This window comes from Chroicocephalus ridibundus, chromosome 22, assembly GCF_963924245.1.
Source record: "Chroicocephalus ridibundus chromosome 22, bChrRid1.1, whole genome shotgun sequence".
Lineage (NCBI taxonomy): Eukaryota > Metazoa > Chordata > Aves > Charadriiformes > Laridae > Chroicocephalus > Chroicocephalus ridibundus.
Genome location: NC_086305.1, coordinates 7,642,939 through 7,711,323, shown reverse-complemented (window position 1 = coordinate 7,711,323; position 68,385 = coordinate 7,642,939). Strand labels below are relative to the sequence as shown.

At 56.6% G+C, this 68,385-nt stretch overlaps 2 protein-coding genes across 10 annotated transcripts; both read left to right on the top strand.

Annotated features, from left to right (window-relative positions):
- The first annotated feature begins 26,912 nt into the window (after nt 1–26,912).
- Nucleotides 26,913–42,851, top strand: MOB3A (MOB kinase activator 3A). Of its 2 annotated transcripts, none has more exons than XM_063358293.1 (4): nt 26,913–27,060; nt 37,686–38,241; nt 40,090–40,292; nt 41,460–42,851. In XM_063358293.1, the coding sequence occupies exons 2-4, from the start codon at nt 37,824–37,826 to the stop codon at nt 41,487–41,489; spliced, it is 651 nt and encodes a 216-aa protein (XP_063214363.1). In that variant the 5' UTR covers nt 26,913–27,060; nt 37,686–37,823; the 3' UTR covers nt 41,490–42,851. The 2 variants fall into 2 exon arrangements, with proteins under 2 accessions (XP_063214363.1, XP_063214364.1); XM_063358294.1 differs by lacking the exon at nt 26,913–27,060 and adding an exon at nt 33,987–34,067.
- An 8,493-nt stretch (nt 42,852–51,344) lies between these two features.
- Nucleotides 51,345–63,961, top strand: MKNK2 (MAPK interacting serine/threonine kinase 2). 8 transcript variants are annotated; one of them, XR_010073903.1, is made up of 15 exons: nt 51,355–51,858; nt 53,986–54,067; nt 54,226–54,327; nt 54,481–54,578; nt 55,533–55,612; nt 56,107–56,180; nt 56,263–56,367; nt 56,691–56,746; nt 57,026–57,121; nt 59,161–59,355; nt 59,470–59,634; nt 59,736–59,779; nt 60,065–60,795; nt 61,112–61,171; nt 63,642–63,961. XR_010073903.1 is itself a non-coding variant. In XM_063357729.1 (14 exons), exons 2-14 carry the CDS (start codon nt 51,811–51,813, stop codon nt 60,330–60,332), a joined length of 1,413 nt encoding a protein of 470 aa, XP_063213799.1. In that variant the 5' UTR covers nt 51,355–51,530; nt 51,623–51,810; the 3' UTR covers nt 60,333–63,961. The 8 variants fall into 8 exon arrangements, 3 of the variants coding, with proteins under 3 accessions (XP_063213800.1, XP_063213799.1, XP_063213798.1); XR_010073902.1 differs by having other exon boundaries at nt 61,075–61,171; XR_010073901.1 differs by having other exon boundaries at nt 61,112–63,961.
- The last annotated feature ends 4,424 nt before the right edge of the window (nt 63,962–68,385 follow it).

Genomic DNA, 68,385 nt, shown 5'->3' with positions numbered 1-68,385 from the left:
GGGAAGAAAGGGGAAATGTAGGACGACACAGGGAGAAGGAAGGAAGGCGTGAAGGAGGGAGCAAGGGAAGGAGGGATGTGGTGGAAGAATGCAGAAAGGAAAGAAAAAAGAGGCAAGAGGTGGAAACAAAGGGGAAAGGAGGAAGAGGGGACGGGGTGGGAAGAAAGGGGAAATGTGGGATGGCAGGGGGAGACTAGGGAAAAAAGGCAAGAAGGAAGAGGGGAAGGGGAGGAAGGGTAAAGAGGAAAAGAAGGAAGAGGAGAGGAGAAGGAAGAAAGGAGATGGGAGAAGAAAGGGGTAAGAAGGAAAAGAGGAAGAGGAGAAAGAGAAGAAGAATGGAGAAAGAAGGAAGAGGCACCAGGCAGCAAGAAGAGGTCCTGCAGCCTGCGCATCCTCCACCCCGCAATGCTACCGCCTGGCAGCCAGGGAGCAGCAGTTGTCCCGGTGCCGAGTGGCCGGGCCAGTGCAGGGGCCCTTCGGTGCCTCGGGAAAGGGTACTGCGCCTGGGCACCCCTAGGCCCCGGGCTTCAGTGTGCCTGGCCTCAGGCATGCAGTGCCTGGCCTCAGGCATGCAGTGCCATTGCCTGGCCGCCAGGGGGCAGCAGTGGGCCCGTTGCCATGTGGCAGGGCTGCACAGGGGCGCCCCCAGAGGCCTAAGGGGGTTATTGCACCTGGGTGCCCCCCTGTCGGTGCCCTAGGCCTGCCACGCACACGTGCCGTCCCCCCCGTCCCGCAGGACCGCCGTCGGGCCGACAGGGGGCAGCAGTGAGCCCGGGGCCTGGCTGCGGTACTGCGCACAGGCGCCCCCTTCTGCTGTACGGTGGAGCTGTGCACACGCGAACCCCCCCCGCCCCTGCCCCCCACCTCGGTGCCCTTCGGCTCTACTGCGCATGTGTAGCGTTCTGCCTGCAGTACCACGTTCTGGACGCTAGGGGGCAGCAGTGAGCACTGTGCCGCATCGCCGTACTGCGCACGGGCGCCTCCTTGTGCCGTGGGGCAGTACTACGCGTGCGCGCCCCCCACCTGCCTGTGACCTGCGGCCCTATTGTGCGTGCGCGGTGTCCTGCCTGCAGTACCGCGTTCTGGCCACTAGGGGCACAGCAGTGAGCGCTGTGCCACTTGAAAACATCATTTCCGATGGCAGCCCCACCGCTGCGGGCAGCAGATCAGCGGTTACCATGCCACCACCGCCACGCAATCAGCACTGGCCCCGCCGCCGTGATGTCACAATGGCTGCCCGACACACCCGCACAGGGGTAAAAATCCTACCACAACAATTCAACCCAAAAAATATCCAATCCTAAAAACCCAACCACAAAAAACCTCAAAATCCAACCCAAAAAAATCCAACGCCAAAATTCCAACCCAAAATCACACCCAAAGGACTGAAAAATCAAACCCAAAACATCCAACACGAAAATCCAACTCAAAACCCCAAAACACAACCCCAAAAATACAACCCCAAAAAATCCACCCCAAAATTCACATCCAAAAAATCTAACTCAATAAATTGAAAAATCCAACTTGAAAAATCAACCCAAAAAACCCAAAATCCAACCCAAAATCCAAATCAAAAAAACCAAAATCCACCCCAAAATCAAACCCAACCCACCCAAAATCCCAGGATTCAAGGCCAACTTGGACAGGGTTGGAGGAACCTGACCTGCTTGAAGATGTCCTTTCTGACAGCAGCCCCACCACTGCAGGCAGCAGATCAGCAGTTGCCGTGCCACCACTGCCACACAATCAGCGCTGGCTCTGCTGCTGTGATGTCACAATGGCTGCCTGACACGTCCATGCAGGGGTAAAAATCCAACCACAAAAATACAACCTCAAGAATCCAACCCCAAAAAAATTCCAATCCAAAAAACCCAACCCCAAAAAGACCATCAAACACAGTGATGAGCGCCCACGTGATGATGGCCACCAAGAAGCCACCCATCAGGGTACGCAGGACCAAGATGGACTTCTGAGACGGGACGGGTCACACCTTCAGGATGCCCAACATCACCCCTGAAGGTAGAGACATCCCCAGCCAACCTGGTGGTGGCCAACAGGCAAGAGCAGTCTCGGGGGTGTCCCCCTTTGGGGACACTTGCCACCGTTCCACCGCTCAGGGGATGGTGGAGGTGGAGCGTCAACTGTTTTTTTTCTCCTTAGCTTTACAGAGCAAACGGCCAGCTGGGACGCGGTGGCCAACCACATTCAAGAAATCTGCTGCTGCACAAGGTGACACCTGCGTCCCCCTTGTCCTACCACAGGGATGGGAGGGGCCCCATGGCATGGCCTGCCCTTATTCCCCTACCCAAAAAGCAGGAAACTCATCCCAAAATTCCTCCCAGGATAGACAAATGGAGCTTATCCAGTGTTGGGGTCACCTCTGGTAGGGCTGGTGCTGGTGGCTGGTTCTTGCTGGTTCTTCTTGCCCTGGTTCTGCCTGGGCTTCAGCACCGTTTTTTTCCAAGGAGGAGGGGGAAAGGCCTCAACTTCTCCCCCCACAAACTTCTCCCCACCACCCGGCTCATGCCTCCCGATGGTGGGAGAGGGCAGGATCCAATCTGAAGCACCATCCCTGGATGGGGCCACCTCCAGATCTTCCCTCTGGCCGGTCCTCACCCTCCAGCTCTTCTCTTCCACTTACAGGGGGTCTGAATTCCCTCCCTCAGCTCCTTCAACACTGTCCCTGAATGTGTCGCGGTTGGAGATGAAGTTGTGACAATCCAGAAGCCGTTTTTTCGCCTGGCCAGGAACGTTGTAGTCATCCACAACCTGACGGACAGCAAAGCCTTCCTGCCCGGTAAGATGGTTGGCTGCATGGGCATCCCTTCAATGGGGCTGAGATGCAGAACAGGTCCAAAAAAGAGGGGTTTTGGGGGCGATGCGATGATTGTGACATGCAGTGCTTGGGTCGTGGGCCATTCGGTGAGCATCTCCATCCTTCTCCTGTGGTTTTTCCAGGCAACAAGGAGCTGGAACCGCTCAGGTACTCCAAGGTGGCTGCCACCACCTCTGTGCCCCAGCAGAAAGTGGATGATTGTATCCAAGGCACCATGTCCCTCCTCTCCCACTGCCTGGGGAAAGGGAGAATGTGGCCCTCATGCTGAAGCATGTGGGGTTGCTCTTCATCAAAGGCACCACAGTACAAATGAATTTCTATCATGACTTCCTGGAGAGGTTATCTGGCAAGGAGAACTTGGAAAAGATTCTTTTTAAGATGAGCGATCCCGTTTCTCCATGGCACAGAGCAGTCCCATGGCAGTGTCCCAGCACTGCTGGTGTGGGGTCCATCAGGATGTGGCCAGCTACTCGGTTGTTATGATCCTACCAACTCTTGCTGCCTCAAGCTCCTCCGATCTTGAGTCCCTCAGCCATGCGGAGGAGGTTCTACCTTCTTTGGGCTCCTCCAACCTTGAGTGTTTCAACCACGTTGAGGACATCCTGCCATTTTTGGGCTCCTCCAACACTGAGTCCCTCAGCCATGCTGAGGATGTCCTGCCATCCTTGGGGTCCTCTGATATTGAGTGCCTCAACGACATTGAGGATGTCCTGCCGTCTTTGGGCTCCTCCACTGCAGGTCACCAAACTGCTGGACGTGAAGGTGTCCCTGGCGGTACCCCTGGCGTCACTGGCTTTCTCTGGCCACGTCATCCTCTTTCCCGAGTAAGTACGTTGGCGTCTGTAGCTGCTGTTTGATGCCAATTCCCATGGCGACATCTGCTCCTTATGCCACCACCAGTGTCCTCCCATGTCCCCAGATGTCCCCACCAGATGTCCCCAAGCCCTAGGGGCTCCCATAAGGCGGGTCTGATGGGAAAGGTGGAGGAATTTAGGCAACATTTCTTCCCATGGTGGCCTGGACTTCTTTGCCAGGTGACTCCCTTTCCCAGGACTGTCCTTGGGGATGGGCCAGGGTGGACTTGGGACAACGGCCTTTATGGCAATGCCAAACTCTACCTGATGGCAGCGAACGGTGGTGGTGGTGGTGCCATGGGACTTATCGGTGTCTTCTCCTTGTTTCCAGGTTCGTAATGGAGTGTGTGCCCAAACCACTCTCCAGGATTCTTCCCAAGACCCCCAAACAAGAGGAGGACCAGCAGATGACCAAAGAGAGTTTGCCACCTCTCGGGCAAGATGGTAAAGCAGCTCCTGGCTACTTTCCGTGGGACGGGTGACCAACTTCTGTCATCTGCCATCAATACCTGCTATCAAACGCGCCACAAAATGAAGCCGCAGGGAAGAAGAAGAGGGAAAGGTCTGGGTCAAGGTGAGGCTGGAGGCTCTGTGCTGGTGTCCCCATGGGGTCATTTTGCCCAGAGAGGTGGGAGATGCCCCATCCCTGGAGACATTCAAGGCCAGGCTGGACGGGGCTGTGAGCAATGTGATCTGGTTGAAGATCTCCCTCCTCATTGAAGGGTGAGGGTTGGACTAGATGGACTAGACCTTTAGAGGTCCCTTCCCACCCAACCCATTCCATGAGTCTGCTTGGAAGAGTTCAAGGCCAGGTTGGATGGGGTTGGGACCACCATCTACTGGAACGTCTCCCGGCCAATGGTGGGGGTTTGGACTAGATGGACCTTCAAAGGTCACTTCCAACCTCAAATCATTCCATGGGTCTATGATGGGAAGGGTTCAAGGTCAGGTTGGATGGGGCTTGGAGAATCCTGGTCTCATTGAAGATCTCCCTGTTCATTGAAGGGGGAAGAGGGGGTTGGACTTGATGGGTCATTAAAGGTCTTTTCCATCCCAAACTATTCTGTGATTCTATGATTTTCCAACCCAGCAAGAGCCCGTTCCCCAGCCCTGAACGCTCATCATTCATCACCACCCAACAGTGGTGAGGACAGCGCCCAGAGGGGTGGGATGGGGGCTGCTGGGACCCCCAATTTCACTGGGATGGATCTTCTCCAGACCTTCAGAAGAACCCCAGCGTGGCCTGGGCACATGGGGGCAGCCGTGTGTCAGCCAAGGGTCCCGGCTCAGAGGGTTTCCTCACCTGAGCTGCCGGTGGCTGCGCCAAGAGACACGTCGCTCATGGGGGGGAAGCAGGATGTGACCCCAAACCTATCGTGTCCTCAGGTAGACCTCTCTCCTTATGTCCTTCCAGGCAGCAGTTGGCAACGACAGGGGACAGCCCCCAAAGAGCGGGCTGTGACCAGACAACAAAAGGGAAAACGCATGTCCAAAGGCTGAGCGGCAAAGAAGAACCCAAAGCAGGTAGCGAAAACCCTGAGCTCTGGAGGAGAAGGAGGAGAAGGAGGAGGACAAGGAGGAAAAGGAGGAGAAGGAGAAGGAGGGGAAGGAGAAGGAGGAGAAACAGTGGAGAAAATCCTCACGGAACACGCAGCGATGAAGAAGGTGAAGATCAAGCCACGAAGAGAAGCCCTGACCTTCGTAACACCCGTGTCAGCGAGCTCTGAGGCCAGCCTGGGTGAGGAACCCACCGAGGGGCTTGGACAGCCACCACCAAGACCAAAAAAGAAAAAAAAAAGCGAGGTGGAGTCCTGAGGAATCCTGGCCAGTGCTGGAATACCCTAAAAACCACTGAGTTTGGCCCAACCAATGGCCGAGGGGACCAGCTCAACACCACCCCAGTGCTGAACCAGTGCTCCCTGGGCCGGGGAGACCCTGTTTGGAATCACTGGGGAAAAGCTGAATAAAAATATAGGGGAGACGTTGCAGAAGAGCACTGAGTTTTTTAATTCTTCACAACTGGAACAGGGAAGAAGTGTTTTACAGTTGTCCATGGCTCTGAGATCAGCCCAGCCTGCTCCTGGAAGCCAGGGGGCACCTGAGGGACCTTTTCCATGGCCGCTATGGAAAGGAACCTGATTTGGGGGGCAAGAGCGAACAACCGGGCACTTGGAGTGATGTGGTGAAGATCTGGGTGTCCCTGGAGGGAGAGTTCTCAGACAGCAAGGGCTTCTCTTTGGCGGTCTCATGGCTTGAAGGTCTACAAACCTTGCCCCACAACCCTCGGGGCTCTGGGCTTTCCTGGCGCCTTCAGCCTCAAAACTGCCCTTTCTCACTTGCCCCAGGGCTGGCCTCAAAAATCGCAAATGTCCAGGGATTGTTCTTTTCCAGAAAACCACTGCTGCAACACATTCTCTGGATGAGACCAGCTCCAGTGCAGGGAAGTCTGCACTGGGGAAGGGAATCGTGGCAAAAAAAGGCCTGGCTAGGGGCTCGTTTTTGAGGCTTTTAGAAGCCAGGAAAAGCGGCCAGCCCGGGCCAGTACCCCGCACTTTCGGGGGGCGGAGGCAGCTGAGGAGCCGAGGGTGAAGCCAGCACCCCCAGCAGCAGGTCTGCATGAGGTAGGGTGGGACCACTCCCCCCCTCATAAAAGAAGCCCTTCGGGAGTGCAGCAACTGAGCAAACAAGCAGCGAGTGGGCATTGCCTGGGCATCACCCAGGGAATCACCCAGGAGCACCACACCAAGAGTGTAATTCCTGGGCTGGCGAAGAGGGTGACAAAACCGGGCGTGACACAACAGTCTGGTCACAGCGGTTTGCACGGCAGTTCGTGCAGGAGAGGGCTGGGAGACTGACAACCTGGGCAGGTAGCGATGGTATCTACTCGCAAGAAGACCATGGCATCCATGAGCTCCAGAGCCACCAGCTCTGATGCAGCCTCTCAGATGGAGCTGCTGTGGGGACATGCTGCCACACAGACATCAGGCTGCAGAGTGTGCCCTGTCGTTTCAGTCGGGACGGACAAACAACAAGACTCTCCTTGAAGAGTTAAGTTAAGCTCTCTCTTTATTACAAACTTGGCTTTCTTATATATCTAATCTTTTGTTCACGCTCCGTTCACGCGTTCTTTCTACGCATTCAATTGGTTCGGTTACACAGCACACGCGCTCGTAGCTACAATACGATTGGTTATTGAAATCCTGTTCACATTGCTCAAAATCTGGCTTTCTCACAGCCTGACTCTCCTTGTTCTCTCAAGCAATCTTCTTCTTTCTCCTTCTTGTTACATTGTCCTTACATGACGCAACTCGCGGCCTTCTTATGGGTACACCGCAATCTCTGTCTCTTCTGTCAAGGGGTCTACGGACCCACCGTATCCCCCAACAAATTTGGGGCAAAAATAAAGGAAAAAAGGCAACAGTGCCAAAAAAAAGCACCAAATTTGTTAAATGGTCATGCTGTGGAGCAATGAAAAAAAGGCATAAAAGCATAATTTAACGTGCATATGTGTATGTATTTATGTAGATATTTACTCATATGGTCTTTTTTTCCACTCTAAGGCAGATTTTGAGGCCGAAAGCAGGAAAATCCTGTCGGGTTTGGGGGCATTTGCGCCAATTTGGTGAGGAAACGCCATTCGTTGGGCCTGAATTAAAGTCAACGGGTCCTCGGAGTAACTTATTACATTTATAATAAATAAAACACCCCGGGGGGGTATAAAACCCCTGTTAATTGTGATTGTAGAAGTGAAAGAAAGCCAAAATCGCTCAGTTTTGAGGCAAAATTCCACGTATCTTTATCAGGGCCCCCACCCCGCCCTCCTCCCACCTCAATTTTTAAAATACCTAAATTCAGTGTTGCAAATTTCCACCCAAAAGGGGAAGAACCGAGGCAAACACTGACCCAAACCTGCCACAATTTAATTCTTTATTTTCTCTCTTTTAACTGTTTCTTTTGCTTCCATTCCCTTTATCTCGCCTCTATTAAGTAGTTATTTCAATTGTTATTACCGATTATCGCTATCAAAACCCTATTCTGAGCTTAATTATGAATATTTAGGTGCGGGATTTATTCCTAATAGAACGGATAAATGGTTAATTTGGGGGGCGGCGGCGCCCGTTTTGGGGACAGAAATGCCCGTTTTGGGACAGATCCTCGAGTGCCGCTGCGCCTTTAAGGCCAACTGCGCGTGACCGGAAGTGGGCCCTTACGGGCGCCGCCATGTTGCCGTACAGTGCCAAGCGCGGCGCTACTTCCGGTTAAGGCGGGATGTGCCCACCACGCGCTCGTTCACCTGGGGGGGGCGGGGGAGGGGAATGTTTGTGGGACTCCCGAAACGGCCCTTGGACCCCCCAACCCCCCCCAAACCCCTGCCCCCCCAACACCTCCACCCCCCCGAATTTACCCCTTTCCCCCCAAAACAGCCCCCCCCACTCCCCAAAACTACCCCACGTCCCCCCCCAAAAGAGCCCCCAACCCCCCAAATCTACCCCTTCCCCCAAAAAAACAGCCCTCCCAGCCCCAAACTTACCCCCGTCCCCCCAAAACAGCCCACCCACCCACGCACTGACCCACCCAAACGATCCCCCCTCCCCAAACTCTTCACCCCCAAATCAGCCCCGTGTCCCCCCCAAAAACTGCCCCAGGCCCCCCCACATTTCCCCCAATCACCCCCCTCCTGTGCCCCCCAAAATCATCTCCCCCCCCCCAATTTCCCATCCCCCTCTAAACCATCTTAATGCCCCCCAAACCTCCCCCCCTAAAAAAAATTTCCCCCTTCCCAAATCAACCCCAAGGCCCCCCCCAAACACCCCCTGAAAACCTGACGCCCCCCAAAAAAACTTGTGTCCCCCCCAAACCTGCCCCACAACCCACCCCCCCGCTCCCCAAAACCTGTGTCACCCCCCAACCTCTGTGTGTGCTCCCCCACCTTGCTGGCAAAGCGCAGGGAGTTGAGGGACTCGGAGAAGTTTTCCTCCGGGGGGGCAGATGTTCACAAACATCAACTTGGGGGGAGGACAAAGGGGTGTCGGGGGGGGGTCCCCCAGTTCCACCCTCCCTAGCCCACACACACACACCCCCCAAATCCCCCCACCCCTCCCCGTCTTGGCGGTGCCCCCCAGGGAGTTCTGCAGTAGGTAGGTCAGCTTGCTGTTGCGACAGGGGACAGGAGGGGGTCGGGGGGGGGGCCCTGAGGGACCCCCCCAAAACTCCAGGGCCGCCCCCCTGACTCCCAGGGCCCCCCCGTACCTTGCTGGAGAGGGCCATGAGGACGTGCACCAGGGCACAGAAGGCTGGCGTTGATGGGGGTCCTGAGACACCCCCCCAAATCCCAGAGCCCCCTCTGACCCCCAGGGCCCCCCCCGACCCCAGGGGCCTCCCCAAACCCCAGGGTTCCCCCCAGATCACAGGGGCCCCCGCACACCCCATGGCCCCCCCATACCTTATTGGAGAGGGCCACGTGGATGTGCTCCAGGGCACAGAGGCTGGCGTTGATGGGGGTCCTGAGAACCCCCCCAAATCCCAGCCCCCCCCCAAAACGGTCTCCCACAGCTGCTCCCCCCCGTGCCAGGGACTTCTCCAGCCACTCGCTGCCCACCAGGTCCACCAGGCTCAGCACTGCTGGGGGGGCACTCCAGAAACGGGGGGGGGGAAAAGGGGTCACCCCAAAGCCGGGGGGAACCCCAAAGCCGGGGCCACAAAGGGAGCGACCCCAAAAAGGCTCAGCCTAAAGTGGGGGCTCCAGAGCAGTTACCCCAAAAGGGGGACTCCGAAAGGGATCACCCCAAACCTGGGGTCACAAAAGGGGGACCCCAAACGCGGGACCCTAAAAGGGGGACCCCAAAACTGGGGCCACAGAAGGGGTCACCCCAAAACCGGGACCCCAAAAGCCGGGGACCCAAAAAGAGCAACCCCAAAAGGGGGCCCCAAAAGGGCTCAGCCTAAAGTGGGGGCTCCAAACCAGCTACCCCAAAAGGGGGACCCTGAAAGGGCTCACCCCAAACCCAGGACCCCAAAACGGGGGACCCCAAAAGGGCTCAGCCTAAAGTGGGGGTTCCAAACCAGTTACCCCAAAGGGGGTCCCTGACAGGGATCACCCCAAAACTGGGGTCACAAAAGGAGGACCCCAAACCCGGGACCCCAAAAGAGGGACCCCAAAACTGGGGCCACAGAAGGGGGACCCCAAAAGGGGTCACTCCAAACCCGGGGCCCCAAAAGGGGTCACCCCAAAACCCAGGGAACCAAAAAGCAACCCCAAAAAGATGACCCCGAAAAAGCTCAGCTTAAACTGGGGGTTCCAAACCAGTTATCCCAAAAGGGGGACCCCAAAAGGGCTCAGCCTAAACTGGGGGCTCCAAACCCGTGCCCACAGAAGGGGGACCCCAAAACTGGGGTCACAAAAGGGGGACCCCGAAAGGACTCACCCCAAACATGGGGCCCCAAAAGGGATCACCCCAAAACCCAGGGACCCAAAAGGGGTCACCCCAAAAGGGCTCAGCCTAAAGTGGGGGTTCCAGACCAATTACCCCAAAAAGGGGACCCCAAAAGGGAACACCCCAAAACTGGGGTCGTAAAAGGGGAAACCCAAACCCGAGGCCCCAAAAGGAGGGACCCCAAAAGGGCTCAGCCTAAACTGGGGGCTCCAAACCCGTGGCCACAGAAGGGGAACCCCAAAATGGGGGCCACAAAAGGGGGACCCCAAAAGGGATCACCCCAAACCCAGGACCCAAACTTGGGCCCCCCAAAAGACTCAGCCTAAACTGGGGCCCCCCAAACACCTAGTCCCAAAAGGGGGACCCCAAAAGGGTTCACCCAAAACTGTGGGCCCCAAACCTGTGGCCCTGGAAGGCGGGGGGAGGCAAACTTGAGGTCCCGAAAGTGTCACCCCAAACCAGCACCCCCTAAATGGTGGCGCCCAAAGGGTCACCTATAGAGGTGCCCCCAAACTGGGTGTCCCCAAACCAGGTGCCCCCCAAAGGGTCACCTATAGAGGTGTCCCAAAACTGGGTGTCCCCAAACCAGGTGCCCCCCAAAGGGTCACCTATAGAAGTTGTCCCCAAAGACCATCTATAGAAGGAGCCCCCAGACTGGGTGCCCCCCAAAAGGTCACTTATAGAGGGAGCCCCCAAACTGGGAGCCCCTAAAGTGTCACCTATAGAGGTGCCCCCAAAGTGGGTGCCCTAAAAGGTCACCTATAGAGGGTGCCCCCAAAGGATCAGCCACAGAGGGTGCCCCCAAACTGGGTGCCATCAAGGAGTCGCCTATAGATGTGCCCCACAAAAGATCCCCTATAGAGGTGCCCCCAAAGTGGGTGTCCCCAAAGGGTCACCTACAGAAGGAACGTCAAACTGGGGACCCCAAAGGGTCACTTATAGAAGGAACCCCAAAGTGGGTGTCCCCAAACTGTGAGCCGCCAAAGTCTCACCTATAGAGGTTGCTCCAAACCTAAGCACCCCAAAGGAATTGTCCCCAAACCGGGTGGCCCCCAAATGTCCCCCCCCCTCTCCAAAAGCGTGTCCCCCCCCACTCACAGGCACAGCACGCCTCACTGGGGGGGGGGCACAGGCACCTCGTCACCCCCAGACCCCCCCTCAGCACTCGGGGGGGGGATTGGGGGTTCCCTACCTCCTCCTCCGAGGTGATGGGGACGCAGCGCAGGTTGGGGATGTGCAGCTCCTCGCTGGCGGCGCTGACACGGCGCGTTTCCAGTTCGGCTCCACATTCCAGCCGCCCGGCCAGTAAATCCCACAGGAATTCGTTATAGATCTCCAGGAAGCTGGCGCTGAAATCGGACTGCTGTTGCGAGAAAGGGGCAAAGCGGTTTTGGCAGAAGATAAACCCCGTTGCATTCTAACACTTGTCTTGTTTAACATCTTCGTCAGTGACACGGACAGTGGCATAGAGCGCACCCTCAGCAAGTTTGCCAACGACACCAAGCTGTGTGGGGCGGCTGACATGCTGGAAGGAAGGGATGCCATCCAGAGGGACCTTGACAGGCTGGAGAGGTGGGCCTGTGCCAGCCTCATGAAGTTCAACAAGACCAAGCGCAGGGTCCTCCATCTGGGTCGGGGCAATCCCAAGTACCGACATAGGCTGGGCAGTGACTGGCTCGAGAGCAGCCCTGAAGAAAAGGACTTGGGGGGGCTGGGGGACAAGAGGCTCCACATGAGCCGTCAGTGTGCACTTGCAGCCCAGAAAGCCAATCGTATCCTGGGCTGCATCAGGAGAAGCGTGGCCAGCAGGTCGAGGGAGGTGATTTTCCCCCTCTACTCCACTCTCGTGAGACCCCACCTGGAGACCTGGAGTACTGCGTCCAATTCTGGAGCCATTACTACAAGTGAGATATGGACGTGCTGGAACGTGTCCAGAGAAGGGCCACAAGGATCATCCGAGGGCTGGAGCACCTCTCCTACGAGGAGAGACTGAGAGAGTTGGGGTTGTTCAGTCTGGAGAAAAGAAGGCTCCGAGGAGACCTTCTAGTGGCCTCCAGTATCTTAAGGGGGCCTACAAGAAAGCTGGGGAGGGACTTATTAGGATGTCGGGCAATGGTAGGACTAGAGGGGCTGGATTAAAACTAGAGATGGGTCGATTCAGCCTGGACGTTAGGAAGAAGTTCTTCACCATGAGGGTGGTGAGACACTGGAACAGGTTGCCCAGAGAGGTGGTGGAAGCCCCATCCCTGGAAGTTTTTAAGGCCAGGCTGGATGGGGCTCTGAGCAACCTAACCTAGTGGGAGATGTCCTTGCCCATGGCAGGGGGGTTGGAACTAGATGATCTTTAAGGTCCCTTCCAACCCTAACAATTCTATGATTCTATGATTCTATGAATATGCTAAAATTCCCAATCCTGAAGAACATTACCAAAAGCAGAATTCAGGAGGCAAAGAGCCAGAAGATCCCTTTGATCCTGATCCAATAACTCCAGAGACTGAACCTGATTTATACCTACCTTTAACCCCAACTAAAGCTATGGCTGCATCTGTTCCAACTGTGGAGGAGATTTTACAGCAACAGCGACGAAAGTCGTTATCGCACTCCTCTGTTCTTAACCCTCTTCCATGTGTGCCAGGTATCGTGTCTGTTCCTCCTTAACAACCACTTACACGTGCGCAGCCGGAATCGGGGTATTGCAGCATATTGTCAGAATGTCGGCAGAGAAGGATGGAGCTGGAGACGCTTGGCTCCTGCCGCCGCCCGCCTCACCCCCTGCCCTCCCCAGCCATCTCCCTGAGATATAAGTGGTGGTTTTGTATGTCTGCTGTGTCAGTGTGTGTGGGCATGTCCTGGTTCCAGCAGGGATAGGGTTAGTTTTCCATGGGGACACAGATATTCCATGCCATGGAGCCATGCCCACCCTGAGCTGCTGGGAGGGGGCTGGGAAGTGGCCGCTTGGAGCGGGCTGGGGCGTCCCGGGTCTGGTCGGGGAGCGGTGGTTCCATAATCGTGTCTGTATCTTCCTCTGTCCGTGTTATTGGTGTTGTTTTCCTGTTCCCTTTGCTGTTCTGTTAAACTGCCTTTGTCTCAACCCAAGAGTTTTGCCTTTTTCTTCCGATTCTTCCCGTACTGGGAAGGCCCGAGCGAGCGGCACGTGGTTCTTTGTTGCCATCTGAGGCCAAACCACAACAGTCCTTTTTGGGGCCCAATGTGGGGCTCGAAGGGTTGAGATAATGACAGAATCCAACTAGAGCTTGAAAAAACGAATTTGTTGTATGCATTTATTGTATTAGGTAAATAGTCGCGGGTCACCATGTTGCTTGGCTTGTTCTCATGGCTGTGTTGTGTAAATTCCTATATGGCCTATGTACTCTCTGCGATGATTTTTGTTACTTCTGGGAGAGGGATGAGGGTTATCATTTTGCTGTCCTATGCGAAATTGGCTTATAATATGATAACATCACTTGATAGACAGTTATTTTGGGGTGTTTATGTGGTATTGCTGTCCTGTCCGTACCTTGGGCACCATCTCTCAGAATTTATTAATAATTACACCCGGTCTGTGGAGGAAACAGGGGGGGACACTTTCCCCAGCTCTTTTGCCTCCCTTTTCTCCTTCGGGTCAGGTATGACAGCTTTTGAGAATTTTGAATATCCTTGGGATGCTCAAACCAGCCTGGTCCTATTGTTATGTCTGCTGAATGTGTTCCAGGTTCTGTTTAGGGTTAAACAGCTATTTAAGACTACCACCCAGAGACCTGCTCCGAGGCTGGATAGTCAGGGGTGGCATGGCATGTGGGAGAGCATGGGCAGGTACCTAGAGAACTTCTCACCTCCAATGGTCTGGGACTTCACCCCTGAACAATTAAAGGGTCCTGATAAAGTGGTAGAATATCTGAAGGGAAAATGCTGTGGCTGCTCCAGAGAGGCACAACTCACCGCACTGTGCTGGGCCCTGGCCAGTATCTACCAGGCACTGCTCAGCGTTACGCAGCACCCTCAGGGGGAAGAGATGGAGACCAGACCAACAGGCACTGCGGCTACTCCAACCCCGGTGGCAGCCACTGTGGCTACTGCAACCCCTGTGACAGACACTGCAGCTACTCCGACCCCGGTGGCAGCCACTGCCACTGAACCAGGCAACCAACCTCTGCCAGTATCAGTTGCCCCCATACAGAAGTACACGAAGAAATCAGTTCTCTTAGTAAGGGATGACGATGAACCAGGGCCATCACGAGAGCAGGAGGAAGAGGCAGAACCAGAGATAATTACTCGATCCCTATCCTTGAGTGAGCTGCGGGATATGCGAAAAGATTTCGGCCGACTTTCAGGCGAGCACATTGTCACCTGGCTGCTCCGGTGCTGGGATAATGGAGCCAGTAGCCTGGAATTAGAGGGTAGGGAGGCCAGGCAGCTGGGATCCCTGTCGAGGGAAGGCGGCATTGACAAGGCGATTGGGAAGAAGACCCAAGCCCTCAGCCTCTGGAAACGACTCCTGTCAGGCACAAGGGAGAGGTACTCCTTCAGTGAGGATGTTGTATGTCAACCAAGCAAGTGGACCACCGTGGAAAGAGGTATCCAGTACCTGAGAGAATTAGCCGTGTGGAGGATGATTTATTATGACTTGGACAATGCAGACTAATTGGCAGCTTATCTGTTTCATGGCATCATCCCACTTCCGTATCTGCTATACATTGTAAGGTAAAGCCGCGGAATAATTGCATCCCACCCCGTACCTCACGTAGCTTCACAAGCACCCTTCTCAGGGAACCGCAGGTGGTGTATTCGCCATGACAGCTGCGGCTGTTTTCTACCTCAGAAGCCACTTGATTTTATACTTTTCCTTAATGCGTGAACAATGCTGTGCTTTTGTATTTTTAGCCAATTTAGTAATTATTCTGCAAGGGATTTGGAGGGGGAGGGGGGTTGGGGGGTCCAAGGGCCGTTTCGGGAGTCCCACAAACATTCCCCTCCCCCACCCCCCCCAGGTGAACGAGCGCGTGGTGGGCACATCCCGCCTTAACCGGAAGTAGCGCCGCGCTTGGCACTGTACGGCAACATGGCGGCGCCCGTAAGGGCCCACTTCCGGTCACGCGCAGTTGGCCTTAAAGGCGCAGCGGCACTCGAGGATCTGTCCCAAAACGGGCATTTCTGTCCCCAAAACGGGCGCCGCCGCCCCCCAAATTAACCATTTATCCATTCTATTAGGAATAAATCCCGCACCTAAATATTCATAATTAAGCTCAGAATAGGGTTTTGATAGCGATAATCGGTAATAACAATTGAAATAACTACTTAATAGAGGCGAGATAAAGGGAATGGAAGCAAAAGAAACAGTTAAAAGAGAGAAAATAAAGAATTAAATTGTGGCAGGTTTGGGTCAGTGTTTGCCTCGGTTCTTCCCCTTTTGGGTGGAAATTTGCAACACTGAATTTAGGTATTTTAAAAATTGAGGTGGGAGGAGGGCGGGGTGGGGGCCCTGATAAAGATACGTGGAATTTTGCCTCAAAACTGAGCGATTTTGGCTTTCTTTCACTTCTACAATCACAATTAACAGGGGTTTTATACCCCCCCGGGGTGTTTTATTTATTATAAATGTAATAAGTTACTCCGAGGACCCGTTGACTTTAATTCAGGCCCAACGAATGGCGTTTCCTCACCAAATTGGCGCAAATGCCCCCAAACCCGACAGGATTTTCCTGCTTTCGGCCTCAAAATCTGCCTTAGAGTGGAAAAAAAGACCATATGAGTAAAAAGCCGGGCAGGATACAGAGGGTCCCTTACACCTTCCCTCAGGGCAGGGCCGAGGGGGGTCCCGCCACCACCCACCCCCCCGTCGCACACAGATGAGACACTTTCCCCCCCCAAAAAAAACCACCCCCATATTTTGGGGGTCTCCCCCCCCACCCTCCTTCCCAATTCGCGCACGCATTTACTGCCCAGTAACTAAAGTGCTAAGACTAAGACTCTCCCAAGCGCTAGGCTGAAAAACAGCAAACAGAGAGAGTGCTGCCACGCGGAAAGCGGCAGGAGAAAAAAACAGGATTTGTTCTCACTGTCTCTGGGAACCGCTTTCAGTGTCCTCGTTACCTGAGTTCTAACACTCTCCCCAGAGCAGGGCTCAAAACCAGCAAATACGTAGAGAGTGCTGCCACGTGGAAAGTGCCAGGAGGGTGTCGCTGGCAGAGTGATTAACTTCACTTGTAAGAGTGTAGTGGTGAAATGTTTATTGACATAAAACAGTGATTTAACAAAGTTAGCAGTGAATGCGACAGTGTTTTACGAGATTCGATGCCAGGGCACACTTGATTATTTACTGCATAGAGGCCGGGGTCAGACAAGCTCTCAGGGAGACCCTCCCGTTGAGTCACGAGGTTCAGAAAGGACCCCCTGGCTTTCTAAACTCCTTCTCAGAGAGGAGTCTGGCTGCGGCTGGATCCAATCCTAGTCCCAGACTTGGTCAACGGTTTATGTCTAAAGGATTATATATGCGCAATCAATCCTTAGATCCCTTAGCTAAGATTTCAAAGTTTAGCACGCTGTCAGTCACTTACTGAGAATCTGTTGCGGCAAGGAATCTCTCAACCTCGAGGAGAAGAACCTTAAGGGAGCGTCCCCGCTCAAGGGGAGAGCCTGTCGCGCAGCCTGCTGCCGTGCAGGAGAGCTCAAAGGGCTCTTGGGCTGTCCACTATTTATGGAGTAAGAGAATTGACCTATCGTCGTATTCTCATGGGAGCAAGATACCCAGGTTCCCACTCCAGACAGGGTTTTGGTTATGTTGCCAGCCATCTCCCACAGTTCAAGTGCGACTCATCACAACTCCCGCTGATGGCCATGGCTTGAGCAGGAGCCGGGGGGGGAAAAGGGGAAAAGGGGAGAGCACACCGCCACAGAGGGAAACGTGGGGCCTTTTTTCACAGCCTGTGGGAACTGGTCTCACTGCCCCACCAATCTGTGCTGACGCCATCTGCAGCACTAGAGCTCAAAACCAACACACATCTAAAGATTGCTCCCACATGGCAAACGCCAGGAGGAAAAATTGTGCTTGTTCTTTCTGTCTCTGGGAACTGCTTTCGCTGCCGCAGTAACCTGAGCGCTAACGCTCTCCTGAGACACAGGCTCAACAACAGCAAACATCTAGAGGTTGCTTCAACATGAAAATTGCCAGGAGGCAAAAGAGGAACTTGTTTTCACTGTCCCTGGGAACTGCTCTCACTGCCCCTGCAATCTAAGGGCTAACACTCTTCCCAGAGCTGGACTCAGACACAGCATCCATCTCAGGACTTCTCCCACAATGACGGAGCCACAGGGAAACCTTGTGCTTCTGCTCTCTGTCTCTGGGAACTGCTATGACTGCTTTTGTATTCTAACTGATACTACTCTCCCCAGCGCTAAGCTCAAAACCTGAAAACATCTGGAGATTGCTACCAGACGGCAAGTGCCAGGAGGGAAAAATGCTTGTTTCAACTTTCTCTGGGAACAGCTTTCACAGCGCCAGTAACCTAAAGATTAAAACTCTCTAAAAGCTGAGCTCAACGACAGCAAACATGTAGAGATTGACCCAACATGGCAAGTGCCAGTAGGAAAACTATGGCTTCTTCTCATGCTCTCTGGGAACCGCTTGCGTCGCCCCACAGACCTTGGGGCTGCGGGCTTTCCTGCTGCCTTCAGCCTCAAAACCACCCTTTCTCACTCGCCACACGGCCGGCCTCAAAAATAGGAAACGTCCGGAGATTGCTCCCACGCCCAAGGTGCCAGGAGGGAAAACTGTGGCTCTTTCTAAAGCTCTCTGGGAACCGCTTACATGGAAGTAGTTTCCAGAGAGCGAGAGAACGAGCCACAGTTTTCCCTCCTGGTGCCTTCACCATGGCAGCCATCCCCGGACGTTGGGGATTTTTATTGCCCGGCACTGGGACGAAGTGGGGAGATGGGTTTGAGACTGAGATCGCTAGGGAAGCTCAGTGCCCCAAGCCTTGCAGGGCAATGGAAGCGGTTCCCAATTAGTGTTACAACGAGCCACAGTTTTCCCTCCTGGCGCCTTCGCCATGGTAACCATCCCAGATGTTCAAGATTTTTTGCGCCCGGCGCTGGGACAAAGGGCAGAGACGGGTTTGAGGCTGAAGGTTCTAGGGTAGCCCGGCGCCCAGGGCTCGTGGGGCAGTGGAAGCGGTTCCCAGAGAGTGTGAGAAGGAGCCATGCTTTTCCCTCCCGGCACCTTCGCCATGGCAGCCATTTATGGATGTTTGGGATTTTTATCACCCAGCGATGAGACAAGGGGCAGAGATGGGTTGGAGGCCGAGGTTGCCAAGGGAAGCCTGTCGCCTTAAGGCTCATGGGGTGATGGAAGCAGTTCCCAGAGCTCGTGAGAACAAGCCACTGTTTTCCCTCACGGCGCCTTCACCGTTTCAGACATCCCCGGATATTCTGGATTTTTAACGCCCAGCACTGGGATGAGGGGCGGAGGAGGGTTGGAGGCCAAGGTTGCCAAGGGAAGCCCATCGCCTTAAGGCTCATGGGGTGATGGAAGCAGTTGCCAGAGAGCATGAGAATGAGCCAGGGTTTTCCCTCCTGGCGCCTTCGCCGTGGCAGCCATCCCAGCTGCTCGGGGCTGGGACGAGATGCGGAGGCGGGTTTGAGGCTGAGGTCGCTAGGGAAGCCTGATGTCCCAAGGCTCGTGGGGCGATGGAAGAGGTTCCAAGAGAGCATGAGAACGAACCACGATTTTCCCTTCTGGCTCCTTTGCCATGTGTTGTGTTAAAAGGACTGTAGTTTTGATACTTGTCTGTCAGAGTCCCAGGACTTTCATCGATTTACTATCAGAGTCCCAGTAAAGGACTTTCACTGAGTCAGATTCACAAATAGTCAAAATTAGTCTAGCAAAAATAATAAGTTCCAATATTTGTCTGTCAGAGTCCTACCAAAGGACTTTCACTGAATCAAATTCACAAATAAGTGAAACTAGTTATTTTATTGAGAGCAACAGTTGCAGATTCGAGATTGCCGTTGATAAATTCACTAACTACCCATGTAGTTAAATTCACCACTGTCCTGGTTCCGGTGGGGATAGGGTTAATTTTCCCTGGTATTCCATGCCATGTGAGCCACGCCCACCCTGAGCTGCCGGGGGAGGGGACAGGAAGTTGCTGCTTAAAAGCGGGCTGGGGCATCCCGGGTCCGGCCGGTCGGGAGCGGTGGGGAGCGGCGGTTCCGTAATCGCGTTTGTATATTCCCCTACCCGTGTTGTTGTTGTTGTTTGCCTGTTCCCTCTGCTGTTCTGTTAAACTGCCTTTGTCCCAAACCAAGAGTCTTGCCTTTTCTTACGATCCTTCCTCTATTAGGAAGGCACGTGCGAGCGGCACGTGGTTCTTTGTTGCCATCTGAGGCTAAACCACGACAGTCCTTTTTGGCGCCCAACGTGGGGCACGAAGGGTTGAGATAACGACAGAATCCAACTAGAACGTGGAAAAAACGGTTTTGGTTTTTTTTTCTTCTTGTATGCATTTATTTTATTAGGTAAATAGTCACTGGTCATCATGTTGCTTGGTTTGTTCTCATGGCTGTGTTACATAAATTCCTATATGGCTTATGTACTCCCTGCGATGCTGTTTACCATGTCTGGAAGAGGGATGAGGATTATCATTCTGCTGTCCTGTGCGATATCTGTTTATGATATGATAACATCACTGTTCAGACGGCTGTTTTGGGGTGTTTATGTGGTTTTGTTGTCCTGTCCGTACATTGGACACTGTCTCTCAGAATTTGTTAATAGTTTCCCCAGCCCTTTTGCCTCCCTTTTCTCCTTCGGGTCAGGTATGACAGCTTTTGAGAATCTTGAATATCCTTGGGATACTCAAACCAGCGTGTTCCTAGTGTTATGTCTCCTGAATACGTTCCAGGTCTTGTTTAGGGTTAAGCAACTATTTAAGACTACCACCCGGAGATCTGCTCCGAGGCTGGATAGTCAGGGGTGGCATGGCATGTGGGAGAGCATGGGCAGGTACCTAGAGAACTACTCACCTCCAATGGTCTGGAACTTCACCCCTGAACAATTACAGGACCCTGATAAAGTGGTAGAATATTTGAAGGGAAAATGCTGTGGCTATTCTAGAGAGGCACAACTCACTGCGCTGTGCTGGGCCCTGGCCAGTATCTACCAGGCACTGCTCAGAATTATGCAGCACCCTCAAGGGGAAGAGATGGAAACCAGACTGGCGGCCCCTGCGGCTACTGCAGCCCCTGCGGCGGCCCCTGCGGCTACTGCAGCCCCTGCGGCGGCCCCTGCGGCTACTGCAGCCCCTGCGGCGGCCCCTGCGGCTACTGCAGCCCCTGCGGCGGCCCCTGCGGCTACTGCAGCCCCTGCGGCGGACACTGCGGCTACTGCAACCCCTGCGGCGGACACTGCGGCTACTGCAACCCCTGCGGCGGACACTGCGGCTACTGCAACCCCTGCGGCAGACACTGCGGCTACTGCAACCCCCGTGGTAGCCACTGCCACTGAACCAGGAAACCAACCCGTGCCGGTATCAGTTGCCCCCATACAGAAGAAGAAGTACACAAAGAAATCAGTTCGCTTAGTAAGAGATGATGATGAACCAGGGCCATCACGAGAGCAGGAGGAAGAGGCAGAACCAGAGATAATTACTCGATCCCTATCGTTGAGTGAGCTGCGGGATATGCGAAAAGATTTCAGCCGACTTTCAGGCGAGCACATTGTCACCTGGCTGCTCCGGTGCTGGGATAATGGGGCCAGTAGCCTGGAATTAGAGGGTAGGGAGGCCAGGCAGCTGGGATCCCTGTCTAGGGAAGGCGGCATTGACAAGGCGATTGGGAAAAAGACCCAAGCCCTCAGCCTCTGGAAACGACTCCTGTCAGGCGTGAGGGAGAGGTACCCCTTCAGTGAGGATGTTGTATGTCAGCCAAGCAAGTGGACTACCATGGAAAGAGGTATCCAGTACCTGAGAGAATTAGCCGTGCGGGAGATGATTTATTATGACTTGGACAATGCCGACTTACCCACAGACCCTGATGAGGTGCGATGCACAAGGCCCATGTGGCGGAAGTTTGTACGGAGCGCACCATCGTCATATGCCAACTCCCTGGCAGTAATGGAATGGAAAGGTGAAGAGGGACCAACAGTGGATGAGGTAGCTGGCCGGCTCCGGCGATATGAAGAAAGTCTCTCTTCCCCCCTTGTCTCAGCTGTGGAGAAATTGTCGCGGAAGGTCCAGCAACTTGAAGAGAATATGTTCTATTCCCCACCTGCACGGGCCAGCATCTCAGCTATTAGAAGCAGGCATTTCCCCACTCAAGAGAGAGAGTACAGAGGGTACACACCACGAGGCACCCTGTGGTTCTACCTGCAGGACCACGGAGAGGACATGAGGAAGTGGGATGGACGACCTACTTCGATCCTGCGGACACGGGTACAGGAGTTGCAAGGAAGGACAACCACAAAAGGGGATCCCTCCAGGAAAAGTGCCGCCCCAGTTTCCAGTGGGCCGTTCCCCAGACAAAGCAGAAGGCCTGATCTTGCTTCTGATCCTCTTGAAGGAACTTCCAAGTCATTTCTGCAAGAAGTGAGTAATGGATACTATGACGAGTATTAGGGGGGCCCTGCCTCCGGCCAGGTGGAGGAAAGGGACAACCGGGTTTATTGGACGGTGTGGATTCGATGGCCTGGCACATCAGACCCACAGGAGTATAAGGCTCTAGTGGACACGGGTGCGCAGTGTACTTTAATACCATCAAGCTATAGAGGGGCAGAACCCATTTGTATTTCTGGGGTGACAGGGGGATCCCAAGAGTTGACTGTACTGGAGGCAGAAGTGAGCCTAACTGGGAATGAGTGGCAAAAGCATCCCATTGTGACTGGCCCAGAGGCTCCATGCATCCTTGGTATAGATTACCTCAGGAGAGGGTATTTTAAGGACCCAAAAGGGTACCGCTGGGCCTTTGGCATAGCTGCTTTGGAGACAGAGGAAGTTAAACAGTTGTCTGCCTTGCCTGGTCTCTCGGAGGATTCTTCTGTTGTGGGGTTATTGAGGGTCAAAGAACAACAGGTGCCGATTGCTACCACAACGGTGCATCGGCGACAGTATCGCACTAACCGAGACTCTCTGATTCCCATCCATGAGCTGATTCGTCAACTAGAGGTTCAAGGAGTGATCAGCAAGACTCACTCCCCCTTTAACAGTCCCATATGGCCGGTGCGAAAATCTAATGGAGAGTGGAGGCTAACTGTAGACTATCGTGGTCTGAATGAAGTCACGCCACCGCTGAGTGCTGCCGTGCCGGACATGCTAGAACTGCAGTACGAACTGGAGTCCAAGGCAGCCAAATGGTATGCCACGATTGATATAGCGAATGCATTCTTCTCAATCCCTTTGGCAGCAGAGTGCAGGCCACAGTTTGCTTTCACTTGGAGGGGCATCCAATACACCTGGAATCGACTGCCCCAGGGGTGGAAACACAGTCCCACCATTTGCCATGGACTGATCCAGACTGCACTGGAACAGGGTGAAGCTCCAGAACATCTGCAGTACATTGATGACATCATTGTATGGGGAAACACAGCAGAAGAAGTTTTTGAGAAAGGGAGTAAAATAGTCCAAATCCTTCTGAACGCTGGTTTTGCTATAAAGCGAAGTAAGGTCAAGGGACCTGCGCAGGAGATCCAGTTTTTAGGAATAAAATGGCAAGATGGACGCCATCAGATTCCAATGGATGTGATCAACAAAATAGCAGCTATGTCTCCACCAACTAGTAAAAAGGAAACACAGGCTTTCTTAGGTATTGTGGGTTTTTGGAGAATGCATATCCCAGATTACAGTCAAATTGTAAGCCCTCTGTATCAAGTAACCCGGAAGAAGAATGATTTTAAATGGGGTCCTGAGCAACGACAAGCTTTTGAACAAATCAAACAGGAAATAGTCCATGCAGTGGCCCTGGGGCCAGTCCGGGCAGGACAAAATGTTAAAAATGTGCTCTATACCGCAGCCGGGGAGAACGGCCCTACCTGGAGCCTCTGGCAGAAAGCACCAGGGGAGACTCGAGGTCGACCCCTAGGGTTTTGGAGTCGTGGATACAGAGGATCCGAAGCCCGCTACACTCCAACAGAAAAAGAGATATTGGCAGCATATGAAGGGGTTCGAGCTGCTTCGGAAGTAGTTGGTACAGAAGCACAGCTCCTCTTAGCACCTCGACTGCCGGTGCTGGGTTGGATGTTCAAAGAAAGGGTCCCCACCACACATCATGCAACCGATGCTACATGGAGTAAGTGGATTGCACTGATCACGCAGCGAACTCGAATGGGAAACCCCAGTCGCCCAGGAATTCTGGAAGTGATCATGGACTGGCCAGAAGGCAAGGATTTCGGAATGTCACCAGAGGAGGAGGTGACGCGTGCAGAAGAGGCCCCACCATATAATAAACTGCCAGAAAATGAGAAGAAATATGCCCTGTTCACTGATGGGTCCTGCCGTATTGTGGGAAAGCATCGAAAGTGGAAGGCTGCTGTGTGGAGTCCTACACGACGGGTTGCAGAAGCCAGTGAGGGACAGGGTGAATCGAGCCAGTTTGCAGAGGTGAAGGCTATTCAGCTGGCTTTGGACATTGCTGAGCGAGAAAAATGGCCAGTACTTTATCTCTACACTGACTCATGGATGGTGGCAAATGCTCTGTGGGGGTGGTTACAGCAGTGGAAGCAGGGCAATTGGCAGCGCAGAGGCAAACCCATCTGGGCTGCTGACCTATGGCAAGATATTGCTGCCCGGATAGAGAATCTGGTTGTGAAAGTACGCCATGTAGACGCCCACGTACCGAAGAATCGGGCCACGGAGGAACATCAGAACAACCAGCAGGTGGATCGGGCCGCTAGGATTGAAGTGGCTCAGGTGGATCTGGACTGGCAACGTAAGGGTGAACTATTCATAGCTCGGTGGGCCCATGACTCCTCAGGCCATCAAGGGAGAGATGCAACATATAGATGGGCTCGTGACCGAGGGGTGGACTTGACCATGGACGCTATTGCACAAGTCATCCATGAATGTGAGACATGCGCTGCGATCAAACAAGCCAAGCGTTTGAAGCCTCTTTGGTATGGAGGGCGATGGCTGAAATACAAATATGGGGAGGCCTGGCAGATTGATTATATCACACTGCCACAAACCCGTCAAGGCAAGCGCTATGTGCTCACAATGGTGGAAGCAACCACTGGATGGCTGGAAACATACCCTGTGCCCCATGCCACTGCCCGGAACACTATCCTGGGCCTTGAAAAGCAAGTCCTGTGGCGACATGGTACCCCAGAGAGAATTGAGTCGGACAACGGGACTCATTTCCGAAACAGCCTCATAGACACCTGGGCCAAAGAGCATGGTATCGAGTGGGTGTATCACATCCCCTATCACGCACCAGCCTCTGGGAAGATAGAACGATACAATGGACTGTTAAAAACTACACTGAGAGCAATGGGTGGTGGGACTTTCAAACACTGGGATACACATTTAGCAAAAGCTACCTGGCTAGTTAACACCAGGGGATCTAACAATCGGGCTGGCCCTGCCCAATCAAAACTTCCACGTACCGTAGAAGGGGATAAAGTCCCCGTAGTGCACATGAAGAATATGCTAGGGAAGACAGTCTGGGTTACTCCTGCCTCAGGCAAAGGCAAACCCATCCGTGGGATTGCTTTTGCCCAAGGACCTGGGTGCACTTGGTGGGTGATGCGGCAGGATGGGGAAGTCCGATGTGTACCTTATGGGGATCTGATTTTGGGCGAGAATAGCCAATGAATCAGATTGTGTGCTGTTAATTGCTAAGTAACACTGTCACTGTATGTCCTCATTGCTATAATTACTATCAGTTGTACTACAAGTAAGGCACAGGGATGATGGGATAAGAACTGATCTCAGCAGCTGGCGCCCAGCAGTTTCCTCAAGATCTACATCTTCAGCCCACGGACCGCGTGCATGAGCCACACCAGGTGCACCAGTCACAAGCTCCGAAAAATACAGCATGCAACAGACCAGCACCACCCAGCATCTCACCTGCCCTGAGAGACTGTTCTAACAGATGGAGCCCAAAGCCGTGGATTAAAAGAACTCAACGGACACTTTGGAGGGATGACCCATAAACTAAGGGCATTATATGTGTATATATATATATATATATATAACAGGGGAAAGTGGTGGCAATTCATTGGAACCTGCTGGGCATGGCATAGATGGTATGGAATAAGGGGTGGATAATGTCCTGGTTCCGGTGGGGATAGGGTTAATTTTCCCTGGTATTCCATGCCATGTGAGCCACGCCCACCCTGAGCTGCCGGGGGAGGGGACAGGACGTTGCTGCTTAAAAGCGGGCTGGGGCGTCCCGGGTCCGGCCGGTCGGGAGCGGTGGGGAGCGGCGGTTCCGTAATCGCGTTTGTATATTCCCCTACCCGTGTTGTTGTTGTTGTTTGCCTGTTCCCTCTGCTGTTCTGTTAAACTGCCTTTGTCCCAAACCAAGAGTCTTGCCTTTTCTTACGATCCTTCCTCTATTAGGAAGGCACGTGCGAGCGGCACGTGGTTCTTTGTTGCCATCTGAGGCTAAACCACGACAACCACTGACCCACGTCCCTCAGCCCCACGTCTGCCGGGTTTTTCAATCCCTCCAGGGATGGCGACTCCACCACTGCCCTGGGCAGCCTGGTCCAGCGCTTGACAACCGTTTTGGGGAAGAAGTTTTTCCTAATATCCATCCTAAACCTCCCCTGGGGCAACTGGAGGCCGTTTCCTCTTGTCCCATCGCCTGTTCCTTGGGAGAAGAGACTGACCCCCCCCGGCTGCCCCCTCCTTTCAGGGAGCTGCAGAGAGCGAGAAGGTCTCCCCTCAGCCTCCTCTTCTCCAGGCTGAACCCCCCCAGCTCCCTCAGCCGCTCCTCACAGCACTTGTGCTCCAGACCCCGCACCAGCTCCGGTGCCCGTCTCTGGACACGCTCCAGCACCTCAATGTCTCTCCTGTGGCAAGGGGCCCAAAACTGGACACAGCCCTCGAGGTGGGGCATGGTCACTCCCCTCGTCCCCGTGGCCACACCAGGGCAGAGAAGGGCAACACAGGACCCCTGCACCCCCGGGCTCCTCCACTTCTAAGGGATCATATAATTCAGGGAGGTGCTGAGCAGGGGGTGTCCCCGTCCCCTGGGCATCCCTGGGCTGGGGCACAGCCACGGGCTGCCCCTTCTCCTCAGCTCCAGGACAATAAAAGCAATAAATAAAATAAGTAAAGTAGAATGGAAGAAAAAAGGGAAGGGAAGGGGAAGGGGAAGGGGAAGGGGAAGGGGAAGGGGAAGGGGAAGGGGAAGGGGAAGGGGAGGAAGGAAAAAATTCAATATAGTAAAATAAAAAATAAAATAGAATTAAAAAGTAAAAAAATAATAAAGTAGAATAAAAGAAACAGAATAGAATAAAAAAGTGGAAAAAATAATAAAGTAGAATATAATAAATAAAATAAAGAAGTAAAAGAAAATAATAGAATAAAGTCGAATAAAATAAATAGCATAAAAGAAAATAAAAGGGTAAAAGAAAATAATACAATAGAATAAAGTAGAATAAAACAAATTAGAATAAAAGAGAAGAATATAAAAATAATAAAAGAGAATAAAATAAAATATAGCAAATTAAATAGAACCGACTATAAACCGCGGCCTGGGCCCTGTCGCCGCGGCCCGTCCCCCCGCTCCCGTCCCCGCCCCCCGCTCCCGCCCGCGGGAGGAGCGGCCGCCGGCGAGGCGCGGGCGGGCGGGCGGCCCCTTTAAGAGGAAGTAGTGCCGGCTGCCGGTGGCGGCGCGCGGAGAGGGGTTTTGTGGGACGGGGCCGAGCTCCGCGGGTGTTGGAGTGCTGAGGCCGCACGAGGGGGAGCCGCTTCCGCGCCGCCGCGGCGGAGCTGCCACCGGCCAGGTGCGGGGGAGCGGGAGGGCCCTGGGGGCGCCGTTGGGCTGTCTGGAGGGGGCCTGGGGGGGTCGCGGGGCCCTGTGGACGCGGGGCTGGTCGGGACCTCTGAGGGAGCTGAGGGCCGGGAGGGGCCCCGGGGCCCTCAGCCCCGCCCGGGGGACACCCGCCGTCCCTGCCAGCCCCCCGGTGGCGGTGCCCGGGGCTGGGGCCTCCTCGGGGCGTGGGGTCACGCCGGGGCCGCCCGGCCGGAACCGGCAACCTGTTGAACCGAGACTTGTAAATCCCCTCGTTTGGTTTGGTTTTTTTTTCTTTAATTATTTCTGGTTTTTCCCTTGGGAGGAAGGCGGTTGCGAGCGAGTTTCTCCTGGCTTTGCGCTCGGTGGGCTGGAGCCCCTTCCTCTGGCCGGGGGCAGGTCCCGGAGCCCCCGTCCGGTCCCGGGGCGGAGCAGAGCCGGGTCCTGCCTGTGGTGGCTCGTCCTGGAGCAGAAGCGGCTCCACGGGCGGGTGGCAGCGACTGTCCCCAGCGGGGGAGACCCGGCCCGTGGCTGCACTCCCCCTCGGAAGGGGTTCGCCTGCTGCAGTCTTTGCTGGGAAATCAAAAATCTCAGAATGATGGGAAAAAGGCTCAGCGTGGAGAGTAAGGGTTTTGCCGGCGTAACCGTGAAGTTATGGCCTTGGATACTCTTGTATTTTATTCCGCCCCTTCCCCCCTCCCTCCCCCCCAAGCTGTGATAATAAATGTCTCTATTGTAGGTAAAGGCACAGCCCTGAAGTTCAAACTCCTTAATCTCTTTAAGTGGTTAGGGAAAACGGGGAATTCTCCATATTTTTTTTTTCTGGTGGTGGTGAGCCGCGACTCAGCTGTCATGAGGGAGAACTTGTGACGCTTGAAAGCAAACTCTGGCTCTGCTTCTGTCTGTTCCTTTGAGCGCAGGAATGCTAATCTTACAGGGGCTGCCTCCCCTGTCATCTGCAGTACAGTAATCTCAACTCCTTCAAAGAAAACCCTTCCTGTGTGTGAGAAGGATGGACCAAAAGGAAAGGGCAGGAAATCCTCCGAGGAAGAGGATTTTAAGTTGTCCGGCGTGTGGCACAGACGTTTGGAAAAATCATCTCTGTCGGGGACTCTGGTGCTAGTGAAAGGCAAGATCTCCTTCTCCTAGTACTTGGAGCTGAAGAGTGACCGCACTTTCTCAATTTCTATCCCTTCTTTGTTTAAAACCCCTTTCTGGTCTGGAAATCTTCTGCCAAGTTGCAGGGCAGGAGGGGATCGTTTGCTAGGAGATGTTAAATTTCCCCCAGCCACCTGTTTATCACAGTCCCCAGGGCTTCGTCCTTGCATTCTGCTTCCTTTCCAAGCTTTAGGCTCGCATCCAGCTCTGTGTTTATCTTTTGTTGTTTCTTGGACTGTGTATTCCATATATTAGGTTCACTTTCTTAGTCACGTACATGTGAAGTTAACTTGGGCCGGAGGGTGAGCTTGTGACCTTTTAAAATCCCCAGAAAGGGAGGGGAGGAGTGACAGTTCATGCCAGCTTGGTGGTGCGGCAGCAAAAAACTAGTGCCCTCGGTTTACGCTGAGGAGCTGGGTCCCTCTGCCTGGCTCACCTTTCAGGATCTGGGATGCTTTTTTGGTCACATTACTTCGGGTTGCGCGGTCAACAGTGCCATCATCAGAAATGGTAATGGGCCCTGCTGTCCGCTTGGCTGAAGCTTAGGGAGGTTGAAGCGTACTTGGTGTCTTGAGCAAAGTCCTCCTGCGAGACTTCACCTGTCCTCTAGCGCAGGAGCTGTTGGCCAGGTGTTTCCTTGCCCACATTTGGGTCTTTTATTGCTGGGATGTGAAGTACCACCCAACCTGAAACGGTGGGATTTAGTCCTGTTTGTGGAGGTTGGACTGTACTGGCATGTGCCGTGTTTTGTGACTTGTGCTTCTTTGTAAATGGGCCAGGGATCTCTACGGCCACAGTACACAAAGGAAATCGTTTCCCTTGTCAGCAGTGAAAGTGCGTGGGGTCAGAGAAGAGAGATTGCAAAACCTAACCAGGCCTGTGTGCAGCAGTCAAATCTGGGAAAAGAATTGCATTCAACTTCAGAGTTTTAATTTATAAGGCAGGGAAGTATTTTGTGATATTTGAGCCATAAATGCTGCTGTAAGTGGATCCACAACCAGCTTTGCTAGAGGTTTAGGAGCTTATCTTTAGAAATACGTAATATCCAGCTAATGCTTTCAATAAAGAGTGCACCTTAGGCTGCATCTTGATCCTCCTTTTTCCAGATGCCCCTGGGAGGCAGAGTTATCTGTGACTCCTGCTTTGATCCGCTGCTCACTTCCCTTTGGAGCTGCTGTTGTGCTAAAAGTGCTGTTCTGCTCCTGTTGAGATGGGCCAGTTGTTGCTCTGAGTACGTGAAGCAGGCAGGGAGCAGAAGGGAGGAACAGAAAAGGCCAGAAAAAAATTCACTTTTGCGAGTGTGCAAAGCCAGTGCAAAAAAATCCATCACACTGCGGCAGCTTTGACATCTTCCAGAAAAGTCTGGATGAAGTCCCTGGGTGCTTGGCGTTGCTGTTGAGACTATTTGAGAAGAGGCAAAGGTGGTGACGCTGCTGGGTCAGGGATGAGTCATGATAGAAGTGTCGAGTCGTGATAGAAGTGTCCCGCCGTGGCTGTGCTCAGTGCTGGCCCTCGCCTGCTCGGGGGCCATGGTGCTGTGTCTCCCGGGCACAGGCCGTGTTTGGGAGAATCGCAGCTGTGGCTCTGTGCTCCCAGGGAGCCCGTGGAACAGAAAATGAGCTGGAGTACTGTGTCCAGTTTTGGGCCCCTCACCACAGGAGAGACATTGAGGTGCTGGAGCGTGTCCAGAGACGGGCACCGGAGCTGGTGCGGGGTCTGGAGCACAAGTGCTGTGAGGAGCGGCTGAGGGAGCTGGGGGGGTTCAGCCTGGAGAAGAGGAGGCTGAGGGGAGACCTTCTCGCTCTCTGCAGCTCCCTGAAAGGAGGGGGCAGCCAGGGGGGGTCGGGCTTTTCTCCCAAGGAACAGGCGATGGGACAAGAGGAAACGGCCTCCAGTTGCCCCAGGGGAGGTTTAGGATGGATATTAGGGAAAACTTCTTACACTGAAAGGTTATTAAGCATTGGACCAGGCTGCCCAGGGCAGCGGTTAAGGCACCATCCCTGGATGTATTTAAAAGACGGGCAGACGTAGTGCTTAAGAGATATGGTTTAGTGATGGTTTTTGTCAGAGTTAAGTTGATGATTGGACTTGATGATCTGAAAGGTCCCTTCCAACCTGGGCAATTCTACGATTCTATAAAACCTGCTTGAGTTTGAAGCAGGAGCTGAGACGGGACCATGGCTGTATTGAAAGCCACTGTAATTTTTTTATTCCTCTTGACTGCAGGCTTCTCTTGGGGCTGCTGTCTGGGCCTTTTTTCTTTCTTCTTCTTTTTCCCCTCGCTACGTCTTGTGATGTGGTTAGTCTTGAGGTGATCTCTAGCTCCACATCAGTGGGCTTATTGCTTGCCTGGAGACATGCTAACGTGTTGGGTTACTGCCACATCCCCTCGTGGAGGGGAAGAGCAAGCCTCGTGGGCATCTGCTTTCGGCGAGAAACAATACTGCTTTTCTTCCGAAAGCAGAAATATTAATGTCGGGAGAAGAGATATTTGTTGGTGAGATGGCCCTGCTGTGGGAAAGGTTGGTCGTGTGGCCAGCTCCTGCTCCAGCTCGGTCCCTGGGTGAAGGAGCTCGTAGCCCTGGCATCTCCTGAGATCTCGAACCCGTAGCCACGCTGTTAAAATCGTGCCTCTTGCTGTAGTCACATTGTCAGCCCAAGGCAAAATTTGTGCTCCAAAACAGCATTACCTTTCATTTGGGTGCGGGCAGATCCCAAAGTTCAAGTAGATGAAACTGCTGTTGGGTCAAAAATATCCCTGCCCAGCGAGGACAATAATGTGGAGCCTGCAAAAGCGGGAAGAGGTGTGCAGCTCACAGCTCAGACTTGATAAATATCGTGCTGGACTGGTTCCTGTCAATTATTGGGCCACAATCTATAACAGCGCTGCCCCTTACTAGTCCTCCGGTGGGGACACAGCCAGGCTGGAGCACAGCAGAAGGTCTTCCCGAAGGAGCAGCCTGCAAAATACAGCCCCTGAGACCTTGAGAGGAGAGAGCTGCTCTTCCCATGCCGTCAGCCGCCCACTGCCTGTGGTTTATCCTAGAAATATTTGTCTGTGCAGTTAACCTGTCTCCTGGAGTCGTGACCCAGCTTGTCCGCTTAATGCAGCGTCTGCGAAGCCTGCAGCAGATTAGCTCTGCCTCCACACGCAGCCGTCCTCCCGGCATGGATGTGTGAGCGCGATCTGGGGAAACCTTCCAAAATCGCTGTGGCTCTGACATTGCAATGGATGCAGATGTCACGTAAGAGGCAAGAAAATTGGCCCTAAATCAGTAATGCTCAGGGCTGTGAGAACTGTTGCTGCTACACTGCAGTGGTTTCTAAGCTTTCAAATGAAGGTGTTAAAACTGCAGCGTCTGCTGCCTGGTGTTCCCTTTTTGGGGAAGGGAAAGTAGGAGGGGGGACACTTTACAAAAGTTACTTTCTCATGTGGCCTTTCCACCCTCTGTGGCTGAGGGGAGGGTGCCTGGAAGGCCCGGAGGGAGACAACCCACACTGGAAATTCAGTCTTTTTGCATGTGAAGTTCGAAGGCGACTCAGCCTTCCCTCTCCCCTACCAGAAAGGGATATCCAGCCCCGTAGGTGGTCGCTCCCGTACCTGCCTCCTCCCAATATCCACGTGGGGAAGGAACTTATAACCTCCCTGCTGTTGTCGTTGTGTGGTGTGGATACTGCCTGCTCCTCTGTCCTGCTCGTGAGGGTTGACAAATGCCTCTCACTAGTGGGTGACTGGACTTTTTGGCATGCCCACCTGGTGCAGGCTGCCGGAGGCGGCTGCCGGATGGGCTCTGCCAGAGCTGCTGTGCTTGCCCTGGTGGGGTCTTCTAACCCAGCTACGGCTTAATTTAACAGGCCTTTTTTCCCTTTATTATATAAACTAATTTGACTTTAAAATTGGTCTGAAAGCACGGCCTTTCAGGGGAAAAAGAAGATACCAATTAAAGCCCAGTATAACTATTTTTGGGTCTTTCATTATGCTGTTTCCTTTTCTTATGTATGTGGCAATGCAGATTGGCTATGTGTTTGCATGGCTTAGAGGCATGTAAAAACTGTCCTGCTCCTCGGCAGGCCTCTTCCTGGGAAGTGCCAGGGAGATGCTGCGTGGGTATCACTTCTTACTTGGGAATTTCCCAATTGTGCAGCAGAATTAAATCGCAGGGTGTGAGGGGTGGCTGGTGACCAGCAGGACTTTCTTAAAACTGACTTTGTGGTGAAATATAAAGGGCTCTTTGTTTGCCTAAACGTTGGGAATTCAGCATTTGAAACGTGCCATTTCTGAATGGCTCTGTTAAGTTTGTTGGGAAGGCTGCTACTAAAGCAGTTTCCCAAAGAAAAATGTGGATATTGCCCTGCAGAGCAGCAGAACCGACTCGCTGCTGGTGTCTTGCCCAGCCTGGGGCTGTAGGTGCAGCTGGGCCAGATGCACTCTCTGCTCCCTCTCCTTCAGCTTCAGAGCAACTTCTGCTGCCAGGAGCAAAAAGAAGAAAAGGGGATGCAAAAGGTGACACCGGGCGGCTGCTCGGTTCTCCTTGTGCAGCAGCGTGGAGCGGTCTTGCGGGGGGGAAGACAGAAACACCATGACGGAGCTTGTAGTGGAGAATGATTAGCTTTTGGGAAAGCCTTGGCAGCTCCCGCAGCCGGGAGGCCGGACTGGGTGCCAGACGGGAAGGCGGCTGACGTGGAAGTGCCGTCTCACTGGGATTATGAATGGCCAGGCGAGACTGCCGAAGCCGTGCTCGGCCCTCCTCCTCCTCCTTCTCCTCCTCTCCCCTGCACACTTCTCACCAGGCCCTGCCCTGGCCCAGGTAAGCTCAGGGACGGACCTTCATTTTTTATATCATAGAACAATTCAAAAGAGCAGCTGAAAACCTTATCCCGGGAAGGTGAGCTGTCTTGTTGGTTGCCAGACTGGCTACAGAGGTGCAGAAACTGGCTGTCATCAGTGCCAGTCCAGCCCTGCTTGTTGTAATTGGTCTGATCCTTGCTCTCCGTATTAAAATCTCTCCTTTGATTGTAGAAAACCAGCATCATCTTGTACCAAGAAACTGAGCTAGTGCAGAATGGCTGTGGGAAGGTATTTGTGAAAGGAGGAGGGGGGAGTCATGGAAAAAATGTGCGTGTGCGTCCGTCTTTGCTTTTTTTGTTGAAGTTAGCTACTTTGAAGCTGCCTTGCTTTTCGGGTGTGCTCTGTAAATTAATTTTTTACTTGAAGTGCTCAATGCATCTGATGTATTGTGGCTGCTTTATCAAACTGGAGCGGGTGGGTTTGTGTCCCGTATTGGAAACTCTGGCCTGAGCAACAGCATCAGCAGCGAGTAAGGACACTGAAAACGCCATGGGGAGAAGGCGGGTGGGATGGGGTGACTGGCACAGGCTTGTCACTGAAGGACTGCAATTATAAGCCGACGCAGACAGAGCTTGCGGCTGGGCTCGGTGTGAACGCTGAGCAGCAGTAACCATATTGGTATCCTCTTGCAGGACAGCAGCGTGGCTTCCCTAAAAGGAAACGAGAGAAATCAATTCTTTTGAGAAATGCGTTGCTCGCTGGGGTTTGCCCAAGGGCTTTCTTAGCAGCAGGGCAGCAGGATGTGAGCCGCCCCAGCGCTGGGGTCACTGGGAGGGAAGTGGCCGCGTCTCTGACCCCTCCCCAGCCTGCGGGAGCCCTCGGATTGCAGCCGTGCATGAAAAGGGACTTTTTTCTTTTTTTTTTCTTCCCCCCCTTTTTTTTTTTTTTTTTTTTGAAAAAGGAAGCTCTTCGCCTCAGTGCCTACAAGCGCTTGTAAAAGTTGCAGACGAGCTGAGAAATCACTGAGCAATCTGCCAAGGCTAGAAGCGCAGGTAGGAGCTTGCTGACATGCTGCCTTGCTTTTTTTCTTTTGGTTTGTGCGCTGGCTACTGTTAAAGCCCTGCTGGGTGTCAGCGCAGAGGGGAGCTGGGTGTTGCTTGAGGCAGGCGCTGATGGAGCAGTCACGGGACTCCTGCAAGAGGGTTTCGGCCATTCTGCCTCTGCGGGGAGGGCAGGACCCAGCCAGGATGCTGCTGGCAGCTGGAAAGCCTCTGGACAGCTGCATTTTCCAGGCGTTTCAGAAGAGGTGACAGTCTTTCCTTTTTTTCATTCCCTCTCTGAGCTGCGTGTAAAAGTAACCACAAGCCGGGGAAGCGATCACCTGGGCTTCCTCTGCCCGGAGCCTGGTGTTAAAGTAAGGCAGCACTGCGCGATCTGCCGTTCCCGGAGAGGGAAGAGGAAGGACAGAGCCCTGCCCTGGATTGCCATTGGCAGCAATCGGCATTAGGACTAGAGCTGTGAAAGCAGGGAGTAAGGGGAGAAAATGAGCTTTTGGGAAGGGAGGGCCAGGCCTTGACGCCCTTGCTGGGCAGGCAGGTCGCACCGAGCCACTCCTCTCGTGTCCTTGGGAGAAGCTGGAGGTTTGTTCATGCTTGGGACAGCCTCCCACGGCGTGGGGCTTTCTGCAGCGGCTATGTGATCTCGGAGGGGTGGCCAAGGTCCTCTCGGAGCACCGGTGACATCTGCTGTAATCTTGGCTGGCTGGAAGGGAGCTGTAAACAAAACGTACTGTAGGTTTGTTTGAGGGGGATTTCCCCCCCGCCCCTCATCTTTGAAGCCTGCAAATACTATCCAGGTACTTTGCGTGTGCCGTATCCTAGTTGTTCCTAACTTTGCCTTTCTCTTCTGTGTGAAAGCAGTGTCTTAATGCTGCCTGAGCTGTGACTCCTGCCTGTGGAAGTAGGTGTTGTACGTGTGATATCATCTTCAAGCAATGTCAGGGATGCTTTTGGTCTCTCTGCTTTTTTTTTTTTTTTTTTTTTCCCTAGAGCTAAGTGTTTCTTTTAGCTCAGCTGGAGTCAAAGACCATAATTAAATGGGCTGCATTTGCTTGAAGTCTTAGCTACTCATTTGCTAATGCCTTCAGACAGATGCTGAATCGTCTGAGAGACGATTGCTGCTGTGTCAAGCTCCCCAGTTCTCATGAATGATGTCTCCATAGGAAGAAGTTTGTTTGTAACACGGGCACTGCCTTGGTACCAAATAAGCCATATTAAAAGCCTCTTCACCCTGCCCAAGTGGCAATTTCTTCTGGAAAATGGTCGGTGTTTGCTTCTTGACACGCGTGGCGAACCCCAGGGGATGTTTGGGGTATTTTCCCTGCAGTTTTGCCGTGCTGTTTCATCCTGTCCTCTTCTCTGTGCTGGGCCCTGGGGCTGCAGCCTGAGCCCTGCTCGAGAAACACATCCTTCTCCAGTGGAAGGGACGGTGCCGGGCTGCAGCCTTGGGCCGGCATGGGTGCAAGTGTGGTCACAGCAATCGGTCAGATCCTACAGAAAATAAGTAGGAACAGGGTTGTACCGCGCCGAGGATGCTGCCAGTCCTCCGGGGAGCTGTCTGGAGGGCGATGCTCAGGCTTGTTTATGGCTTGTTTGTTTTAAAGGACGTTTCTTTCTTCATCTCCAGAGTAAGGAAATCGTTGCGTGCAAGTACTTCTCTGGGACTGATTTCCTGCTCAGCACCTGCTCTCCACATTGTTGGCTACTTGGAGGCCAGTCGTGCTGTCACTCCGGAGGTGGCACCGTGGCAGGGTGGACGCAGTCCCCCAGTGCTTCCGCCCCCCGGGTCGCCTCGGCGTTCTGCTGCAGGATGTGGTGAGGCTGTGACACAGCTCTCGGTAACCAGAGCCTCTGCCTCTGCGCTCAGATGTCCCTCTGCGCCGTTCGCTACTTCCTCTAACCATGTCTGTGGTGTGATGAGACACCTCCTAAGGACACGTTCTCTGGGGGTTTTCTTATTTTTCTTCTTTTGACTCTTGCACGGTAGCTTACAGGGTCACAGCAGCTGTGTGTGCAGTGAAAGCATGCATGCAGTGAGCTTGCCTCGCAGCCCAGGCTGAATCTCGCTGAACCACATCAAAATGCATTTTCTGTTTCTCCCAACACGTGTCATGGCCCCTGCTGCAACAGCAGTTTGGATCTCTCTGCTCCTGCACCGAAGAGGTTACTGAGCCTGTTCCCGCAGGAAAAGCAGCGACAGGAGATGTTGAGTCTAGTCTTAGTGGGACGAACTGAAGCGGTTTGGGTTTTTTTTTCCTTGCTGTAATTAAATAAGAAAACAAGAGGCCTTGGTTTAAATCTTTTTAATCTTTCTCCGGAGAAGAAATGCTGATTAGCACGATATAGCATCTGTTAGAGATGGGCTGAATTGCGGCAAAGGTAGTCTTGACCTTGAATTTGGGATTTTCTTGCCAACGTTTGAGGATACTATTTGTCTATTTGAATAATTCTGTGGCTTCGTATAAATCTAAGTAGATTTCTTCTTGGTTAAAGGGATTTATTTGCTTGCTTTCTTATAAAATTATGGAAATTCTTATTTGCCAGATTGGGTAAGGCATCAGCTTTAGTTAATTTCTGTTACTTTATTTATTTTTCTCTCTGGCACATAAAAAAAAAAAATAATATTTTTGGTACACATAGCTTTCAACCTTAAGCTTCCATCAAAGAGCAGCTTGACACAAATTATACGAGGAGATGGATGTGGGAACAAAGGAGGTATAATTAGCTACAGATAAACAGAGCTGTGTTTCTCGTCAGCATCCTTTCAGATCTTAGCTTGTGTCTTACCCTCTTGGAGCTAATTCTTTTCCCCAGACTGGAAGAGGAAGGCGAGCTTTCCCTGGGCTTCCAGCTTTCAACCAGCCTTCAACTTGAAGTGAGCTAAACTGAAATGAAAAATATGTTTATGGGCTGTCTGCAGCTGCACAAGAGGCTGTGGCTGCTCTTAGAGCTGGTGTTGTTTCAGGATATTCTCTTTCCGGGTGCCTGAGCTGCGACTTCTTCTTCTTGTTCCCCTCTGCCCTTTCACGTCCTGTCTTTGAGCTCCTGCTCAAATGGTTGTTTTGTTGGAGTACGGCTGGCAACAGATGTGAACTTTATTGTAGGTTGTCATACCCTTACCTTTTTGGTAGGTTTGCTCCCGAAGAGGGGAGGGGAAGCATAGGTGAAAAATCTGATCCAGGTAAAACCCAATTTGTTTTACCCTTCTTAAAGGGTAATTGGAGGGGAATAGGTGGTGGAGTTTCTGCTTGTTTCTGTGGGATTTAGCGCTCTGAGTGGTGGTCTCTGGCTGAGGCCGCGCTGGGGGGCATGGGGGGGACTGCATCTTGACGTCTCATTTTGCCCCTTCCCTGTGGGGCTGGTTCCCTCGTCCCCACATTGAGCGAGAGAGACCTTGCGGGGGCGAGTCTTCATTCAGCCGAGCCGCTGCTCTGCTGGGAGCTGGGCTGCAAAGAGAGGGGGGAGGAAGGAAAGCTGGTGTTGGCTTCCCCCACTTCTCAGATCTGGGGCGAGGGCCCAGATGGTATCCCAGATCTCTTCCTATGGGATTTAGACAAGGTTTCCTGTTGAGAGAGCTGCTCCTAATCACTGCCCTTCTGTGCTGCATTGCAGATCAGGACCAGATGAGCAGAGGGAGGTTTCTGTGAAGATCAGAGTTACCCCAGCCCTGCCCTGGGAAGTGGCCCAGCAGCGCCGTGTCTCCGGCTGTCATCGTTACAGACGTGGAAAAGACAAAAGGAGAGGAGAAAAATGTCCCATGCTTTAAAGCAAGTGTTCAATAAAGACAAAACGTTCCGGCCCAAGCGCAAGTTTGAACCAGGGACTCAGCGGTTTGAGCTGCACAAGAAGGCTCAAGCCTCGCTCAATGCTGGCCTGGACTTGAAAGTTGCCGTCCAGCTGCCGCCGGGAGAGGAGCAGAACGATTGGGTGGCTGTGCACGTGGTGGACTTCTTCAACCGCATCAACCTGATCTACGGCACCATCAGTGACTATTGCACAGAGCAGTCCTGCCCTGTCATGTCAGGGGGACCCAAGTACGAGTACCGATGGCAGGACGAGCACAAGTACCGGAAACCCACGGCCCTGTCGGCTCCCCAGTACATGAACCTCCTGATGGACTGGATTGAGGTACAGATCAACAATGAGGACATCTTTCCCACTAATGTTGGTGAGTTCAGTTCCAGTTGTGGCTAGAGGGAGGGAGACTGGTCCAGAGCCTTCTCCTTTGAGTCCTCAGGTCCCATTTCTGCTCTAGGAGATGCTGTAGCATGGGTCACCCTTATAGCAGAGCTGTTTCCTTTTGTGCTGGCAGTGTAATAAAGCTCCTCTGAGCACCTGAGAAACTTCAGAGCTTTTCTGGAGTGCTAAAATACCCAGAGCTGTGCCAGATCCCGTTTGGAGTCACCGGTACCTCAAGGAAAGCCAAGCTGAACCCAGGCAGTGAAAACAAGAGGCTGCTCTTAGAAAAGCCAGTCTCTGACATGACTCTTGAGTAGTTCATGCTGGACGTGGTCTCCTGAAAGACAGCTCTTTTACAGCTGATTGCTAGCTTGGGTTCAACGTGCGTGCTCTGCGTCGGCCTGGTGATGGTGGCCACGTTTCCATAATTAGCCTCTTTGTTGTTACAGGCTGGCATTAGCTGACTCTGCCCTTTCTAGCTTAGTGCTTCCTGGCATGCACTCAGCTGTTTGTTGCAGCTGGGTGGGATGCTGACATGTGCACGGAGGGAGGAGCGGTGTTTTATCTATTGCCAGGGTGATGAAGATGAGAATTTGGCCTAGGACACCTAAACCTGCATATCCAAACGCAGCTTGTGTACTGGCTTTGGGACATGGTTTGTTGGGGTTTTTGTTTTGCTTGTGCTGAATAAAATGTGAGAATTCAGTATCCACAGCATTAGGTAAATGTGATTGATCCCATTCAGAGCTCCCATCTTCTGGGACGCAAAAGGCAAGGTGCAGCAGAGCTCTCTCCCTCCTGCCCCGCTGTTCATCCCCTTGGAGCTCTGATGGGATGCACTTGGCCTCTGTCTGGGACATGTCTGCCACACGAGCATCCACAGGGCCCCTCCACCAGTGCCAAAATGCTGCTTAAACCCAGTGTGAGCAGGCAGAGGGGGGAGCAGGGCCATAAACAGCCAGTTCTTCATCTGGAACTCTGAAATCCTCCCCACCCGTTCCTCCTGTCGCTCAAACGCCTGCTGCCTTGCCTTTAGTTCAGACTCTTCTGCAAGACTCTCTGGGGACTATGAGCAGGGTGTTTGTTCTGTTCGGGGAGGCAAAACAAGTTTCTGACAGCAGGAGGATTGTGAGGGTGTTTTGGGGTTTTTGTTTTGTTTTTTAATTGTTGTTTTCAGCTCAGCTGTTACCAGATTCCTCACCCTTAACGCCGACTGAAATGCTACAGTTCTTGCAGAGCACTGAAAGGGTTTAACTAATCCTCATTCCTCCAGAAACGACCTGTGTGAACTTTAAACTGTAGTATTCTACTGAGATGGCTGGTTGGCCGGACCGCTCTGCTGCAGGGCCCCGGCTAAACAAATCCCAAAGAACGGAGGCCTTTAAGAGGACCTTAACATCTTTAATTTTTAACCAAAGGGCTAAAGACATACCAAAATAAGAGATTACTGTGGGGGTTTAACAGCACCGACTCGTTCTTTTGGGAAGCTGCTTGGTCGTATCTGGTATTTTGCACTGTTTATGTAAATGTGCCAAATAGGAGTAGAAGAAAAGTCCCTCAGACTGAAACAGCTCCTGGGAATCTCCGAGGCTGGTCTCTTGCTTTCAGTCGCTAGCAGCCAGCGATGGCGTGCAGCACTCTGTCACTTAAGGAATCTCTGCTTTGAAAAATCTGATCCAAAATGGAAAGGAAAAAGGAGAGGGGAAGCTGGAAATTACTTGGGACAGAACACTTTTTCCCTTTTGTCTCAATCTGTTCATTTTATCAATTTATTTTAGCCCAAGGAACCAGTTTTAACTTTGCTGAAAGTTTCTGCTGGTCGTGTCTTCCCTCCCAGGTACTCCCTTCCCCAAGAACTTCCTCCCGGTGGTGAAGAAAATTCTCTCCAGGCTCTTCCGGGTCTTTGTCCATGTCTACATCCACCATTTCGACAGGATCACCCAGATGGGGTCGGAAGCCCACGTGAACACCTGCTACAAGCACTTTTACTACTTTGTTAAAGAATTCAATCTCATAGACACCAAGGAGCTGGAACCACTGGTGAGTGTCTGGGTGGGCACAGGGTAGACACTGGTCTCTCGGGGTCTACAGCCAGCGCAGAAGGGGTAGGCTGGGAGTGGAGCAGTCAGAGGTCTCTGGTACCTTCTTAAAACTGGTTGCCCAAATTCAGGACATCAGTTGGCCTTGCAGTTTGACAGTCAGGATGTGCAGGCACAGCTGAGCAGGGTTGTTTGGGCATCGGCTGGGGGAAGTTGACTTGATCTCCAGCAACCTCCTTGCATTTCTAGCGCTGGCTTGCCTTGTTTGCGTGCACTGCACGAGCCCAGCCCTGTTAGCATTTGAGGATGTGGATCATAGAATCATGGAATCACAGACTGGTTTGTGTAGGAAGGGACCTTAAAGCCCACCCAGTGCGAGCCCCTGCCCTGGGCAGGGACACCTCCCACCAGCCCAGGTTGCTCCAAGCCCCGGCCAACCTGGCCTTGAACCCCTCCAGGGATGGGGCAGCCACAGCTTCTCTGGGCAACCTGGGCCAGGGGCTCACCCCCCTCACAGCAAACAATTTCTGCCTCACATCTCACCTCAATCCCCCCTCTTCCAGTTTCAAACCCTTCCCCCTCGTCCCATGGCTCCCCTCCCTGCTCCAGAGTCCCTCCCCAGCTTTCCTGGAGCCCCTTTAGGGACTGGCAGGGGCTGGAAGGTCTCCGCGGAGCCTTCTCTTCTCCAGGCTGAACCCCCCCAGCTCTCTCAGCCTGTCCTCCCAGCAGAGGGGCTCCAGCCCTCCCAGGATCTCCGGGGCCTCTTCTGGCCCCGCTCCAACAGCTCCGTGTCCTTCTGGTGGGTGGCTAAAACCCACTCCCTGTGCTTACTTCCCACGCTGAAAAGCAAGAACAACATCATGGCCTTCACAAGGAGGCTGGAGAATGTGACCTGTTAGACCTGGGCGGTGGTGTTGGTGTTTCTAAAGCTGTAGCAGCAGAGCAGACCTGCGGAGCTGTTGGGCAGTGGAAGGGTGTCCTGCGGTGCCTGGGAATGGGAGTCGGGGGGGGGAACACAGACCTGCACAAACTGGAGGTCTTAAAGTGTCACCACATGCCTGAGAAGGGCATTTACAACTAAACAAAGGTGAGGTTTTCTCATCCACACCCTCCCCTGTCCATCTGGATCTTCATTCATGGTCCCTTGTCTTGTCTGTCCCTTTGACAGAAGGAAATGACCTCCCGGATGTGCCACTGAGGTCAGACCTTCCTGCTCCCACCTTGGCCTCTCTTCCGAGGACTCCTAGTCCCACTCCTGCATTGGAGACGTGATTCAAGGGGAGAACAGAGACATTTGGTTAAAGAAATCTATATATTTTTAATGAGTTTCAATGTAAAACTGTGATATTGCGGGAATATTTTTTTAAAGATGCTCTAGATAAACTAGTTTTTTACAGTAATTTCTATAAAAAAAAAGGAAATATTTTGGGCCGCTTGGTGGAAGTGTTTGCTTGTTGAGGAGGGAAGAGGCACCCTGTATTGTCTCTTCCCCGTCCCCTCACTGCAGTGGCACCAAGCGAGCTTAGCCAGATGCTTCAGATAGAGCTGCGTCGTGTAGCTGGTGCTGCCACGGAAGCGGTACTTCCCTCTGGACACCCATTCCCCACCCGTGAAGGGAGGTTACATGGGGATTGGGGATGATATGCTGGTGTACGCAGATCCCCTGGGGTGCTGTTTGGTTCCAGCACCTCTTCCACTGGCTGTGAGTCCAGTTTTTGGACAGAGCTGCTTTTGTGCTCACCCTCGCTTGGCATCTGTCCCGAAGGCTTGGCCCTTCTTGCTTTTCCTTTGAAAGAAGGTGAACTTGGGGTTCTCTGATGGCCAACCAGCTCTGCTCTGCTGTTGGAGCCTGTGCTGCTGCTGCCATTGTGAATCTGCCTCTTACAGCAGCTCTGAGCTGAGCTTCTCCCCGGCCGTAGCCCAGCCGTGGCTCCGGGTGCGATGTCCCCACAGGCAGCGTTACGCCAAGCTGTGCGTCGTGGGGGTGAGCAGAGGGAAGGCGGTGAGAGAGGCATGGGGAAGTCTTCTTCTCAACCACCTGCACTTCCCCATCTCCTTGTGGTACGCTGACCCTGCCGAGAAGGAACTGGGCTGCTTGTCCTTCCAGCCTCGCTTACTGGCTGCATGTGGACCACTTTCTGCTTCCCATGAGGGTACGGAGCCTTCTCCTTCTTCCCGAGCAGCATGGCCCTGCTCGGCTGCTCACATCTCATAACCAAGGTCTCTGGTGTGCAGCCAGAGACCGCCAGCCTTGTCTGCCGCTCACACAAGCGACTCAGCTGCATGATGAGAGCTTTGCAGTGCCCCCGAGGTAGGTAGATGAGGTCTACCTAGGATTTGGGGGGAGTGGGTGAGCAGGGTTTACAGTAAGTGAAAAGGTTTCTATGAACAGTGACCAAACTGTACCACTAACCGCTTCTTCCTTACAAAGTTTTTCTGTGTCCTGGAATCTCTGTACATACGTGAGTCTCGTTTCTTGTACTATTGGTAGGACACTCGTACAAATACCACTATCATTCTCTGAAATGGAACCAATAAATTATGTTGTATTTACATAGCACGCTCTGATTGCTAAATGTCTCGTGATTACGCGTTCGTCAGAGGCGTTCTGTCAGCAAAGCAAACATGGTGAGTTTGGACTCCTTGGGAAGTGTGCTGGAGAGCTGTTTCCTATGGTTGCTAAAAGCTCTTGGGTGTGTGCCCCTGGCTCTGCTGCCGTACGCTTTGATTCCTCCTGCTCTCCAGGTGCTGGGGCCGGGCTGCTCTGGGCCCCGTGCTTGTCCGCAGGGCTCTGGGGCAGAGCAGGCGGGCGCCAGAGCTCGACCAGCGGCACGGGGTTGTCCTGACTTGTCCCTGCACCCAGGGGCTGATTCTCCCAGCTCTCAAACTTGGGTGGATGCGGGCAGGGGAGGCGAATTTGAGCTTTTGCCAGCTTGCTGAGGGACTCTTGGCTGCCACTGAAAGGAGCCATGGGCATAGATAGCTGTAGAGGTGACGGACTAGACTGGCCGAAGCTCTGCGTTCAGGGTCCCCAGGTTCTTTTCCTGGCCAGGAGGGCAGGAAGGGGCTGCGCAGCCACACCTCCTGGCCCTATAGACCTGGCCCTGCCCTGCCTGCAGTGGGTCTTGCCCGCTCCTGGTGCATGGTGGAGGTGCTGGGCCTTCCCAGACCCCCTCCGGCCCCTCTCCTGGATTTTTGTGGGTGCAGCTCGGCTGGAACCATGTCGCCCCCTGGCTGGGTGCCACTAGAGGGTGCGGTATAGCCCCACAGTGCCATGGACAAAGCCCCCCATGGAGCTGAGACCCACCACTGCCTGGGAGAGGGTGCAGAAATCCCCCCCCAGCCCCTGTGCCCACGCAGGGGAGGGCACAGACCCGCAGGGACCCCGGTGCCGGCTTGTGGTGGGGCTGGAGCGGGCGCTGAGCTGGGCCAGGTCACCTCCTGTCGCTTTTCATCCTCTTTCCCTTTCACGCCGACCTTGGATGCTGTCAGCGCCACGTCCAGGGGCGTGTGGCACCTATCGGCTGTCACCCGCAGGGCTGCCTCCCGCTGCCCTCCCTCCCTTTAGTTTGGGGAAGGGTCTGGCTGCTTCCACATGAGACCGGCTCAGCCAAGGCGGGAGGAGGAAGAGGAAAAGCACCTTTAGGGGAGAAGCAGCCACTGGGGTCCTCCCTCATGCAGCAGTGCAGGATGTTGCCCAGACAGGTTTGCGGAGCCACCACAGCCGGCGCTCGGCCTTTCCCCGCTTCTGCCTCCGCCTTTTCCCCTCCGCCGCCTGGGCAGCACCCAGCTTTCATCTCTCCGTGTGGGGGCCTGATGTTTTACCACCCTGGGAGCCGCAGCCGCCTCGTCACAAGCGAGCCGAAGTCTGCAAGCAAGCACCTGGGGCTGAGCCCAGCCTGGCGGAGCAAGTTCAGCTGGGACCAGGACCTGTCTGTAATTTTACCGCTCGTCTCCCTGGGTGCTGGTGGGGTCCACAGACCTGAGGTGTCATGAAAACTTTTCTGAGAGCCCAAAGGAGAACAGATTTGCATATCTGCATTCAAGCAGGTACCGTGCCCGGGGCTCAGGTGGCCTCCCCTCTGCGGGGCGGAACCCCCTCCCGAACGCCACAGATGGCATCTGCCCTGGAGCTGGAGCGGGCAGGGGCTCACAGGCGGCAGGGCGCTCTGTTGTGGCCGTATGTTCAAAGGGAAATATTTATTTTCTCTGGTTCAGCATGGTGTTGCTTGCTGCTCCCAAGGAAACAATCGCTCACCCTGTGCCCTCTCCCTTCTGGGCTCCTCCAGCCCCCAAATGTCGAGTTGCTTGGGAGCTTCAGGACCTCAGTTCTCATTAGGGTTTGCTTCAAATTGGCCGTTGGTTTCTGAAGCTGGGGAGCAGGGGCAGCGCTTGCGGTGGCCCACAGAAACCAGCCCTAGGGAGCAGGATCTGGGGGCTCCTGCAGCATCTGCAGCCGCATGGCTTCAGCCAAGGGATGTCCATGGGGTCTGTGTGGGACCCACGTCCCCGCTGGGTGAGGACGGGGATGTCCATGGCTGCCACTGCCTCCCCACGCAGCAGATCCTGCTCGGAGCATCACTGGGCGTTGCAGTGATGCTCCAGCCGGGGCGGCTCATGGAGATGCTGTTCCCCAGTGCGCCGGGCAGTGTCTCACGGCTGCACCATCGCTGGGGAGCCGTGACATGGACCCCCTCTGGAGGGGCCACGGGCTGCATTTCCCACTCCCAGGAGCTGCTGCCTCGTCCCCTGCTCATCCCCCCTTGCACCTTTGGGGTTGGGGAAACGGGCATGGGGTGGCACAGGACATGTGCCCGCACAGCTCTGCCATCGTGCTCAGCCCCCCCAGACCTTGGCAGCCCCGTGTCCGCCTGCTCCTCCATCCCTTGTCCCTGAACGGGCAGCCAGCAGCTTTCCAAGCGCTCTGAAATGTGCTTTATATTTTTCCCCAGGACAGCTGATGCTTCTGGGGCCAGATCCTTCCCCGGGGGGGGCCCTGGCAACGCCACAGCCCTGACCCACCACCCACCTCCTCCGGGGCACAGGGTGTTGGGGTGGCCCCGCTCTGGTTTTGGGCTCTGGGGCTCCCTGGAGGAGGCGGCAGCCGCTCCTGGGACAAGGGTACGGGCACCAGTGTGGCATGCGCTCCCCTCTCCCTCGGACAGTGCTGCCAGGCCGGCAGCCAGCAGCTCCCCATCCCCGTGCCGGGAACACGGGCAGGACCCGGCAGCCCTCCTGGGAAAGCATCGGAGTGGGGAGCACGCCCTTTGCCAGCGGCGGCTTAAAGAAAGGGGCCTTGGGCTCATTTTTTTGCTCCTGGCGAACAACATCCCCTGCAAACCCAAGAGGCTGCTGGGACAAGGCCACCGGTACCGGGGGTGCACAGGCCCCCGCTGCAGTTTCAATGCCCTTTTCAAACCGCGATGGAGCAGGGGTAATTTTTTTTGGTGGTTTGAGACTTTCTCTGCTCCTTCTAGGGAACAGCGTGGCGTGCCAGCCTGCCTCTCCCCTCCCTCCGCGTCCCCAACTCCCGGGGCCACTTCATGGTAACACAGCGCCTGCGGGTTTCATCCCTTCCTGGGGAATTTGGAGGATGGAGGGGGGGGTGAAAAGAAGCCGGGGTGTTTAAAAGCTGCTTGGAAATGCTTTGCCCATTTCCTGCCGGTGACCAGCTGGGACCCCCACTGCAGCACAGCGTGAGCCCGCTCCCTGCCCTTCTCCCCAAACACCCTGAAACCGCAGCCCCCGGAGCTCCTGCCCCTGGTTTCGGGGGCTGCTGGGGTTCCCCTCCCCGCGGTGACTCCATCCATCTTCCCTGCAGATGCCTGTGCTGGGTCCTGACCCAGCCCCAACGATTCCATCTCCTCGTCCCCTGGGCTTTGCCCAGTGCAAGGTGGTGGAGCCAGTGCTGGTCACGTCCCCGTGGGGCTGCTGGGGGACAGGGGACGCTCCCTACTGAACTGGCTTCTCCACTTGAAGGTTTTTTGGGGGGGAGATCGCCCTGAGGTGTGTTTGTGCCCTCCCTCGGGGCCGCATGGCCCAGCTGCTCCAGCTGGGGGTTACAGCTGCTCCTGAACCCCACAGCACCTCCTCCAGCTGGGGAAACTGAGGCACGGCACCACTTTCCCTGCTCCCAGCGTGGCCACCCCTCCTCACTTCGTGGCCGTGTCCCTCCGCTGTCCCCGAGACAGGCTGGGCTGGGCAGCTCTGCCCTGGGGGTCCCCGGGCAGCCCCAAAATACAGGTGCAAAGCAGGACCTGTGAAAGCCAAGCGGGGTTTGCCCCCGCCCCTTCCCCACAGCAGACCGGGAGTGAGGGACTGGGGCCACCTCCCTGGGGAAAATCCCACAGTGGTGGTGGGGGGGTGACCGCTGGGACCTGGGGGTGCGCTGGAGCCCCAATGTCCCGTCCTGGCAGTGGGAGTTGGGGTTGGAGGGTCAGACCCGCCCGGGATCCCTGGGAGCTGCCCAAATCCCCCCTGGCTGTGTCATGGCTAGGAGGGAGGCTGGGGACCTGCTGGCGTGTGGCCAGCACGGACGGACACTGCGCGTGCCCTGGGCGTGCACGTGTCCCCCGTGTCCCTTGTCCCTACCGTCCCGCCCCGGCAGCAGAACCAGCGCTGTGAGAGTCAAACCTCTGGGTTTCTGCCCGGCAGGAAATTCCAGGTTTTTTGCAAGATTTTTCATTTGAAACGGAGCCAGGGCTACAAGTCCTCCCACTCCCAGGGCAGGCAAGCTGGGCTCTCCTTGGGCCAGGGAAATAACACCAGGAAAAAGGATTTATTTTATTTTTTCCCTTCCAAACCAGAGCAGGGAGGGAGGAAGCCCCGCGTGTCCCACGAACGGCCGCCTTACCACTGCTCCTGCCGGAACCGGGGCCGACCCACGTCCTGTGGGGAATCAGGCAGCCGTGGGTGGCTTCAGAGCGGGCTGTGCCACCCGCTGGAGGGGTGGTGGGTGGGCAGGGTGGCCGCAGTGGCCTCCGGCCCAACTCCAGCTCCTTCTACTCCCCGCACCAACAATAGCCACCTTCCGGCACAGCCCCGCTCGCTTTCCTGTTTTCTCTCGGCCGGTCTCAGCGCGGGGGGCTCCGCCAAGCCACGGGGACCCCCCTCCCAGTGGCACCGGGGGGCGGGAACAGGCGATGCCGCAGAGGCACAGCCACCCCGGGGGGGTTTCGCCACTCGTGGATGCCAGCGAGAAGTAGGGCACGGCGGGTTTGCTGCCACCGGGATGCTGGATGTGACCATCAGGCAGAGGGAGGAGGGTTGGGGGGGTCTCAGCACCCACCAAGCAGGTGGGTGGCATCAAATGCATCAAAATTCGTGTTTCTCTTTTGCAGGCCATGAGCTGCCTCTCCCCAGGCACCGTCACAGCCCCTTCCGCTGCCTGTGGGTTTGCTGGGGACACGTGTGTCCCCACGGCTGGAGCCACCGCAGCGGGGACCTGCTGCAGCCCCACATCTGCAAGGGCTGCTGTGAGGCGGGGGGAGGTGTGCAGTGTGGGACCCCCTGCTCCAGCCCCCAAAATACACACGCAAGGGGGAGGCTGGGAGGCAAGCAGTGGGGTCGGGCTCCGGCGGGGCATTTTGTCCGGATCCTGCATCCGCTGAGCCGCGCAGGGCCAGGGAAACACAGCGAAGAACCGGGACGAACACCTGTGCAGGCAAAAAACATGCATGGGATGGTGCCGGCATGATCATGTGTGCAGTGCATGTGTGTGTGTGTGTCTGTGTGCACGCGCACACACGCATGTACGTGTGGGAGCCAGCCCTCGGGCAATCGCATGCTGGCACATTGCTGTGCCCGGAGGGGCTGCACCTGCGTGTGCGTGTGTGTGTGTGTGCACATGTGCCGGGCACACAGGTGATGCTCTGCCTCCTCCTGCTTCGCCCTCGCACACACGTGTGCTTTTGTGCATGCCTGGCTGCCAGGCAGCGTCCGGCCCCACGCGGGTGCCTGTCCCCCGGGTGCCGGTGGCCAAAGTCGCAGCACGCTGCACCAGCAGGATCCCCCCGGCCAAATGGCACCATCCACTCGCTCCCTGCTCCCGTCAGCCTGAGACCCGACGCTCTCATCACGCCTGGCTGCAGACCTCGCCTGCGGCCCCGCAGCCGGAGGAAGCCGCCCCTCGCGCCCCGCTGCCTCTTGCCACCCCCGGTCCCAGTCTGAATGACGCCGGCGTCACCCCGATACCGCCTGGGTCAGGGCCTTTCACAGAGGGGGTACAGCGCGGGAGGCAGCGCACTGATAGCGTGCGGTGACTGTGCCGTGAGCGAGGTGCGAGTGTGCAGAGAGGCCAGGAGCGTGCAGGGAGTGAAGAGCGAGCACAGAGTGCGAGTGGTGAGCACGGAGGAAGCATGCGGCGAGCATGCATTCAGTGTGCAGTGAGCGCGCAGACGCGCAGTGAGCGTGCAGAGTGCACGGGGAGCCAGGAGCGTGCAGGGAGCGGAAGGAGAGTGAGTGTGGAGCACAAGCACCAAGTCGGGAGTGAGCGTGCTGTGAGCGTGCAGTGAGCGCACAGACATGCAGCGAGCGTTCAGCGAGCATGCAGCAAGCGTGCCGACAAGCAGTGAGCACGCTGACACGCAGTGAGTATGCAGACATGCAGAGAGCGTGCAGAGAGCGCACAGCAAGCACAAAGAGAGCGTGTGCCAGGCGTGCAGCAAACACGCAGAGGTCATGCAAGGGCCCCCAGGCAAGCTCATAGCGGGCGGTGAGCATGCAGCAAGCATGCAGGTGACATGCAGGTGACATGCAGGTGACAGGACATGCATCCAGCACATGAGAGCATGCAGTGCCTGTGCAGCAAGCTCACAGCAAACAGGTAGCACGCACGCAGCGAGCGCACGGCCGGCAAGCATGGCCGCGGGCACTCCGGCACCCCGTGTGACACTGGGGACCCTGTGGGCTGGGTGAGCTCCCGGCTGGTCCCAGCTGTCCCCGCCGCGCCGGGCACCCCTGGGTGGCCCCCCGGGCTGTGGGTGCAGGCGCTGCTGCCCTGTCATTACCGGCTGGGTGACCTACATGGCAGCGTGCGCAATTTTGGAGGCATGTGACTCTGCTGCCGCAGCCTGAGTCGTCCGACGGGTGCCAGCGGCCAGCGCGCCCCGTGGCACTGTCCCTGTCCCCTGTCCCTCCTCTTACCCTGGGAGCCAGAACCCTGAAAATCCCCCCTGTCCTGCAGCACCGCGTCTGCCCCCCCCACGCCAGCCTGGTCTAATTGGGGAGCCCTAGTTAGCAGCACTAATACAGAAAGGGCCCGGGTGTCTGGTTTTTCCAGGTTGAAAGCAGGAGCGGGCACCAGGGCCTGGGAAAAGCAGGAATTTTGGCAGATTTGAGGGGGCCTAAGGCAGATATGGGGTTGGCCAGGCCCCCACCACGGTGGCCTCACACCAGGATAGCAGTGGTGGCTTTGGGGGGGGCTGCAAATTCCGCAGCAAAACGTTCCCAAACAGCGGGGGGAGGAGGAGAAGGGGGGGCAGAGGGTGGCGGTGAGGCCAAGGGGCTGCGTGGCTGGGGGGGGGGGTGTCTGACGTGGGGCGCCCCGGGGACGGCGGCTGCAGCGAAACGGGGGTGGGGGGTGGTGGGGGGGGTGGCCCGCTGGGTGCGCAATGGCGGCAGTGGCGAGCAGCCAATGCGCAGCGCGGCCGGTGAAGTCATGCACCGCGGTGCCGCAGCCATTGGCCCCAGTGCTGCCGCTCGGCGCAACGAGCACGTCTGTTCTCAGCCCAGGCTGGCGTCACGCGAGGCGGGGGGTGTCGGGGGAGGGGGGAGAACAACGGACACCCACACGGTGACGGCCTCCCATGGTGCCACCAAGCCTGGACTGGGGGTCTTGCTCCCGAATCCCCCTCCCTCACCCCCCAATACTGACCGCATGCAGCAGGGCCTCGGTGGCCTGCAGGGACAGAGGGACATGACCCCGTGCCCTGTCCCCCCCCGCCTTGGCGCAGGCCTGGCTGCGGGGCTGAGCACTGCCCTGCTTGTGGCATGTGTGGGCTGGGGGCAGGTCAGGGCTGGCCCCCACCCCCCCGCCCTGAGCCTTGGGGCCACAGAAAGTGCACACGGAGCCGGAGTGTCCGTGTCCCCGGGTGCAGGGGGAGACCCCCAAAGGGGTGTCGCTGGCCCTGGGGGGGTGGCAGGACCCCAAGGGCTGTCCCTGTCCCCGGGTGCAGTATAAGGTGCCCGGGGGTGTCCCGCTCCCTGTGCTTGGTGTGTGTCCTTGTCCCCTGGCGTGGGGAGGGCTGTCTCCGTCTCGGGGTGTGGTGCAGGGGGGTGCCCCTGCTTGTGGATGCAGTGCAGGGGACGGTGCCTGTGTCTTGGGGTGCAGTGGGGGGGGGGGGGACTTGGGGTGTCCCTGTCTCTGGGTGCAGTATAGGTTGCCCAGGAGTGTCCCTGTCCCTGTGACTGGGTAGTGGGGTGTGCCTCAGGGGGGGACCCTTGTCCCCTGGTGCAGTGCAGGGGGGTCTGAGGGGTGTCCCTGTCTCGGGGTGCAGTGCGGGGGGGGGGGGGGAGACCGGGGGTGTCCCTGTCTCTGGCTGCAGTGCAGAGGGTTGTCCAGGGGGGTGTCCCTGTCCCTGACTGCAGCACAGGGGGATGCCCGGCAGTGGGGGTGCGGGGGGCCCCGCGGGGGGGCGGGGCGTCCCCGTCCACAGCTGCAGCGCAGGAGGGTGCCCGGGGGGGGGATGGGGGGTGGTGTGTGTGTGTCCAGGTCCCCGGAGCAGCAGAGAGGGGTGCCCCGGTGCAGGGGGGCGGTGCCCGGCAGGGTCGTTCGTGTCCCTGTGGGTGCCGGGCGGGGTGTTTGTGTCCCCGGTGCAGTATGGGGGTGTCCCCGGTGGGGGTGTCGGTGTCCCCCACGGGTGCCGGGGGGGTTGTTTGTGTCCCCGGAGGGGGCTCCGGGGGCGTGCGTTTGTGTCCCCAGTGCAGCGGGCGGGGGGTGTTGACGTCCCCGGTGGGTGCAGGGGGTGTGTTTGTGTCCCCGGGGCGGGAGGGGGTGTCGGTGTCCCCGGGGGGTGCCGGGGGAGGGTGTCCCCGTCCCGGAGCGCAGGGCGGGGGGTGTCCGGGGCGGCGACAGGCGGGGGCGGTGCGGGGCGGGCCGGGCCGGTCCCCGGCGCTATAAAGGTTCCGGGGGCGGCAGCAGCGCGTCCCCTCCCGGCGGCGGCGGCGCGGAGCGGAGCGGAGCGGGCGGCGGTGCGGGCTGCGGTACCACCAGCAGCGGCGGCTTTGCGGGGCCGCGCCGGTGAGCGCCGCCGGGGCGGGGGGACGGGGCCGCGGACTCCGTGCGGGGCCGCAGCCGTCTGACACCCCATCCCCCCGCAACTCTCCCCGCAGGTTTCGGCCACCCCCCGGACTCCCCTCCGGCTCTGCCCGTCCCTCCGCCTCCCTCTTCCCGCCCTCCCCCCCCCCGCCCCGTTTAGTTTTGTTTTTTTTTTTTTTTTATCGCCTCCCCCGCCTCCCATTTCTCCCAGCAACACCGCCCCCCCCCGCTCCGCGCCCCCCCCCCCGCCCCCCGCAGCAAGATGGTGCAGAAGAAATCAGAGATCCCGGGTTTCCACCGCTCCTTCAAGGTAAGGGGCTGCTCCCCTCCCTGGGGATGTTCCGGGGGGGGGAGCTCGGGGGATGCTTCGGGGAGACTCCGGGGGGGTGCGGGCAGGGCCGGTGCGGGCCCGCGGCGACCGGATCCTGCGCTCTGCAGCGCTCAGCGCCACATCCCCTGCTTTTGGGGGGGGGGGGGGTTGGGAGAAAGGGGACAGAACCGCTCCTGCCCGCCGCACCCCCCACCCCTTCTCGACACTCCCCCCGAAGGAGGGAAGCACCGGGGCGGTGCCACCCGAAGCGGGCAGCGGGACCCCCCTGTTCTCCACCCCACCCCCCGGGGTCGGGGTGCTCCCGGGGGTCGGCTCCGCAGCCCCCCCCCCCCCACCCCAGCCCGGCCCTGGGTGGGCGCTGGGGTGCTGCATCCAGGCTCCGCTCACCCTGCGGCTCCCACGGGGATCCCCCGTGGGGTGGGGGTGGCTGCACCCCAAATCTGCGAGCAGGGTGCTGGGCCGCAGCCGGGGGGTTCGGGGGGGGTTGCAGGGGCTCAGGACCTGTTGTGCAAACATCTTGTGCGAGGGCCGGATCCGGGCACACACGTTCTCAGGCCCCCCAGGGGTGGCCAGGACACCCTCAGCCCTGTCACACCGCGTCTCTCCTGGCCGCTGTCGTGCTCCGTGGGGGGTGGGGGGGGTGGGGGCCCGATCCTGCCGGGTCCCACTCCCCTCAATGCCGGCTCTTGTCCCGCCTGCGGCACAGTGGCTTCGTGGGATCTTTGTTTAGTTTGGCTCCCGGTGCTCTGAGGGATGCTGGGAGCTCACCCGAAACCTGCCCGGCTTATTTTAGCTGACACCTAATCCTGTTTTTAAGGCTTTTGGCTGGGGTTTGGCTCCCTCCCCGCCCCGCCTCCCCCCGGGTAGCTGGGGACTGGGGACACGGGGACACCTCGGATGTGCTGATGGAGCCAGTGCGCAGCGTCCGCCCCGCACTTCCCATCCCCCAAAGCTTTTGTGTGTCGGTGCTGCGGCAGCTGGCAGGGCCCCCCGTGTCCCCCCCCCCCGGGAGGCCTCATCCTGCCCCCGGTGCAGGGACACGGGCCAGAGCTGCTCATCCCAGGAAAGCGGCCACCCTGACACAGGGCCTTGGCCCCTGGCCGGGGTGGGCGGGTGGGGGGCTGGCAGCTGAAGGGCGACGCTGCAAATTCAGATTATTTTTTTGCGGGGAGGAAGCTGGCAAAACGCTGTGCAGGTTTGGCCCCAGAGGTCTGGAGTGGTGCTTGGGGTGGGGAGGGGGGGGCGTGGAGCGGGTGTGACCCTGGGGACCTCTCCACCCCCCCCACTTCTCCCCCCAACCCCCGCCAAGGCTGCCCTGGCAGTAAACAGGCGTTTTCTGGCGGCGGTGGCTGGGGTTTGGTGTTCTTGCGCGGGGGCTGGCAGCTGGCCGGGGCACCGGGGCGGGTTTGGGAATGCCGCTGGGAGCTGCCACCTCCACCCAAGCAGATTTCGTAACCCTGCAGAGGATGGGGCCCTTTCGCCTCCCTGGCCAGGCACCCCGGTGCTGCCCCGTCCCACGGTGGGGGGCAGAGGGTTCCCGTGTCCCCTTTGGGGTGCTGAGACTGGAGCCAGCGGGGTTTGGGGTGGGGGTGGCAGCGTTTCCTGTGCCCTTCCCCAGTCTGGGGCGTAGGGAGGAGTTGAGGTAGGGCCTGGTCCTGCCAGGTCGCAGGTGTCCCACAGCCCAGGGGGCACAACAGTCACCGGAGCAGGGCTAAGCAGGCCCACTGTGACCTTGTGGGGAGCCAGGAGGACACGGCACCATGACTCTGGAGCCCGTCCTGCCCCGTGGCTTTTCTTCCTCCCCCGTCACTGTAGCTCAGGTCTGGGTAGAGATTTGGGGTTGGGTCAGGTCGGTGCGGGTGGCCCCAGCCCCTCTCATCATCCCTGGGGCAGCTGGCATGGAGGCATGACCCAGCAGCACCATCCCCATCAGGAGATGTGGTCAAACCCTTCTTCTTCTTCCCATGGCTCTCCCTGGGACTTCGCCAGGTCCCTCCTGCAGCAGCACCGTGTCCCGCACTGGTGGGGTGGGTGGGCTCTGTGCTGGGCAGCCGGCAGCAGCTGATCTGGTGGCTGCCACCTCACTCTGGTTCTTGGCCCCCACAGGGACAAAACCCCTTTGACCTGGAGTTTGACCAGTCCAACCACCTGGAGCCCGTCTTCAACTTCGAGTGCCCGTCCCGACCCGGTGAGCTGCGGGTGCCTCCCGCAGGGCTGCATCCCGGGGGGGGTCCTCCCATCCTCATCCCCGGGATGGCGGCCCTTTGCACTCCCCCGGGGTGGCGATGCTGGGGGAGCATGGGGCAGACAGGGGTGACTCACCCTGGTGGCTTTGCTCCGGCGCAGACATGCCTTCAAGTCAACCCATCGATATCCCTGATGCCAAGAAAAGGAACAAGAAAAAGAAGCGCTGCAGAGCCACTGACAGCTTCTCCGGCAGGTTTGAAGGTGAGCAGGGCTGCCAGGGGTCCCCCCCCAACCTGGGGCAGGGCTGGGGCCCTCCTGACATCCCCAGGCTTGGGGACAGCCCAGGGAGAGGGATGGCCGTGGCGTCCCACGCTGTGGTGGGGCCAGCGGCTCAGTCGACCTCTCCCCTGCCAGATGTTTACCAGCTGCAGGAGGAGGTGCTGGGAGAAGGGGCCCATGCCAGAGTCCAGTCCTGCGTTAACCTCATCACCAACAAGGAGTACGCGGTGAAGGTAAAGCTCTGCTGCTCAGGGCTGCAGACCCGGCTCCCTCCACCTCCTGCCTCAGTTTCCCTTTCCACCCTCCGCATTTCGGGCTCTCCTGTGACTGTGCAGCGCTGGCACAGGATGACAGTTTCCTGTGCTGGAGGGGAAGGAGAGGGGACAGGAGTGCGGCAGGATGGGGCTGTGCAGGTGGCACACTGTGCTCTGCCACCACCTGTCTCCGGGGTCCTTGGTCAACCCGCTTAGCCACGCTCCTCTGCCTGTAAATTAGAGCAGTCGGGAGATTAAATTAACACTTGCGACGTGTCTGGGGACTTGGGGCAAGCAGGGGCATGTGGTGCCAGCAGGGTGGCCAGTTCCGCTCACCCTGGGAGGGCCTCCATGCCCCTGTGAGCATGGGGGCACTGGAGGGGGTTGGGAGGAGCCGGCTGCTTTTGGGGTCAGGGGTGGTGGTCCCACAGCCCCGCGCCCTGCCGGCTCCTGGCCGCAGCACAAAGGGGCTGGGACGGGCCCCATGGCCAAATGTTGGCTTCCCCCATCACCCCGGGGGGGCTTTGGGGGGAAACTGAGGCAGGAGGGAGGGCTGCACGGCAGTAGGGTGCACTGTGTGCCCCAAAGGGCCGGGGGCAGCATCCTGCTCTCCCCTCTGGGTGGGGACCCCCTGCGCATGCTGTGGCCCATCTACCCATCACCCGCCATGCCAGCGCCCTTCTCGGCTGCCAGGGCTCGGGTGTCACATGGACCTCGCCTTGGCCGAGGCCCCAGGAGGGAGCGGCTTGGCACCGCCGCCAGGAACAGCCTGTTCTGCTGCCTTAACCCCTTCGGGAACCCCCTGCCTGCCTCTGCCCGGACCTGGGGGTCCTCAGCCACCGGCAGGGTGGGGGTACAGCAGCTGCCAGCTGTGTGTGTCCCCCACCCCGATACTGGTGCCTCGCCCTGAGCCTCCCCCCATTTTCATTTCAGATCATCGAGAAGCGCCTGGGACACATCCGTAGCAGGGTCTTCCGCGAGGTGGAGATGCTGTATCAGTGCCAGGGACACAGGTACCACGGGGCAGCCATCGTGTCCCTGTCCCCCCCACCCCCAGTGACTGTGGGGAGTAGGCTGAGAACGGGCTGACGCTCGAGACACCCGTGGGCTGCAGCCAGGCAGCCCTCCCCTTGGCCTCGCCCCGTTAAACGGTTTGTCATGACAACGGGGGCCATGGCGGCCAAGTTGGAGCAGTGCCGAGCGGGGGGGCCGAGCCGTGGCGGCGGCGTTTGCCATCAGCGCTGCGGAGCGGGGCCGTTTCTGGCGAGGGGCGAGCGAGCCAGGAGGAGGGTCTGCGAGCAATTAGGGAGCAGAGCCGGGCGCTGACAGTCCCGCTCCCCCCTGGAATGCAGCCGGGGGGCCCCCGGCCGTGTGGTTTCAATCACTGGAAACCTAATTTTCCTGTCCCATATCCCGCCCCCCCTGGGGGGTGTGGGGGGCTGCAGGGAGCAGGAGGACCCCAGGAGGTTTTTGGGGGGATGCTGGGCTGATGCTGGTGTCCCTGCAGGAACGTCCTGGAGCTGATTGAGTTCTTCGAGGAGGAGGAGAGGTTTTACCTGGTGTTTGAGAAGATGCGAGGGGGTGAGTGCGGTGCTGGGGCGGGGGGAGCTGGGGGGATGGGAGCCCCCCACGAGCCCCACACTCACTTCTCACCTGGCCACAGGCTCCATCCTGACCCACATCCACCGGAGACGCCACTTCAACGAGCTGGAGGCCAGCGTGGTGGTGCAGGATATTGCCAGTGCCCTGCACTTTTTGCACAATAAAGGTGAGCTGGGACGCCCCGGGTGGGTGCTGCTGTGCTCTCCCCCAGTGGGTGCTGCCTCCCCGCGTCCTCCTGTCTCGGGGACAGTCCCGGCCCCGGCTGTGCAGGATCAGGCCCAGCCGCATCGTGAGGCTTCGCGTGGTGCGGAGCTGGTTCCTCCAGTTTGGCCGGGACTCGGGGCCAGCAGCAATTTTTTGCCCTTCGCCACGACGCAGGCGGTGATTTGGGGTGGGGAGGGAGGGGTCTGTGAGCCACCCCCAGACATCTTGCCGTGGAGGGGGGCATTTTTTGCCCTTATTGTCTCTTCTTCTCCCCCCCTCTCCCAGGAATCGCACACAGGGATCTAAAACCAGAAAATATTCTGTGCGAGAGCCCGGACCAGGTGAACCAGGGGCAGCTGGGGTGGGGGTATAGGGGGGGCGGGGGGGGGAGGTACAAGGGGGTGCTGCCCGGGGTGGGGGGTGCAGCGTAGGGGTGTTGCCCGGGGGGGAGGCACAGGACACCCCCCCCCCCGACGGGGTGGTGTGAAGCATGATACAACCAGGTGTTACAAGCATCGGGGGTGCAAAAGCAAGGCTGCGGGTCCCCAGGGGGCTGCTGGGGGGGGGGGGTGTGTGTCACTGACCACTCCTTTTACCCCGCCCCCCCCACACGCCCCCAGGTCTCCCCAGTGAAGATCTGCGACTTCGACCTGGGAAGCGGCATCAAACTCAACGGCGATTGCTCCCCCATTTCCACCCCGGAGCTGCTCACCCCCGTAAGCGTGGGAACCTTGGGGATGGGGGAGGGAACTGTTCTTGGGGGGGGCGGGGGGGGGGGCTGGCAATGGGGGGCCCTCCCCCCACTGCCCTATAGTCTTTGGAGGCCAGGTCTGCATGAGGAACCCCCCTCCGCCCCTTGCTGCTGTGGCTGATGGGGGAGTGTGTGTGTGTGTGTGTGTCCCCGCCGCGGCGGCGGGCGAGATGCGGTTACATAAGGTGGGGGGGCGGGGGGGCTGGCGCAGAGCCCGGGCTGCCTGAGCCTTAGCAACAGCCGGCCCCGGCAGAGGCGGCTGCGCGGAGGCTGGCGCTCGTGGGGAGAAGTGGGTCAGGCAAGGGGGGGGCCCCTGATCTAACACACACCCCACCCCCCCAGTGGTGGGTGAGAGGGAGCTGCGGCCTCCCCGCTGTGGGGTGCTGCTCGCAGACCTCACAGGGTGGACACCCTGAAATCTTCTGGGGGGACCCCCGTGTTGCCAGGAGCCACCCCACTTTCTGGGGGGGGATGCTGAGTGTGGGCCCCCCCCTAAATCATGGAAAGCCCCACTCCACTTATCGCAAGCAACAGCCCCCCCTGCCCCTGCAGGGTGTTGCCCTGCACCCCGGTGTTTTTGGGGTGCTCACGTGCAGGGAAGGACATAGCCCGTCCAATGTGGGGTGCACAAGGGTGGGGGGTGGCAAAATACCCCAGCCCCCCTGTTCCTCTGCATTTACCCTCTTCCTGGGGCAGGGGCTGATTTACTGAGGTGTCCTGAGTTTCCCCAGTCTCAGCAATGGGGGTGGGCTGCCCTGTTCCTGCAGGGTTAAAGGTGGTTGGGGTTTATTTTTTTTTTTAATTTTTTTTTTTGTCCTGCGGTGGCATCAGCTGCTGGGGCTGACGAGGACTCTCGTTAGGAGGCCTCTCGTTATGTTACGGGGTGATTATCTGCTGGCTGCAGCTTTTTCTCTCCCCTGGTCACGAGGCCCGTGTGGGCTGCGGGTCACGTGCGCTGGAAAGCCCCAGAGTCCTGGGAGCGCTGGGGGAACGGCCCCAGCCTCGCCTTGCATCACTCTGAACTCCTCCTCCGTGGCCGGATCCTGCGCCTGCTCCGGCGGCCCTGCCCGCCGCAGGCAGGGAGCAGGCAGGGCCCCACCGCCCGCCTGCGGCGCTCTGCGGCTGCTGCTGGGCCATGGGACTGAGCCGGTTGGGTGGTGCTGGCGGTGCTGCGGAGCGTGGGTCCGGCCTCGCCGGGTGCTCTGCCCCGGGAGGGGGTTGCACCCCTTCAGGCTTTTTTCTTTTTGGGGGGGTGGCAGCCCCTCCCAGAGTTCGGTGACCCCTGGAGTAGCAGGTTTGTGGGATCCCCTGTGTGTGGTGGGGCTCAGTGAGAAACCCAGCAGGGGTGGTCTGCCCTGCCGGGAGCAAACCTGGGGAGCAGCCGGGTCTGCACCCTCACTCCTGCCTGCACGTGGGGACCCCCAACAGCAGAAGGACACGGAGCTGTTGGAGCGGGGCCAGAGGAGGCCCCGGAGATGCTGGGAGGGCTGGAGCCCCTCTGCTGGGAGGACAGGCTGAGAGAGCTGGGGGGGTTCAGCCTGGAGAAGAGAAGGCTCCGCGGAGACCTTCCAGCCCCTGCCAGTCCCTAAAGGGGCTCCAGGAAAGCTGGGGAGGGACTCTGGAGCAGGGAGGGGAGCCACGGGACGAGGGGGAAGGGTTTGAAACTGGAAGAGGGGGGATTGAGATGAGATGTGAGGCAGAAATTGTTTGCTGTGAGGGGGGTGAGCCCCTGGCCCAGGTTGCCCAGAGAAGCTGTGGCTGCCCCATCCCTGGAGGGGTTCAAGGCCAGGTTGGCCGGGGCTTGGAGCAACCTGGGCTGGTGGGAGGTGTCCCTGCCCAGGGCAGGGGGTGGCACTGGGTGGGCTTTAAGGTCCCTTCCCACCCAAACCAGTCTGTGATTTCAGGGGGTGCAGGCCCCCCCAGCCAGCACAGCTGTGTCCCATTGGTCCCCTGTCCCTTGAGCCCCCCATGCCAGGGCTCACCCACCCCCACCTCTCTCCACAGTGCGGCTCCGCTGAGTACATGGCCCCAGAGGTGGTGGAAGCCTTCAACGAGGAGGCATCCATCTATGACAAGCGCTGCGACCTGTGGAGCCTGGGCGTCATCCTGTACATCATGCTGAGCGGGTACCCCCCCTTCGTGGGCCACTGCGGCTCTGACTGTGGCTGGGACCGGGGCGAGGCATGTCACACCTGCCAGGTGCGCGGGGGGACCCCGGCGTCGCTGAAACCCGCCGCTGATTTGGCAGCACCGCTCCCGGCTCAGCCCCCTTTTTTTTTTTTTTTGTTTTTCTTTCCCATCCTCCCACCCCAGAACATGCTCTTTGAGAGCATCCAGGAGGGGAAGTACGAGTTTCCCGACAAGGACTGGGCGCACATCTCCTTCGGAGCCAAAGACCTCATTTCCAAGCTGCTGGTGAGAGATGCCAAGAAGCGACTCAGCGCAGCCCAGGTCCTGGAGCACCCCTGGGTGCAGGGGGTGAGTGCTGTGCCCCCCCCCGACTCCGCTCCCCAAAGCCAGGGTGGGGGACACCCCCCGCCGTGGGCTGCCCATCTCTGACCGCCCGCATTTTGTTGCAGTGCGCCCCAGACAATACCCTGCCGACCCCCATCATCCTGCAGAGGTGAGTGTGGGTGGCCCTGGGATGTGGGAAGGGCGGGGGGGGGGGGCGTCAACATGTCCCAGCCCCACCCCACCCCCCAAATCCTGGCCTCAGTGGGCTGCTCTCTGCTGCAGCTCTTGCTGTCTGGGCAGCGGTTGCAGCACGTGATACGGGTTCAAGCCGTGGTTTGGTGCCTGACGGGTCTGGCGTGGTGTGCACGCAAGGAGGGACGCCCCGATATTTGACCCCCACCTTCCTCCTGCCGCCCGCCTCACTTCCCACCCTGAGCCTCTGCCTCCCCCGCAGGAACAGCAGTGCCAAAGAGCTCACCTCCTTCGCCGCTGAGGCCATCGCTGTCAACCGCCAGCTGACACGGCATGACGAGGACGAGGAGGAGGAGGCGGAGGAGGAAGCACGACCCATCATCATCAAAGCTACCTCACGGGCCATGCAGCTCTCCCCCCCCTCCGAGTCCAAGCTGGCCAAGCGGCGGCAGAAGAGCAGCCTGGCCAAGGCGGTGGCTGCCGGGCAGCACCTGGTGGCCCCACTGGTCCTGGTGGCCGACCAAGCCTGAGCTGTGCCCCTCGGACCTGCTGTACCCTGTGTCCCTCTTCTTCCTTCTTTCTTTCTTCCCCGCGCCCTGCCCCCCCCACCACCCAAAACCCCACCGTTTCTGGCTAGTGACAAGATCAGGACTCATCCCTGTGGCTGGTTTCCAAGGTTTTGCTGATCTTGTAGGTCTGGGGGTGGGAGGGTTTGTTTAAGATCTTTCTTTTTTTTAAGGTATTAAATCAAGCGTGAGGTTGCTTCACCCAGGGCACACTCAAGAACATCTGACAGACACACGGACTTTTGTTTCCCGACTCTTGGTTTCTCCTCTGACATTTTTTCCCCCCTCCCGGACACCAAAGGACTCTTTGTATCCGCGGCTGCTTTGACGATTTCAGCTCATTTCATACTGTGAACAAAAGACCCTCGGTCGCGTTTTCAACAACGGGAGTCACGTTTTAACCTCGTCCCTCCCCTCGGAGCTGCAGGTCTTTCTCCGATGTTGGGGTAGATCCCACAACCCCCTCCCTCCCAGGGGCCCAAGAGGCACCTACTGGGTGCGGGGAGCCCCTCCGTCCCATGCTCGGGGATGTCCCCGGCTGCGCTTTGTGGGGACGCAGTGGGCATTGTGCAGGGAACCGCTTGGGCTGGGGAGATGGTGCCAGCGAGGGAGCAGTGCCCTGTCCCACCGAACCACCCTCTCTCCTCGGCAGCCCGTTTCCAGAATAAGCTATTCACCCCCTTTTTTTTTTTTTTTCTTTTTTTAGTTGTTCATTTTAAACTGCTAGCTGTGCTTCTCTACAGGGCACGGAGAAATGTCTTCCTTTCCTCCCATGCTCCTGCCAGCAGCTCCCTGGGTGCAAGGTCAGAGCCGGGGGCGGGGGGGGGGGAACGACACACGGGACGGGACACATGCATGGGTGTCTGGGGCTGTGCTCTTGCGCCGGGTCGGGTGTTGCACCCCTGTTTTCAGAGGGGCTGCTCGCCAGTGGCTCTGCCGTCGTGGAGGCCCAAGAGGAGGTTGAGGTCTACAGGGTGGCCGGAGCAGCTAAAAAAATCCCCACAAAACCCCTCTGGGAATAGCAGGGAAAGCGAAGGACACCCCCTTAAAAAGTGTTGGGACCTGGCGCAGGGCAATGTGACCTGGCATGGCCTCGGGCTGGCCCCAAGGCTGCTGTGGCAGAGGGTCTGGGGACAGGGAGGGTGCCAAGGGATGCCAGTGGGCAAGTGGCCGGGCTGGCGGCAGCCCCGGTGCAGGAGAGCAGCCCAGGATGTGGGGCTGGAGGGTTTGGGGCCTGGGCAGCAGCGCCCGGTCAGTGCAGGGCTGACGGGGGAGAGCCGGGCGTGTGTGTTCACGCGTGTGCATGTGTGTTCTTGCGTGTGCATCCATCTTCATGTGTGTTCATGCGTGATGTTGCCCTTTCCTCGGAGCTTGCTTCAGGGAAGGGAGAGAATGCGCGTAGGGAAAGGACTCGGAATGCTGGATTGGGACGAGGCCCTTGTTTGGGTTCTGCCGTGCAGGGCTGGATCTGTCCGGGTGAGCAGTGCCTGTGCTGGGTCTCCAGCTCCTCCAAACACCCCCTGCCCCACACACCAAACCGCCGCTCCCCACCATTGGGTGCTGCCGAGCTGCGCCCATTGCCCTCCCTGCGTCTCCCAGGCCAGTGCAGTGGGAGGGAGGGTGCCCCCTCCGTTAGCCGTCTCCTCTCCCTTCCAAAACTCAATGCTTTGGGCTTTATATTTTTGCAAAGCAGCCTCGGCCAGTCGCATGTGCAGGGGAAGGCTTTGGGAGCTTCTTAGAGCTGGGGAAGAGACTTCCCCGGGTCTTCAGCTGAAGAGAGTCCCTGTCTCGGGGCGGGGGGAGTTCTCATTTTTATTTTAAGACTGCTGACAGCAATACTATGCAATATATGTTGGGGTTTTTTGTTTCAGGGAGGTGTGTGTGAGTTATCTCGGGAGACGATGATCTCGGGTGTTGATGGAGTTTGGGGCAGGGACTGTCTTTTCTTGCCCCCCCCTCCAGGGAGGGCAGGTATCCCCCCCCCCGCCCACAACCACCTTGCACTTGAGATCTTCCCTCTCCCCCGGTGCCCCCAGTCCCACTGCACAGTGTAGGGAGGAGTGGGGTGGTGGCGAGGGGAGGCCCCCCCCCCCAGACCCCACAGGCACTGGGATACCCGGGAGAGGCCTCCTTTAAAGGAAAAAAAAAAAAAATCCATCTTGATTGTACATTGTTACTTTTTATAGCTTATTTTGTTTTATCAGTTGTAGATAATTCCTTGTTGTCTTATATTAAGAAATACTTGAATGATGTACAGTACGCGATGCCTTGAGCTGGTATTGTGAAAGCTATTGTTAATGCTGCACGCCGCAGCCTTTTTTTTTGGTTTTTTTTTTTTTTTTTAAAGAAAAAAAAATTTGTGGGAAGGGGCTGGCGGGGGGCTGTCTCTGAAATTTTTTTTGTTCCCCCTGTGCTTTTATTGGCAAACTGAGTTTCCCTCCTCTTCCCACGCATAAGACCTATCCCATATCTACGCGTACACACACACACACACACACACACACTCTCCTGATGGCTGGCTCAGGGCCTGGGCCACCTGCGCTGTGCAGGAGCTCGTCCCCATGGTTGTCCTCGTCCGGGGATGCCGGCGGGTGCTGCGGGTGTTTGCATGGAGGGGATGGACCTGCCAGGGGCAGGCGCGGTGGGGGGTGAAGCATCCGAGCTCTTTGCAGGTTGCTCAGCCCAGGTTTGGCTTTGCATTTTGGTTTGGGGGTTCCCCTCGAGGGGGCGGGACCCATGTCACTGGGGTGGCGACCCCCCCCAGCAGCTGTGGTGTGTGCGTGGCAGGGGCCCTGTGTTTAGAGAGCGTCCTTAAATGCCTTTAGAGCCGGGGGATCAACTCTGAAACGCCTCTAGTCCTCACTCGTGGTGGTGTTGGGCACCCCTGGGTGCCTCGGCAGCGTGGGGCCGGCACCGCAGCGGGCCGGCTGGGGAGATGCTCGTGCTGGGGCTGGACGTCCCCTCCCCACTGCCAGCGCCTCTCCCGGGGTGGTTTTCCAGACAGATGCTCCCCGACCTGGGCTCCAGCACCAGCGAACCCCTCTCGCCAACACCCTTCTGCCTCCTCTTCCTCTTTCAAAGCCTTTCCTCCACTATAGAGCATCTGTCTTGGAAATCAACTTTGAAAAGTTGGGTTTTTTTTATTTTAAGCTGGAAATTTTAAGCGTTTTGGCTTCCTCTCCTTCCCCCCTGCCCTTCCTTCAGCTGACTAACTCGACTTAGAACTGGTTAGAAACGTTTACTGTGAAGCTAACTCTTTTTTTATCAAAACAGGAGAAACTTTCTCCTCTTTACAACTGATGAAGACTGCCAAAGCTGGTTTGACAAGAGTCACGTTAACACGCTGTTGGTTTGTACAATGGCAGTCTCCACTCGGGGGCTGGCTGGAAAGTAAAAATGAAAATGGGGAAAAAAAAAAAAAAACTGACAAAAAAAGGAAAAAAAAAAAAAACAACAACACAAAAACAAGCACTTTACTGTATGTACCAGGTGAACTGATACAGCTGAATTGAAGTTTTCCTTTATAACAATTGTTGATGCCAGAATTTTGTATTCTGTTTTGTAAGAATTTAATAAAAATGCATTGAGACCTATGTGGCTGGGGGCCGGGACTGGGGGGAGGGAAGTGAATTCCCCCAGGGCTCAATCCAAGGGCTTTTCCATGGTTGTCCTTCCCAGTCTCCACCAGCTCCTTCGCAGCTTGGTGCTGGTCCCAAGGGGTCTGGGAGGGCGGCCGGGGCCTGGGCTGGAGCTGCGGGGTTGGGATGCCAGGATTAGGGGCTGGCAGCAGCTCCGGCCCTGACTCACTTTTCCCAGCGGGATGGTGTGATCTGCCCAGTTCCCAAATGGGGGAGGCAGGGTCACGGTGCAGCACCGTGCCCTCTGCCAGCAGCAAACAGCAGCACAGAGGCTGCCCACTGCTGAGACCCCGGCCCGTTTTCCACCCCCCCCCTTATCTGTCAGCTTGTGGAGGGGTGTTGCAGATGGAAATATTATGATTTAGCAGCGATTCAAAATTTATTAATGATTTGAAGGAGATCAAGAGGTTGAATTTTAGCACCACTGAATCATTAACTGATTTACAGAATGATTTAACAAAATAATTGAACGGCGACTTAATTACAGATTTGAAGATGACAAGATTGGCACTGACTGACTATAAGGTGTAGCCCAAATCAATACATACACCTGTGAGCAAAAGCATATAACTCAAGTTAATACATATAAGCAAAAGCTTCTAAGCATGCGCACGTGGGTCTCCAACTGCTGGGATCAAAGATCTCTTAGTAGTGGGTGCCTCTCGCGCCCTTTTGACTCCTACAAACAGAAGAACGTCCACGTTCTGTAAAGCTAGTGTCTATATCAGACGCGTAAAAATGAAGATGTGGATGAAAGAAGCTAGCCTATAATTAAAAATTTCCCTTTTCCCTGAGTTTAGAGTAAATACAGTGCATTGGCATTCCTCAACGGGCAGTGACCGAGACTGGAGAGGGGTTGACTCGCCCTGGTCTAACCCTGGGGGTGTCAGCCTGAGTGGCTCTTGACTCAGGGAGGGTGCTGGCCATCAGCCCCTGTGAGCCAGGAGAGCTCCAAGGGGCTCGCGAGAATTGCTCCCTATAGAATCTGAGATAATTGAATTTCAGCGGGTACTTTTGCACTCCGGCCCAGCTCAGACAGTGGAATATTCTGGTATTTCCCACCAGCTACACAAACCTAGAACTTGTGCGATCTTGGGGTCCTGGTATCCCCCCCTCTGTGGCCACGGAATCACGGAATCACGGAATCTTCAGAGTTGGAAGGGACCTCTAGAGATCATCTAGTCCCACTCCCCTGCTAGAGCAGGATTGCCTAAAGCACATCCCTCAGGGCTGCATCCAGGCGGGTCTTGAAAATCTCCAGAGAAGGGGACTCCACAACCTCCCTGGGCAGCCTGTTCCAGTGCTCTGTCACCCTCACTGTAAAGAAGTTTTTCCGTGTATTTGAACGGAACTTCCTATGTTCCAGCTTGTGCCCATTGCCCCTTGTCCTGTCACTGGGAACCATTGAAAAGAGCCTGTCTCCGTCCTCCTTAAACCCACCCTTTAGATACTTGTAAACATTAATCAGGTCCCCCCTCAACCTTCTCTTCTCCAGGCTAAAGAGTCCCAGCTCTTTCAGCCTTTCCTCATAAGGGAGGTGCTCCAGTCCCATAATCATCTTGGTTGCCCTACGCTGGACCCGCTCCAGTAGTTCCCTGTCCCTCTTGAACTGGGGAGCCCAAAACTGGACACAGTACTCCAGTTGTGGCCTCACCAGTGCCGAGTAGAGGGGGAGAATGACCTCCCTCGACCTACTGGCCACAGTCTTCCCTATGCAGCCCAGGATGCCATTGGCCTTCTTGGCGACAAGGGCACATTGCTGGCTCATGGATAATTTGCTGTCTACCAGGACCCCCAGGTCCTTCTCCTCAGAGCTGCTTCCCAGCATGTCCGCCCCTAACCTATACTGGTGTTTGGCATTCTTCCTTCCCAGGTGCAGGACCTTACACTTGCTTTTGTTGAACCTCATTTGGTTCTTCTCTGCCCAGCTCTCCAGCCTGTCCAGGTCACGCTGGATGGCAGCACGGCCCTCTGGAGTGTCGGCCACCGCTCCCAGCTTGGTATCATCAGCAAACTTGCTGAGGATACACTCTATCCCCTCATCTAGGTCATTAATGAATATATTGAACAAAATTGGACCAAGTATTGACCCCTGGGGGACACCACTGGTTACAGGCCTCCAACTGGACTCTGTGCCGCTGATCACAACCCTCTGAGTTCTGCCACTCAGCCAGCTCTCGATCCTCATCTAGCCCATACTTCCTCAGCTTCCTAATGAGGATGTTATGGGAGACAGTGTCAAAAGCCTTGCTAAGGTCAAGGTAGATGACATCTACGGCTCTCCCCTCATCCAGCCAACCCGTTATAACATCATAGAAAGCTATCAGATTGGTCAGGCATGATCTGCCCTTGGTAAATCCATGCTGACCACTTCCAATAACTTCCTGTTCCTCTACGTGTTTGGAGACGACATCCAGAATGAGTCGCTCCATTACCTTCCCAGGGACAGAGGTGAGACTAACCAGCCTGTAGTTCCCTGGGTCCTCCTTCTTGCCTTTTTTTATCCATATATTGTCAGGAGTGATCAATTATCATTATTATTTTCAGATGGTGGGAGCCGGGCACACTGAGGGCGTCCCATAGTGTTCTGGTCCGCTGCTCTCCGCCTTTTCTTTCATGTTGGACCATTACGTGATGGCCCATTGTATTATTACATTGCCCAGGTGGGGAGGAAATCACGCCTAGTACCGAGGGGCCTAAAGGGAGTGGGGGTAGGGGGGGTTGCACCACCACAAGGGAGAAACTGAGGCACGAGGAGAGTGTGTGGTGGAGGGCTGGGGATACGGGCAGCAGCAGGGACTGGAGGCTGGTGATCAGGCTGTGGGAGAAGGGCTGCAGGAGCCCTGCTGGGCTTTCTTCCATGGTTAGGGAAGACGTTGAATTTAATTTTTTAAAATATATTTTAATTTTTAAGGTATTTTCTGGCCTGGTATAAGTAAGTTTTCCAGCCCTGCTGCCACGCTGGGAGATGGAGCTGTGAGCCCTCTGGATGCTGCTGCCATGGCTGGCGGGGACACCCCACCTGGCATTGCTGTCCCAGCAGACCCCCCCGTTCTGAGGATGGGGCTGACAGCTCTGCTGCGCACCAGTAGCTGCTGCTCTCAGCTCTACAAGCTGGCAAGGGTGGCTACGAGCTCTGGCAACTCACTGCCGAGAAGCCCATGCTCACGGCTTGATAAATGGCGCTGCTGCTCCCTGCAGCATCCAGAGCCAGGTAGAGCCTCCCCTCCCAGGCTGCTCCAGGATGGCCTGTGGTGGGACCAGAGCTGAGGTCCCCTGGATGCAGAGGACAAGAAGAGCATATCCCATCCCGCTGCGCTGTTCCAGCCTCTGTTGAACAAAGCTATTGCTCCCTCCTGTGCCTGCGGCCACCGTATTGTGCCCCTGGACATTTTACGAGCATCCAGGTCTCAGTTCTCCTTTTCTCCCCCCGTTGCGTACCCTGCTCTCCTTCCCCTCTTGCATGTTGTCTCACCTGACCTTGAGCCCTCGGCTGTCTTCTCCAGAAACCCTTCCTCTCCTGTCCCTTGCTCATGGCCTGTCCTGCAGCCGATCAACCTTCCAAGATGCTGGGTGGATCCCAGGCAGGTGGTGTCAGAGAGACCTTTGCTGTGGAGGCTGGTTTAGGTTTTAATCTATAAAATTTATTCATGTGGTCCCTCTTTCCCCCAGTCTCTGGCTTCACCACTCTCAGAAAGGACCCCATGGTTGGAAACCACCTCAGAGCACGTGCGGAGAAGGGCAGCTCTGAAAATAAACCAACACTGGGTTAAAATAACCTGCGCTGCTATGGTGCTTGAGCATTAGCCCAAAATAGGCTTCCCCGCTGGGATAAGGGTGCTATAAATAAGTCTGCGGTGATTTGCATTGGAGAAAAGCCCCGCAAGCAGGAGCAGTGGCGACGCCACCCACACCGGCCTGGTGGCACTGTGAAAGCAAAGGGGCCACTGCAGAGCTGCCGGGGTGGCCCGGGTGACGTAGCAGGTCATCTGGGCTTTGGGTGACGTGGTGGCTTGTGTCAGCTCTCCAGTTCTTAGGATTTACTTGAGCCATCAGGTCATGATTGGAGACAAGCACCCGTGGCACTTGGGTGGCCGGTGGGGTCACACTTGGCTTGGGCACAGGGCACCAAAGAAGGTGGGCAAGCAGGCAAAATGTCTTCAGCATTTTGGGTCTAAGCCTGGCTATACTGGTGACAGGAGACAATCTGGATGATTAACCAATGTTTTGATTCACTATCAGCTCAAATAAAACCCTGAAGGGAGGAACATCCATTCCCTCAGCCCCAGACTGCTCTCCTAAAGGGTCAGTGAGCCCCAAATCCCGCTGGGCACGCGGCGAGGAAGGTGTGAAGGGATCAAAAAAAGGTTTAATTTTTC

What these genes read in the sequence shown, in the direction of transcription:
- MOB3A (XM_063358293.1), top strand. Translation starts at nt 37,824, where the DNA reads ATGTCCCATGCTTTAAAGCAAGTGTTCAATAAAGACAAAACGTTCCGG. An exon ending in CATCTTTCCCACTAATGTTG is followed by an intron (nt 38,242 to 40,089) that starts GTGAGTTCAGTT and finishes CTTCCCTCCCAG; the next exon opens with GTACTCCCTTCCCCAAGAAC. An exon ending in CCAAGGAGCTGGAACCACTG is followed by an intron (nt 40,293 to 41,459) that starts GTGAGTGTCTGG and finishes TCCCTTTGACAG; the next exon opens with AAGGAAATGACCTCCCGGAT.
- MKNK2 (XM_063357729.1), top strand. Translation starts at nt 51,811, where the DNA reads ATGGTGCAGAAGAAATCAGAGATCCCGGGTTTCCACCGCTCCTTCAAG. An exon ending in ACAAGGAGTACGCGGTGAAG is followed by an intron (nt 54,579 to 55,532) that starts GTAAAGCTCTGC and finishes TTTTCATTTCAG; the next exon opens with ATCATCGAGAAGCGCCTGGG. An exon ending in TATCAGTGCCAGGGACACAG is followed by an intron (nt 55,613 to 56,106) that starts GTACCACGGGGC and finishes GTGTCCCTGCAG; the next exon opens with GAACGTCCTGGAGCTGATTG.